Source organism: Pinus tabuliformis, chromosome Q, assembly GCF_031772625.1.
Source record: "Pinus tabuliformis cultivar Carrire ecotype Pingquan chromosome Q, CPIR1, whole genome shotgun sequence".
NCBI classification, from domain to species: domain Eukaryota; kingdom Viridiplantae; phylum Streptophyta; class Pinopsida; order Pinales; family Pinaceae; genus Pinus; species Pinus tabuliformis.
In genome coordinates this window covers 821134309-821206397 of record NC_142296.1, presented here as the reverse complement: position 1 = coordinate 821206397, position 72089 = coordinate 821134309, and positions in this window count along the sequence as shown.

Sequence of the window (72089 nt, the reverse complement as noted above, 5' to 3'; positions counted from 1 at the left end):
AATTAACGCTTAAAGTAAAATCAACATAGTAACTTTTATTTACTAGGGCTCTGAAACACCAATTTAGATCAGGCTAGTGTCTTGGAGTAGGAGAGTAATTAACTCTCCAAAACAACAAAACCAAACAAGTAGCTTATCTTGTGATAGAATAAATCCAATTGTCTCATTTGTACTCTGGGAAAGCTCCTCTTAAAGGAGAAGCACGAGCTCGTGTCCGAACCAGTGAGGGGATCAATCCTCCCTCGTTGGGAACGACGCCAGACACGCACGTATTACAAACGGTAAACCTCGGATTAACCATTATCGAGGATCCAGGGGTCACTTGTCGGTAAACCTTGGATTATTGTCAAGGAACCGGCAAGGGGATTGAGCTTGATACTCTGCCCTTACGTGCTGTCGGAGTGTAGACTGTTCCCCCAGGTGCATTTGTTGCGGTTGGTAACCTTAGTGACCATTATCTTTAGGATTCTACCGAGGTGACGGTGGAGGGAAGATCCCACTGTACCTGGAGCAGACGTCAGCTAGACTCACTTGGATTTTCCGGGGGGTTCACTTCACTCGAGACAGTTAAAGTGGAGGAACTTTTGCCGGTCTATTCATTAAGCAGGTTGCCGGGGTAACTGTTCCACCCGCCACTTCTGTACTGAATCCGGCGATGTTGGGTTTCATCTCCAACTAGCGTTTTCGGTCTGGAAGGCTACTGTTTGTGCTTGGTTTGATGCCCTAGATTCTTTAGGCGTATGATTCAAATTTGTTTGGTTCTTTAGAGACTTTAGGTGGTTTGATTTGAGATTTTACTTTGTTTGCGTGTGCAGTAGTTACAAATCTTTTAACTGTGGCGGAATTACCGAGACAGTCCCGTAGGCTTCGGGGCAAGTCTCCTGAGATTGTTACCGGAACCGATTTGTTGAGGAAACTCCGTAGATCACGAGGTGGACCTCCTGAAAACGTCCCGGGTCATTACGAAGGTTTAAAGGTCCTTGTAACTCGTCCTAGCGGCAGTAGAGTAGGTTCACCAGAAGAAGGAGAGTCTTCGTTGGTAGTCCATCAAGATTACCAAAGTCTAGAGACAGGTTATAATCCTGAAGCAGTTGAAGTTTCTGAGCTTGCTGGTAGTTTTTCATCTACTAGTGATATAGGCGAAGAACCTGAAATATCTGTACCTGTTACTCCAACTTCTAGTGTACCAGATTCACCTAGGGTAGAAAGAGTCATCACCGAAAATCTTCCTACTGGTTTAATAGCTATTGAAGAACTTGCTCTAGAGGAAGAATTAGGCGTATCTACCCTTGAAGATCAACCTACTCTTGATCTAAGAGAGCGTGAATCTATATTTTACAGTCCTCCTAGAAGTACTACTTGGTACCTTTCGTTAACCAATTATTTAGACAACTCAGGGGTAGGTTTTTCTCCACCTCGTACTCCTTTTCCACCTGGAGGTATTTATACTACGGTAAATATGTCTGGTCAGTCGTCCGTATTCACTCAATCTCCTGAATCTTTCTTGCACGGCGGTCCTTCTGTTCCCACCGGGTATCAATCACTTTCTGGTACCTTTGCGGGGGCATCTCCTCAACCCATTGATCATGGATTATTAGCTGGAAACAATGGTAACAAACCGTTGGGTATAGGGGACATTTATATGATGTCAGGTTCAGTTCCCGTTTCTCAACCTCAAGGTGGTCAATTACCGCCTGGGGGGCAGCCTCAATTAACGCCTGGGGGGCAACCTCAAGGTACACAAATTGTGTCTGGGGGGCAACTTCAAGGTCAGTATGTACCTATGGTACAATACATGCCTCAAGGTCAACCCCAGCCTCAATATGTACCCCAGGGTCAACCTCAGTATCAATATTTACCTCAAGGGTATCAACCTCAAGGTCAAGGTCAACCCCAGTATCAGTATTTACCCCAAGGTTATCAACCTCAAGGTCAATACTCGAGTCAAGGTTATCAACCACCTCAAGGTCAGTCATATGCTCAAGGTATGGGAACTATGCCTTTCAGTTATCAATCCTATCCTCAATCCGGTTATGGATCTCAGTATCCTCAACCTGTTACGGGTCAATACCCTGGAATGATAGTGTGGGATCCATCACAGGGTCAACAGGTGTTGCAGCCAAGTATACAGTTGGTACCTCAAACTGGACAACCCGTAGTTTCTGGTCCACCCCAGCAACCGCAACCTGTCCAGTTAAATGTTCAAACTTCTGTAACTTCGGTAGTTACTCAGCCGCCAATTGCACCTAGTACTCCATCTCAAACGGCTGCTGCAACTACCACAACATCTACCGCACTTACTTCTGGAGTATCGACAGCTCCGGTTTCTACTGTCTCTGCAACCACTCCTCAGACATCTTTACCATTGTCCGGATCTATGATTCAAACCACGGTCCAGATGCCTGTAGGGCAGCCTGGTTCAAGTACTGTTGTAACAACTCAACCTCAATTTACCCACCAACAGTACCAGGGATAGTATCAATTCGGTCCTGCTGTCCAACAACTGGTTTACCAGTATCAACCGTATCCTGGGTACACTTATCAACAACCTCAACAACCCCAGTACGGTCCGGTTAATCCTGGTTTTCTAGGAGGATATAATATCCCTAATGCGATTCATGTTCCTAGTTATCCTGGATATCCTCCTCCTAGGACTGGTCTTGTGACCCAGAGTTTTAGAGATCCTAACCAGCAGTTACCGTTTATCGCAACTTTGGATTTACCAGACTTGACGCGCCTAACGAACAATCCAATTCAATATCTTCCGTTCTGGCCGCCAATGCCAAATAAGTTGCCCAGTGATATACCCAAGTTCGAAGGTAAGTCTGGAGAGGATCCGTCCAATCATGTGATGACTTACCACCTCTGGTGTGCTTCAAATTCTATCTCGGATGATTCGATCCGCTTACGTCTTTTCCAGCGTACGCTCATTGGTCTCGCGGCCAAGTGGTACATTGAGTTACCACGGGCCTCTTTTTACAATTTTAGCCAGTTAGCTACCTCGTTCCTAACTCATTTTCAGTTGCCAGTCAGATACGATAATGGCACAGAGCTATTAACTTCATTAAAACAGTCGACCTCCACTTATATTTCTGATCATATTCATGAATGGAGACGTCGAAGACATTTAGTGAAAGTTTTTATCCCGGACCAAATCTTAGCTGAATGGTTTGTAAAATCATTATTACCGAAGATTATTGAAGATGTAGCCAAGGCCGGCGTAGTTACTGAGGAGCAAGTCATTGCTCAAGCCCAGTACCTTGACTTAGTTTATACTCAGTCGGGTACGTTGCATGAGAAGATCCCAGATCTTCCTAAGTCGAATCAAATTGCTGCTGCTCCTTTGGGGTCTCATGCTACTGATGGCATGATTGGTACGGTGAACACTAAAAGTAAGAAGAAATCCTCAAAGAATTCTTCTCCAATAATAACCTTACCGGACTCTCCGACAGGAGAATCTTCTCTTGAAATTACTATCGATATTCATGCTGTAGTGTCATCTACGGCTAAATCAAAAAACGGTGGTAAGAAGAAAGGCAAGAAGAAGGATAAAGCAGACAAGGCTCCAAAGGAGAAAAAAGAGAAGTCAGAATCTAACGACGAAAAGCGCAAACCTCGCTATCCTTGTTTAATTTGTGAAGAAGATCATTTCACAAGAGATTGCCCTCATCGGGCAGAGGTTGTGAAAATCGTTAAGGGTTCCCCAACTCCTGCTGTTTTGAAAGATCCATTTCCAAAGCAGGAGAGTAAGATGATAGGTTCTTCCTCGAGTGCCAGTGAAGAACCCATATTGATGATGTCTCATGTACGGATTGTGACTCGATCGCAAGATTATGGTAGTAAGAATCCTGTTGATGGTAAAGAAGCAGAATCTTCTCATTCTAATCCATCAACCTCAGCTCCCGGTTCTGATCCACTACAGATCGAGAAACCTAACTCGGACTTGATAATTAAACCGCCCGCCAAGGGTATACTTCGAAATTCTGCTTTCAATCCACATGCGAGAGCAGCTCAAAATTATAACATTGTTGAGGATTTAGCTGTTTCACCCTCATCAATGTCGGCTTTGGAAGTGCTGCAATCATGCCCAACACAACGAAAATTACTCTTGTCGGCTATAGGAGTTGTTGATATTCAGGACCCGAACCTGATAATATTTGATCTAGAAAATAGTACACCACGTCTCCCTCATCAAATGGCTTTCCAGATTCTAGTGATAGTAAAAAACAGACCTATTCATCGGACTGTAATTGATGAAGGAGCTTCTATGTGTATTATGTCGATTCAGTGTTGGAGATCGCTTGGTTCTCCTTCACTGAACCAATCCCCGACGATTCTTAAGGCCTTTGATGGCCGTGGGTTCCATCCGTTTGGCATTCTACAGGATTTGCCTATAGGGGTTGAAGGAAAAACCGTTAGTCTGGATGTGGAAGTGGTTGATGCCCCTCTAGACTACAACCTTCTTTTGGGTCGCAGTTGGTCTTACGCTATGACAGCAGTCGTGTCATCGGTCTTCAGAGTTATAAAGTTTCCACATAATGGTAAGATCGTGACGATAGACCAGCTGGCTTACTTTTCATCCGACCCAGCCTCTTCAGAGAGTATCCAGCATGTCGGTAAAACGACTATTCCTTACAGGGATGTTGGTGTAGGATTGGTTAAAGATTCCGGTTTACTGGGAACTTTTCCCTTCCCTTCGGTCAATGCAGATCCTTCATTCACATCCATTCATATGATTAATTCAGACACTATTGTTTACGATGATCCTTGGATTGTCCCATCTGAATCTGAAATAGACTCCTTCGGTAATGCAATGCCTTTGAGTCCATATGAAATTGCTTATGAGGCCGTGCAGTCTTTTTCCGACTCCAGTTCAACCCAACTCGACCAAATGAATGTGGTCTGTGAGGAATCACTTTTCACATCAACCTCAGAACGGATAACGTTTCCTGACGTCGTGTCATCTGACGAACAACTTCGCGAAATCCTAAGTGTAGACGATCTACCATGGGAATATCTTCATCATAGATCTTCGTTTTTACCTGAGGCTGATGACTTTGGAAATGATTTTTCATCAATTTTTATAGCTGAATATGTCAAGGACGCTCAGAATCCCACAAAACATCCTGATTCAGAGTTGAATTTGGGAAACATTTCCCAAATTATTGCCATTAATATTTCAGTCAAAACGGAGTTATTGAAAACATTCATATAGGTGCCTCGTGTACAGATAACGAAATTCAAACATACAAGGTCCTATTTCAAGAATTCCGCGACGTGTTTGCCTGGTCCTATGAGGAAATGCCAGGAATTGATCCCTCCATTGTTGTTCATGAAATCAAGACCTACCCGGACGCTAAACCCGTTCGGCAATGTCTGCGTCAGATACACCCTAGGAAAGCGGCAGCGATTAAAGCAGAAGTCGAAAAGCTGTTGAAAGCAGGTTTCATTTATCCGATACCGTTAACGGATTGGGTATCGAATATTGTTCCGGTTAACAAGAAACAAGGAACAATAAGAATATGTATCGACTATAGGGATATAAATTGTGCTTGTCCAAAAGACAACTATCCTACACCCTATATCGATCAAATAATTGATGATTGTGCCGACAATGAAATATTTTCCTTTATGGACGGTTTTTCTGGTTACAACCAAATCAATATTCTACCTGCCGATCAACCAAAAACGGCTTTCATTTGTCCTTGGGGGACGTTTGCTTATTGCAAATTACCTTTCGGACTTAAGAATGCCGGAGCCACTTTCCAACGGGCAATGTCTTACGCGTTTCACGACATCAAGCACATTGTGCAACCGTATCGAGCTGATCACCTTGTCCACTTACGCGCTATTTTTATGAGGTGTCGGCATTATCGAATTCGGTTGAACCCACACAAATGTGTCTTCTGCATAGAAGTGGGAAGATTGCTAGGATTTGTCGTTTCAAAAGCCGGTATCCGCGTCGATCCCTCGAAGGTCGAAGCTATCATCAAATTGCCTCCTCCTTCGAGTTTGCGCCAACTCCAAAGTTTGCAAGGGAAAGCAAACTTTTTACGTCGATTCATTCCTAACTACGCCAGGGTTACAAAGGGTTTCACCCGGTTGTTGAAACAAAACACTCAATTTTCTTGGGATGAGATAGCTCAGAAATCTTTTGATGCACTTAAGCACGTGTTGACCCATGCACCATTGCTGCATCCTCCCAACTACAACCAGGACTTAAGTATGGGGGATTTACGCAGTGCATTATATTAGATATCATTTTTTGGGATTCAACTGCGTTAAGTAAGTCATTCAAACGTATGACCATTTCCATGAGAGGTAGTCGTAACTGACTAATTTCTCATGATTTTTGAATAGTTCACTTAGCACTCATTGCATCGGGTGATGCACACAGGGGTGAAGAAGTGGGATTGAAACTAGTGAAATGTGGAGAACGAATCACATAGCATCAATCATCACTTCCGGGGCTTGCACCCAGTAACCAGGACTTCCCAGGAGGTCACCCGATGCAATGAGTGCTAAGTGAACTATTCAAAAATCATGAGAAATTAGTCAGTTACGACTACCTCTCATGGAAATGGTCATACGTTTGAATGACTTACTTAACGCAGTTGAATCCCAAAAAATGATATCTAATACAACCAGGACTACTTTTTGTATCTCGTCGCCTCCCACTCCACCATTGGAATGGTCTTAGTTCAGGAAGATGAATTCGGAACGGAACATGTAATATATTATCTTAGTAGGACGTTAAATCCCACTGAGCTAAAATATTCGCATGTGGAGAAATTGGCCCTGGCAGCTGTTCAGGTTGTCCAGCGTTTTCGTCATTACATTCTTCTCCGTAAAACTACAGTGATCTCGGATTGCAACCCTATGATCTATATTTTGACAAAACAATTGCTAGGGGGCAAGTACTCCAAATGGATTGTTATCCTATAGGAGTTCGATTTGGAGTTTGAGAAGTCCAAGTCTAAGAAATCCTTAGTTTTTGCGGAATTGATGTGTGACTTCCCGCGTGCTGACACGGAGACTGTGGCAGAGGAACCCATTGCGGACGAATCTCTGTTTCTTATCAGCACTTTAGATCGTGGTATGGGGATATAATCATCTATCTCCAAACCCAATCCTTTTGGCCCGAAGCTTCAAATTCGGAACGCCGGAAAATTCGATTCCAGTCCCAACAATACAGAATTATCGGAGATACTCTCTATCGTCGTGGGGCGGACTTAGTTTTTCGTCGTTGCTTAACTCATGAAGAGGAAGAAAGGGTTTTGAATGACTGTCATTCTGGAGCATGTGGCGGTCATATGTCTGGGTATGCCACAGCTCAGAAGGTGTTGCGTGCTGGCTATTTCTAGCCGTCCATGTTTAAAGATTGTATCATTGCGGTCCGAAAATGCCACAACTGCCAAGTGTTTGATCACAAGATGCGCGCACCACCTGCTCCTCTCCACCCTATAATTGCCGTTGGTCCTTTTGCTAAATGGGGTATCGATTTTATTACTTGTAACCCTCACTCGGCCGGGGGGCATGCGTATATCATCCTTGCGGTTGATTATTTTACTAAATGGGCTGAGGCGATGCCTACATTCGAGGCAAGCGGCAAAACAACAGCGATTTTCGTATTCAATCATATTATTGCTAGGTTTGGTGTCCCACAAGCGATAATTACTGACCATGGGCGCCATTTTCGAAACATTATGATGACAGAACTTACAAGCCAGCTTGGTTTACGCCATGATAGTTCTACTCCTTATTATCCTCAAGCAAACGGTTTGGTTGAATCCATCAACAAAGTTCTAGTTATCATGATCCGACGAATCATTGGTATTCATCGGTCGAATTGGCACAACATGTTATTCTCAGCGCTTTGGGCGTATCGAACCTCAGTAAAAACATCAACAGGGTTCACTCCTTTCCAGCTAGTTTATGGTTTGGAAGCAGTGTTACCCATTGAATGCGAAATCCCATCACTTCAAATGGCTATCGAATTACTCCCAGCTACTTCTGAAGAGGAGAAGCGTCTGTTATACTTAGCTAAATTAGATGAGACTTGACGTGACGCTGTTTTGGCAATCGAGACTCACGCAAAAAGGATGAAAGCTCAGTATGACCGTAACGTGACCCCTCGTAATTTTTTGGAAGGAGACCTAGTGCTATTATATGATCAAGCTAACGATAAATTAGGTGCTGGAAAATTCGTTCCCATGTGGCATGGACCCTACATTGTCAAGCGAAAGCTGGAAAAAGGGGCCTATGAGCTGGTAGATTTTGATGGGGACTCTTTGGGTAAGCCCAGAAATGGACTTTACCTAAAGAGGTATTATGCTTAAATGGTGGGTATGGAGATTTAGTTAGTCCTAGTTAGGTTAATTTTCTTTTAACTGGTATGTTTGCTTAGTTTAGGCTGTGTGCTTAGTTTTAAAAAGTGTGTTTTTGTCATTATTCTGGCTTATCTTGGTTTTACTCTTGATATTGCAGATGTCGACGCCTCTCCAAACGTACGTTGGATTTGCTGATGGTGCTTGTCGTAGTACACGGAATATCTCTTCCACAACTTGGGTTATCTATTCGCCCTCTGACGAGTTAGTTTCTATGCATGGGGTGAGCCTCGGTCAAACAACAAACAACATTGCAGAATACAGTGCAGTGATTGAATTATTATCTGAATCTATTTCATTTGGGATTCGGAGTTTGATAGTGAGGTTAGATTCTGAACTCGTTGTATTACAGCTTAAGAGAGTCTATGCCATTAGAAATCCAGTGTTATTAAGATTTTTTTTGAGGGTGCGTCTCTTGGAACGTGAATTTGATTACATTGAATATTATCATATTCCAAGGTCTTTAAATACATTAGCAGATGCAATGGCGTCTCGAATGTTAAATAGACATTTGTAACAATCATAAATGTAAATTTATAAACATTTCAACACACATGTTTAACAAAATAAGCCTGTAATAATGATATATATAGATAGGAGTGTGTCAAAAATATACATCGTCTTCGATCATAGGTTGAAAAACACCTTATGATTGGCAAAAATGATAAGTAAAAAAAACAAAAAATGTCATATGTGTCTACAAAAGTGACTAGCCAATCACTGGTGGTGCTCTCTATACGAGACCACTGCCCACGCTACCCTACACAGGAACCTCCTAAAAGGTCCTGGGACTGCGACCACGTAGCGCTGAAGTCGAATAGGAATGTCATCTATAGTGGTCTCTAGTATATTTGCCGTCAGACGCTCTAGATCCTGTTCCAGCTCGGCTAAGGTCTCTGTGGCCGCATCCTGTGGGGCTGGTGCTGGTACAGCTAGTACTCTCCTCTCAAAAGCCCGGAGGTTGGCCGGACGCCGTGGACCTACATCTGCATTTTGAAAATTTTGTGCTGTCAGTTTTGAGGCGATATATAAAAAAAAAAACAAAAAAAAATACGTAATTTAAAAACTTGTGAAAATGAAATACCTCTGTCGTCCCATTGTTCTCCCTGTGGAAGAACCATGTCCAGATCGTTGCGAAAATCCATTCCGGCGTACAGAAAATCTTGAATCGCAAAGACCTGGCCCTCCAGCCAGTGAAAGTAACTGTCAGGAAATCGAACAACTGCTGCTCCCTCATCAGGATGCCGGGCCATTACCGCAACCCATCTCGTCAACTTAGGCTCCCGAGGAGGCCCAACTGGAACTGTAAGATGCTGGGGGATCAGCATTGGAACTCTCTCTAGGGCAAAGCTCATGACTAAAGGCCCATATCCAAAGGTCTTCAGTTGTCCTCTCTTTGCCCTAGTTAGTTGGCCCTTCATATTGGCCAACACAGCATCGCACCAGTTGAAAATGGTGCCTTGGAAGCAATCTATAGCCATCCGCATTTGGGACCCGGTGGCATGGTGCAAAGCGGCCGCGCCGCAAAGTCTGGTAACAGTAAAGGATATCACCATAAGTTCAGGTCGGGATATGTATTTGATTTCTATCCCCTTCTCCTGGTTTTGATTGTTGCACCACTCTAGCCAGAGACTAGTAAGGGATTGGCCACCCGGCCTAGTCCCGAATAGAGAGAGTTGCTCGCCCCTGTTAGGCAAGCCAGTGAGAAAATATATGTCGGAGGGCTCTATCTTGAGCTGGTGCTCTTCGATGTAGAAACACTGATCCTGAATGTTCCACCTTTCAACCAGCCACTCTAAGAATGGCACCTGGGCCCTCATGCCAGGTATGGCCCAGTACTTATAGAGTCTGCATGCCTTTAACGCATCAATAGAAGGTTGATGACCTATTGCAGCCAAATCAACGTCCTCGTGTTCTCTTTCACGCCAATCAAGCATGGTGTGCACCCTGCACATCATAAAACATCTGTTAGAGTCCATAAAATTTTAAAATTTTGGTCCATTTTGGAGAAATGAAGGTTTCAAAATGTGTTTTGTGGGGTACGCACCCCGACTTTTAGGGACAGAGCGTCTGGACGCAGCTTCCCTTAAGGCCGGTTGCGTACTCCCGATATTTTCCCCATTGAGAAAATATCGGGGTACGCAGGTCAGCAGTGCATGACCTGCGTACCCCGAAGGGCGCATCTTGAAACCCCAAGACCTCCAAAAAATCAAATAAAAACCTAAAAATGAATTTTAAACGGATGGAAAGCAAGAGAAGGATGTTGTAGAATACCTGATGAGACGGCGTTCGATTCTGACGGTCGGATTCTCCGCAATGTCCACGGGAAGTTTCTTGCCAAAAGCCCTTTTCTCAACCTCAACAGTGAAACGGTAAAAATGACATGGTAAAAAGTCTTTTTATAGGTTTTTTGGATGAATGAATGCTAAGTTTGTTTATTTTTCACCATGAAAGGATATTTTTCAATGTATTTTTGCCCATCTTAAACAGGTATGAGTAATGTGTTGTTTTTGTGCAGGACAAAAGGACTTTAGGGTAAAATCATAATTTTTCACGAACCAAAACATCAGAGTCATCTTTTAATCTCTTTTCTGACTCCTAAAAAATGAAAATATTGCCAAGCGTTTCTTTTACACTCGTTAAAATGGAATTAAAAGACGGTCCCCTTATAGCTCTTTTCTGACCGTAAAAACAGGAAAAAGATTGTCGGGTTTTTGTCGTTTCAAACTCGATACGGAAATAAAACGACGTGTCCTTGATCGCTTTTTACTTTTCAGGTCAGAGACACTAATCATGAAAGTACTCCTTGATCGCGAGATCAAGCGGTTCTCTCAGGTATTATTTTATACTTTTTCGGGCTTGGGAGACACAAATTTACGAAAAAGTTCACCGTGGAGTCTTCTTTAGTTTTTTCAGACTCTCTAAAAATGAAAAACGCCTAGTTTCTCCTATACTGGACTCGTTAAAATTTCACAGTAAAGGACCTGTTTGATTACAAACAGGAACGGACCACTCCTTCTTAGGGTCCGAATCTAAACTAAGTTGGACTCATCCGAAGGATGAGCTTATAATCAAGCATATGTTATCCTCCTCAAGCTTGTAAAAAATAAAGAGGTACTTGCCAGAAATGGTGGGGGAAAAGAGAGAAGAATGAACCGATTTGTCATCCTTTGTTACAGAAGAACCTTATCACCGCTCTTCAACACGACACTTTCTGTTCACCTGGGTTGGGAAATCCTTTGCCTTAAAAGTTGATCAAACCACTTTGAAAGTCTTCAACCGTTTCCGGGTATTAACTTTGGGTCAATCGTCACCAAACCATCTGTCGTGTCGTTATGTGTTCAAGAGGTCTCTGCAAATAAACCATTCATATGCAAAATACTTGTCATCCATTTGACCATCCCTGAGTCAGTCCTTACAGCAACATTTTTTCAACTTGAACAATGATTTCGTGTTGTGGGCTTGCCTGCAACGAGTCGCTTTCTATCGACATCAGCACATTATCTAGAAAGATGACTTAGAAATCGTCAGTACCTTGAAGTCTGCATGCATCAATGGCAGGTTTCTCGCCTTTGACGACAGTTTACATCATTTACTTTCGATCAGAGGATTCCGTGACGTGTTCGACATCAACTCATTCATTCACATTTCATGGATTGTACTGGGTACTTTGAGAACCATTGACATCACTGGTGGTCTCTCTCACACTTGTTAACGGTTTACATCATTGACTGGTAATCAAGTGGTTTCTACCATGCTCGACATCAACTCATTTATTCGCATGGATAGAATCGTACCAATTCGAGAGGTAGAAATGAAGACCCTGGATCTAGTTTCCACCATCCAGGCTGCGAGGAGTTTTGTATTCATTATACAGTAGACTAATCATAAACAGATGGCTGCGTCCATACTGTGTCTACAAAAGTCTATGATTGTGATGTACTGCAAAACCATTCTTGTATCAGAGCAGTAGTTAGATTGTTAGTTAAAGTTTTCAATCTGAGTATGGGAATGCCTACCTCAGCGATGATATCATCTTATATATGTATTTTGTGTTGAATATTTGCAGGTTCTGACCAGGTCCTCCGCGAGATACTCCTTGAAATGATAAAGTACTTCACCCTTCCTAGATCATAAAAACCCTAATCTACTACAGGCTTCGCACTTTAGGGGGCAATCTGTTACACTAAAAAATGTCACCATGGCTATTTGCAGTTAGTATGACTCCATCCACTGTCATACTATCCTCCTTGGCAAGTCTCATGCCTCTGCCTTCCATGTCAAACTCAAAGAAAGAGAGAAAAGTCATTTAAAGTCAAGTTATCTCTGGTACGCAGTTTCTCTTAGCCTTACCTGCGGGTACGCAACCCAAGTTCACAAAACCTGCGTACTTGTACGCTCTGTATGTAAAGGGATGGGTGCGTACTCCTGTAAAGGTCAAAAGGCGCAAGTTTCACTCCAAAAAAGTTACTTGTGGTCATTTCTAGAGTCTTCTAGAAGTATGTTTGACGTGTATGAAGCGCCTCCAGATGGTTCATGTATCCCTACCTAAGAGGAACTTATCCCATCAATAGGGGAGCTATCCCATCCAAAGAGGGACTTATCCCATTGATGGTGGACCTGAATAACTTCCTCTAGAGCACTATAAATACAGGCATTGGGCCAAAGGGAGGGGAGGTTGAGAGCTGAACATTCCTAAGGGTAGATGCTGCTGGAATTAGGACTTCCTTGTAGAAGCTTGTGAGGAGAGATTACCATCTTTACTTGTTTCCATTGGGAGGTGGGTGAGCTGATCAGAGTAAGGGAGAACTCTTGTGGACCCTGGGAGGAGCTTGCACAACACCAAGGCTCAGGTTGTAATGGTTCCTTTTGTTACCTTTTAATACAAATTAGTCCATTCTTCTCAACAATTTGTTATTAATGAGTTGTTTCATGTACTCCTTGGTCTACATGTTAAATATGTTTTATTTTATGTGATATTCAGGTGCTATTTAATCGTTTGATTGTTGGTGAATGCAGGTTTCGAAGGGAAGGAGGAGCTCATCCGGATCAACGAAGCTGGACTACTACAACAACGTTAGATTACAGGTAGGATCTAAACACTTGATTTCTCATATTGTAAAAGCATATTTAGAGAAGGATTGCTCTTATTTGTCTTGTTTGTCATTAGAGAGTCTTAGGCTTTCTAGGAAGGTCGGTTGTGTCCGCACTAACAACTCTTTCCGCGTGACACTAATGCACCTTTGTGTTTGTCCAAGTGAGTGTGCCAAGCTGATCTGGGAGGTGCACTACATTCAGATTGTAGGACACTTTGGTTTGGAGAAAATCGTGGTAGTACTATATAAGTATTTTTATTGGCCAAAAATTCGACAAGATGTTGGGAAACATATCATATCCTATCTTGCCTGTGTCATCACTAAGCCAACCATTAAAAGGAAAGAACTATACACTCCTTTGCCTACTCCTAGCAAGCCTTGGAAATCCATCTCCATGGACTATATGTATGGCCTCCCTTCTACCAAGCATGGCAACGATTGTGTATTTTTGGTTGTTGATATATTTTCTAAGATGGTTATATTGATGGCTTGTAAGAAGAGAATCACAAAATAAGACACTGCCAAACTCTTCTTTTAACGAGTGTGGGTAAATTTTGGTATCCCATAGATCATGATATCAGATTGGGATAGCAAGTTCCTGAGAACATTCTGGTCGAGCCTCTAGTTGTTTTTGGAGACTAAGATCACCAAGTTGACTGCATTCCATCCTCAAACTGATAGCTAGATAAATGTTATCAATAGGATGATAGTGCACATAAAACGCATGTAAAACACCAAGCATCCACGACCATGGGATAAGAGTCTTCCCTATGTGAAACGTAGCTTTAACAAAGCTCTCCATAGCTCGACTGGCACAACCCCTTTCAAGTGGGCATGGTATTTCAACCATTGTGTCTCATTGATGTTGTAATGCCTCTTGTGATGACACAAACATAATTTGCACATGTTCAATCCAAAGTTAATAAAGCCACCAAGTTTAATGAACACATCCAACACATTCGGAAACAGGTTCATGATATCCTAGATAAGGCAATGCCAAGTACAAACAAAGTCATGATCAACATCAGGTGCCACATAGGTTTCAAGTGGGTGAAAAAATTTGGTTGCATTTGTAGAAGGACTGCCTTACCAAAGCCCATTAGAAGCTTCAACCACTATGATATGTTCCTTACACCATCACTGAGGGTATGGGTGACAATTCTTTTGAGCTCAACATTCCCCCATTCCTTGGCCTGCACCCAATGTTCAATGTGGATTTCCTTCAGTGTTACTTTCCATGATTGCTAGACACATTAGACATTGCTGAGTAGCTGATACCAACAAAGCTTAACCAAGATTACGTTGAACAAGCCATGACTTATCAAATCATGGACACACAAATTAAGAAAACTCGCCAATAAAGGATCCAACTGTATCAGTTTGTCAACGCCAACAAGCTCCTGTACCAAGGAAAGTGGTTCACTAGGGACCAAGTCCAACAGAAGTTTCCCCATCTCATGGAGGCACTCAACACAATGGGGACCATTGCTTCCTAATGGGGAAGGACTAATCTAAGTGTATATTGGTGGCCACCCACCTATTCCACTTGGAACTCCAACACTATTTCCTTTCAGTTTCCTAATTTCTAGCATAATTTACTATTTTTGGCATCTTTTTTGGGCCCTGAAGTTCTGAAGTTGTTTGAGGCCCTAAACGACGTTATTTTGGAAAGTTGGAAAACTCATTTCCTATAGCAAGGGTTTAGAGTCAAAAGTTGTTTTCCTCAGATAAATCTTTCTAACAAGGTATGGTATGCTCCAAACGAAGATCGTATGACAAAGTTACGACCCCAATAAGTTGATATTCCAACTAACCCTAATGGGGCCTACAATCTTTGGGTGTTTCATCTCCTAGGGTTATGTTTTTGGATATTTAGGGTTTCCATTATTTATTAATTATAAAAAATCCTATGAGTCTCACTGTAACACAACTCAGAAGGCATGTAGCTGTCACATCTCTTCCTAGAGATAAGTTACCATCACTTGAGCTAGTTTCTTTCTCCTATATATGTAAACAATTTTCAGCAGTTGTTATTTATTAATTGAAGTTTTGTTTCGTTATATCTCTCTGTTTTGGTTTGAATCTGTATTTTATTTCTTTCCTTCATAAATCTGGATCAGTGGTATCATAGTTGTATGCTCTTTCTCTATTTTTTTGTGCATGTCCCCAACAAGGTCGAGGTATAAGTAGTTGGGACTTGAACTAATCGAACCCTTGCGAGCCCAACCTTATTGACCCTGACAACCTCCCATGGAAAAAATAAAAGAAAGACGAGGGAGAAGGAGATCCTTTCAAAATGTTTCTTGAAGAAGACCTCAAGCAACAAAGGAACAAGATGATGGACAATTTTTCCCAGATCCTTCGACAGGTATCAATAGGCGAGGGATCTTCATCCAACAATCACTTCGGAGGTGCCACCTCCTTTAAGGTACACGCTAAATTTGACATTCCTATATTTCAAGTCCAAATAGACATAAATTCCCTTGATAGATGGTTAAATCTGTTGGAAGGATATTTTTTAGTCCATAATTTTTTTGATAGGGAAAATATTACTTTTGCACTCCTCAAAGCCACCCCCATGTCAAGGACTCATGGAAAACTTACTGAGAAAAGAATCAAGGAGAAACCCTCACAATTTTTAGTTGCACCCTCTTAGAATTCTTTCCAAAATGTCATCAAGGAACAATTTTATCCTGTCGGAAGCTATGAAGATAAGTACATAAAATGGACCACACTATGATAAGGAAGGGAGCAAGATGTGCCAGAGTTCACAAACATTTCCCATACCTTATGCACAAAGTTAGGTATCAAGGATTTTGAGTGGCATTTGATACTCAAGTGTTGTGGTTGTATGCACAAATACATCCATAAAGAGATGGAGTTCCTAGAAATCTCCTCGCTTGGCACAACATCCCGATATACTGTGAGGATCAAGTAAAAATTTAAACTGAAGAAGCGAGACTTTGGATCTGCAAATCTGAAGTAGGGGAAAGGCACCTCCAAAACATAAAACAAAGGCCAGATCCAAGGTGGAGTGACCCAAGACAACCCATAAAAGCCAAAAGAAAGTAATAACACCACGAAGACGAAGAAGGACACAAGAAAGTGGTGTGAGTTCCACAAGAGCGCCACCCACAACACAAATAAGTGTCACACTAAGCAGTCACTAGTGGTTGAGCTAAAATATTGGAGTCAGATACATGTTCTGACTCTGATCCATAAATTTTAAGGGGAATGACAAGGGGAAGAAAATTATTAACGCAGAACCTAGTGCCACCATTTCCACGACCAAGGTCCAAAGAATGATCCCGAAGATCTGAAGGAGGGGGGGAGTCTCTTCCACTCAAAAATGTGGGTGAAGGGTTCTCCAATGCAATTCATTATCAATAGTGGGAGACAAAATAACCTTCTCTCAGCATAGGTCATTAAATGGTTGGGTCTTTCGACCACACCACACCCACAACCATACACCATCAAGTTGCTTCACCAAGGACGAGATATTTGCGTCAGCTAAAAATACTTCCTTCCCTACAACATTAAACCATTCACAGATGAGGTATTTTTTTATGTTACTCCTATTTAATTCTGTGATGTTTTATTAATCCAACCATACTTTTTGAAGCGTCATGTTATGTACGATTCCATACCTCACAATGTTATTATTAGTTTGGGAAGAAAACTATACAAGATATTAGAGGTAGCCCGGCCTAATGCCATTTCTTTGATCTATGCTAATAAATGCAATAATATAATCTCCTAGACTAAGAAATTTGTTTTCTTTCTGATTCAATCTCAAAGTACAAGGATGATCGTAGTCACATCCATGGCCCCCAGAAAGGGTTCCCCCACATAGCAGAAACAAGTTGAAAAAGTTGTGGAGGAGTACAAGGACATCTTCTCCTCCCCCATAAGGGTACCCATGCACTGCTAGTTCAAGATTTCAATTGATTTGAATCATAGGCACTTCTACCTAGTGGGCTAGTTGATGAGCCTTAATATTATAGAAAGAGTGTTGCAACTCTCAAAGTTACCAACTTTAATTATAAACTTAGGGTTTGTACAAACTTAAGAGGTGGCAATATTTTATGCACAATAGGCTAAGCTCTACTCATGTCACCTTCAATAAATGGACCAGACCAAGACATACATAAACCACTTTATCAAATGATTCTAGATTGGAAAGGAAATAAATTGCATGAAAGGAAAGTTATAATCTATTTGCAGAAATGGAAATGCTACTCTATTTGCAAAGAAATGGGAATATTACTTTCACACAAGTAAATGTTAATCCTATTTTCAAAAATGTAAAGGCTACACTACTTGAAAGAATGTAAACTCTACACTACTTGCAGAAATGTAAATATTAATCTACTTGCATAATGTAAATGTTGCATAAAAATGAAACCTAGTCTATGCGATTGGAAATAATAGTGCTTGAAATATAAACTCTAGATTAAGAATCATAAATCAAAGAAAGAAATCCTAATCTAATTTGCATGAGGAAAAGAACATGCAATCAACCTTTAACCACTCCATTCCAAAGGGATTAAACTTAATGATAGAATACATTATATATCTCATGAGACAATCAACAAAATCATCAATGTATTAACAAATTCATAAATTTGTTCACTAAATTTAATTATAGAAATGTGTTGCAGTGGGAAAAAGGTAAGTTCAAGGTGGTATTTTGTCTCCCTCAATCATGGTTTAAGAGCCTAAGGGACCTTATGTTGTTGGGAAAAGTATCCAATACGGAATGACCCTATCCCACTCTAAGGGTGATAGTACCTCAGCAACAATCAAAGCAAAGCTATTTAAGATTTCTTCTTTATGAAAGTAAAATAGGGGAGAAAGGGATCCACTAACCGATGTCTTCCGCTAATGGTTGATCCAATCTTCCCTCCTTGCTGCTTGCTCCCAGCTCCTTGCTCTTTCACTGGCCCAGCTACACCAAGATCCTACAAAATGGCAAGAGAGGGAAACTACAAGAAGCATACATTCATAATTGATTCAAGGATTAGAATAAATCAAATACACAAGTATAGCAATACACCATTGAGACACATGCATATAGAAGAACCTCAAATGCTTTATTAATGGAAGAAGTAAAGTTCAGGAAGTGATACAACCATAAAAGGCCCAATCCAGCATCACCTCCCAGCAGAAAGAAATCTCCTCTTCACCTCCTTCAAAGCAAATCACCCAATAGCTCTATACTCAAACCAACAGCACTTCCTTACATTCACAAGATTCCAACCTCCCTAGACCTCATGAGAGAGCTCTATATATAGGAGTTTTGGAGAAAGGATGAGTCAGCTTGAGCTTGGCATGAAGTTGCCTAGTGTCCTCTCCCACTTCACTTATTCTTCAGTTCTTGAGTCCACTTGGAGGTTCTTGCTTCCACTTGGATATCTAGACCCTCTTACTCATCACCAGTCGAATTCCCTGATCCAAGTGTCATTTTGGAAGCTTCCTGGGCATTGACACCTTGAGGAATGACTGTGCCACTTGGCCAAACTCGCCCAGCGTAGGTAGCCTTCTTTGCAGTTGACATTCAGCGCAGGTACATAGTGGAGCAGTTGACATTCAGCGCAGATGCTCAGTGGAGTAGTTGACATGATCCAGAATTAGCTTGTTTTTGAGTGTTTTCAGGTGGAGAACTGATATTCAGTGCCGTGGTTTGCTAACCTTGTTCCTCTAGGGGTAGGAACAACATGTTTAGGGACTTTGGATCCCTTAGATTATTGACATTTCATGCTTCATGCTGTAAGGCACAAAAATGTCTATAACAGTTGCCCCCTAAAGTATGAGGTCGTTTATCGGGTGAAATGCTTTATCAGGAGGATCCGAAGTTCATTCAATCGCTGAGAGGTGACCTGTAATAAAATACAATACAATACATTATTTTTCATTCTGCTTTCATGATCTAGCTGAGGCGGGCATTCCCATGCTCAGCTTTATAAATTCATTTTGGTACATAGAACAGACGATCGTCTGATGGTAGACAGATAATTCTCTGCTGAAATTATCATCCTTTGAGTAGGATGATCATCTGCTGTAATGATGTACATATCAAATGTCTTTATATTTCCTGAATATATATCGCAGCCCAGATGGATGAAACTAGATCTGGGGTCTTCAAACTCGTTCGATCTTCACTCTAAGTACAAGTCGATCCATATGAGAATTGCGCTGAAGTCAAACATGGAAAGACATCGCTTGATTACCGGTCAATGATGTAAACCGTTAACAAGCGTGAGAGGAATCACCGATAATGATAATGACCCTCAAGGTACTGCAGTACAATTCACGTGGTGTGAATATAGGACTTGGCGTCGAACACCACGCAAAATCTTCTGGTCGAAGGTCATTGATGTATACCTATCGCCGGAAGTGAGAAACTTGCCATTAAGGCATGCAAGCTTCAAAGTACTGAGGGGGGTGTTCCTAGATCAACTTCTTGGATAATGAGCTGAAGTCGACAAGAAGCGATCCGTCAAAGGAGGGCCTTAATGAATCCCACATCAGTGACACGGAACGGAGCTAATGATTTTAATGGAGGTGAAAACAATCTGTGACATATGATTCAGGGTGGCGATCATGGGTGGATGAAGGATAATGTATGGCAGTGGGTGGGACACGGTTGACTCTTTCTCAACAACATCTCTTGAACATATAACGACACTGATGCGATGGATTGGTAGCATTACCCCAAATGTGGATGGTTTGGCGAGGACCATGGTGATGAGACCGGTGAATGAGACAACCCAACCCGATGTGATACGGAGGAAAAGTGTCATGTTCAAGAGCGACTTGCTACCATTAAAGCTTTGAGGTTCTCCCAATTTTTCCCCAGTCATTTCTGACCAGTACCTCTTTATTTTTGTCAAGCTTGAGGAGGATAACATATGCTTGTTCTATAACCTACCCTTCGGGCAAGCCCATCGCTATGTTTTAACGAGCCTAGCGATAGGGAAACTCGTTCTCGTCTAAAGACAAGTTTGTCGCTATTTAATCATTTTAACGAGTCTAACGACAAGGAAAACTCGGTCCTTTTCATTTTTAGAGAGTCTGAAAAGGTACATAAAGTTAACTCCAAAATTCCTTTTTCACCATCTAATCCCTTAAGTCCGAAAAAGTATAAAACAATACATAAGGGATGAGTTTTCGATAATTTTAACGAGCCGAATAAAACAAGCGCTCGACCTTTTTGTGCAATAATCCCTCAGGTCCAAAAAGATTAAAATCTAGAGGAGGGATAGCTCTTCCGGTCCTTTTAACGAGCTGGAAGGCCAAAACTCGGCAAAATTTTCATATTTTACAAGTCAGTTGAAAAGAGCTCAAAGAAGACTCGTCTTTTGAGGAACGAGTGATAAACAGGGATAGCAGCAGATTCCAGGTACAGGTTGGAATTTTCCAATCACGGCAGTGTCACAAGGATGGCTAGGTGAAATCACTCTTCGCAGCTCTTCCTCAAAATAGGTAAACAATCATATGGGGCTGAACGATCGGCCAAATGGAATGGAGGTGGCAGGTGCAAACACGACCAAGGCTTTTTATGGCTAATAAATTTACGATCACAATGGTTATTTACCGGGATAGGTTCATTTTTTATTTAACGAGCTTAAATGCGCCAAAACATTGCTCAATCTTATGTTTATTATTTAACGAGCATGAACTATGTACTAAAACTGCTCGGATCTCGCTTTTCTATTTTTTAACGAGCATAAATTCCGCAGTAAAACTGCTCGATATACCAGTCATAAGATAAGAAATGTCTCCTGTAAGATCCCATTTTTTATAGAGCTCGCACCTTACATAAGCTATGCTCCCTCTCATCCTTTCTTTATGCAAGTTCAGAAACGGCTAATCCCAAAAACAGATAAATAACCGCTCTTAGCTTGCACTCCAAAAGGTTTGCATGCCCCCAGGTATAAAGTACAATTTCAAGGCTGCCCCTACTTATCCGATAAAACATTTGTTTTAAAGGGTGAGGCTTGCCTCTTTCTGGTTACCCAAAGATTGTTTTGTTAACACCATCAAACTAAAACATTCCTCGGCACTGTCTACTAAAGTAGACAATGGTGAATGACCTTTGTCAAACAAGTAACCTTGACAAAAGAATCCTATTCTAGAACAACCCCTCTTCCATCCACAGACGGGGTACGGACTAGTCATAGTCTTTCGCGGAAATTCTACCTTATACCCAAGGTTTCCTCTGCCCGAAGCAGACCAGGATGCATGCCCCCTGGGTTCCAGTCCCATCTTTCCGAATCACTCGCACTCATCGGGAAGGAGGACTGGGGGTGGAGACATTTCTTGATTGAATAGACCATTCAGGGTTGGTATGTGACTATTTGCGATGCGTGATCCCGGAAATGAAAGTTGGTCTACGAGCTTGACCATCCTTCCTTCGTGCGGAAAACACATTACTCTAAAGAGTGAGGAGACTATAGCTCCCATGCAATATATATAGTCTCGTCCAAGGAGTAGGTTATAATCCAAGGGTCCTTGAATGACCATCACGTTCATTTGAACAGTCTTCCCTTTCAATGTAACAGGTACATTGGGGAGGATCCCTAATGGTCGACTGGTTCCTTTATCAAAACCCGAGATATTTCTTATCTCAGGCAAAAGCGTCGGGGAACCCAGTGCTTTCCAAGCAATAGAGGAAAGGATACTCACAGATGCCCCTTCATCAATGATAGTGCCAACCATTATCATTCTATAAATTTGGACTATGATTCTGAATGATACACTGGCTGGCAACCGGGGTCTGCCTAGTTGGTTCCAATCAAAGGACACAACCAGGTTGCTTGGTGGTGGGACCGAATACACGGCCGGATATGACCCTGACGATGTTCCTTCCTGCGATAAAGGAATGGGCACATTGCCCTGACGCTCATCAGATTCTGTTTTGATGAAAAGAATCTGGATGGTGTCATCCTTATTCTCTTCAGTGAGGGTGTCATTTGAAGATGAATCTTCAGTGACGGTGTCATTTGAAGATGAAACCTCTGAAGGCAGAACCGGGTCAACTGCCGTTTCGACCTTTAGACTTTCGTCCGGTCTGGATTCAGTAGGTTCATTCTCAATGACTGACGCTTCAGCTGACCACTTGAGCGGGCCAGCTGTATTTTCAACCAACGAAGGACTTGGCACGAGTTTTTTGTATCCAGGAGGAAGTCTCAACGGTGAAACCGGACGATCTTCCAAAAATCTCTTCACTTCGTCTAAGAAGGGACAATGGTGGATGGCGTGATCGCCTTCACACAGTCTGCAGGGGGATCTTGATCCCCCTCTTTGTCTTGAACCTTCACTTTCGCTGGTTGACGGTAAGCATTCAACATGACTATCAGAGGTTGATGCTCCCGAGCTGTGCAAACGAGGGGACCAGTCCCTTAGTATCCGGGGAATACAGGGACAATCTCTATGGAAGTGGTATCCTTTACATATGACACATGGCGATTTAGGCCCGGTCTGTGCTGTGTGTGGATTTTTGTCAGATGTCTTTTGCTTGCCCGTAGTCGCCTTAGGCTCCTTCTTCTTCTTCTCTCTCTTCTTCTTCTCCTTCTTCTCCATGGGAGCTTGGCTTTTTCCGGCTCTACCTTGCGAAGATGAAGGATCGGAGGAAGAGTTATAGGAAGTAGAAGGCTGGTGGGAAGCTCTAGACTGGTCTAACTGTTGACTCGACTGTTCAGGAAACATGGTGTTCTGAACTACATTGGTTGAGAATAGCCAAATTGGCAGGCCAATTGTCAGTCCTGGAAGCGACAATGTGGCCATGTGGGGCGCACCAACTTCTCCCCAAGAGGAGAAAGGACTAGGATTTCCATCATGTGGAATTCCTTGGTTGGGGCGTTCCATGTTCTCGACCTACAGATCAACGCAGGAATAAGAGGTGATTATGTTTCATTTAAAATAAATTTTATAACGACGCTTTAGACACAACTTGCTTTTTCACTTTTTAAGAGTCGAGAAAAAGCTAAAGATGACTCTAGTCTCCTTCGATGTTTTAACGAGCCCGAAGTGACAAATGCTCGGATGGACTTTTTCAGTTATAGAGTTTGAAAAAGGCCAAAAGAAACTACTCTGGAGTTCTAGGCAGAGGGTGTGCCAAACTTTTCGCAAAACCACAGAATACGTTTTACGGTACGAGTGGTCGATCTTCGTGAATGCTGTGTTCACTGCATTGCGATCAGTAGGGCGGCCGACACGGTTTCCTATGGATAAAGGCTTTTTTCCTATAGGGGTCTCCCAATATATACGCGACGGTACGTGGGAGCACAAGTCCGTATTGATACTTATCGCTTCACCGTGGAGGAATCACCCAACCACTCAACGCTAAGATATCACGTTTAACGACGCCGGAACACGTCTCTAGCTTAGACCTCTATGTGTTTGCGTTATGTTTCAATGCGTTGTTATGTAAATTCAATTTATTTTAAGGTTGATCTTGTTTAGCAGTTTTCCTTTATGGATCACCACGAAATGTATGATAACACTCCTAAATGCAGTCTAAGATGATAAGCAAGCTTTTCAATCTTTCAACTTTGAAAATCTTAACTACTGAGGGAAAAGAAAGACATCATCTTTTCACACAGATCATAGAGCACACACTAATGCACTTTTCCCTAAATCAACATGCAAGCTGTCAAAATGCACATGCACAATGCAGGTATTTCTTTTCTCTTTCTTAATGTTGATGTAATACAAAAAGAAAGTTGTTGTATAACTTTGAATTCAATTTCAAGTGAAAGCAAACAAGCTTGTCCAAAATCAAAAGACACCTTAAGATTTACTTGTTTCGACACTAGAAATGTATAAATTCAAACCATATGACGAAAGCAAAAGCTCAATCAGCTATGAACAGCAAACAAACTAACTCTTAAGATCAAAACGACACTTTATCACAGGTCTAGATCTAAGAGGCCACAGCAAGACTAGTTCACTTTTGTTATGGGAAACTGCAAATGATACAAGAAATACACAAAGAACAAACACAGTTTCTTTATACAACCGAGGCGGAATAGTGGCAAGGAAAGTTGGTTTCAGATAGGTACATTGACTGATAACAGGCTGCAAAAACAAGGATGAAAACAGGGCAATAAACAACAGGGAACCCCAGTAGCACTAGGCAAAACTGGTTCAGCGCAGGTGGTACACTGTCAGTTTGACATTCAGCGCAGGTAGCCCCTTCGGGATCTGTGCTGAAATGCAGACTGCCTTCACAGTGTCTGCAATGAAGAGTCAAACTTTCGTTTTTCTCAGTTTCCGGGTTACAAATTGCTCAAAAATTCAGAGTTTTTGGCCAAATCAGAAGCTATCAATCAAGTACACACTAAGGGATGAAAAGGAGGATAAAAAGCTATCACTAAGAGCTATTTAGAGTCCTTGTGGATCAGCTCTTCAAATCATAAACATGCCCAGAAACTGAGCTAGAGTAGCTGCCCTCTACTTTGCATTTGAAAACTCCAAATGCAGTTCGATTCGGTACTCCCTGTGTTTATGAAATGAATAGCAAAAACACAAACAACCAACAAAATACGATCCCCAGTGGAGTCGCCAGTTTGTTGTTGGGAAAAGTATCCAATACGGAATGACCCTATCCCACTCTAAGGGTGATAGTACCTCAACAACAATCAAAGCAAAGCTATTTAAGATTTCTTCTTTATGAAAGTAAAATAGGGGAGAAAGGGATCCACTAACCGATGTCTTCCGCTAATGGTTGATCCAATCTTCTCTCCTTGCTGCTTGCTCCCAGCTCCTTGCTCTTTCACTGGCCCTGCTACACCAAGATCCTACAAAATGGCAAGAGAGGGAAACTACAAGAAGCATACATTCATAATTGATTCAAGGATTAGAATAAATCAAATACACAAGTATAGCAATACACCATTGAGACACATGCATATAGAAGAACCTCAAATGCTTTATTAATGGAAGAAGTAAAGTTCAGGAAGTGATACAACCATAAAAGGCCAAATCCAGCATCACCTCCCAGCAGAAAGAAATCTCCTCTTCACCTCCTTCAAAGCAAATCACCCAATAGCTCTATACTCAAACCAACATCACTTCCTTACATTCACAAGATTCCAGCCTCCCTAGACCTCATGAGAGAGCTCTATATATAGGAGTTTTTGAGAAAGGATGAGTCAGCTTGAGCTTGGCATGAAGCTGACTAGTGTCCTCTCCCACTTCAGTTATTCTTCAGTTCTTGAGTCCACTTGGAGGTTCTTGCTTCCACTTGGAGATCTAGACCCTCTTACTCATCACCAGTCGAATTCCCTGATCCAAGTGTCATTTTGGAAGCTTCCTGGGCATTGACACCTTGAGGAATGACTGTGCCACTTGGCCAAACTCACCCAGCGTAGGTAGCCTTCTTTGCGGTTGACATTCAGCACAGGTACATAGTGAAGCAGTTGACATTCAGCGCAGATGCTCAGTGGAGCAGTTGACATGATCCAGAATTAGCTTGTTTTTGAGTGTTTTCAGGTGGAGAACTGATATTCAGTGCTGTGGTTTGCTGACCTTGTTCCTCTAGGGGTAGGAACAACATGTTTAGGGACTTTGGATCCCTTAGATTATTGACATTTCATGCTTCATGCTGTAAGGCACAAAAATGTCTATAACAGTTGCCCCCTAAAGTATGAGGTCGTTTATCGGGTGAAATGCTTTATCAGGAGGATCCGAAGTTCATTTAATCGCTGAGAGGTGACCTGTAATAAAATACAATACAATACATTATTTTTCATTCTGCTTTCATGATCTAGCTGAGGCGGGCATTCCCATGCTCAGCTTTATAAATTCATTTTGGTACATAGAACAGACGATCGTCTGATGGTAGACAGATAATTCTCTGCTGAAATTATCATCCTTTGAGTAGGATGATCATCTGCTGTAATGATGTACATATCAAATGTCTTTATATTTCCTGAATATATATCGCAGCCCGGATGGATGAAACTAGATCTGGGGTCTTCAAACTCGTTCGATCTTCACTCTAAGTACAAGTCGATCCATGTGAGAATTGCGCTGAAGTCGAACATGGAAAGACATCGCTTGATTACCGGTCAATGATGTAAACCGTTAACAAGCGCGAGAGGAATCACCGATAATGATAATGACCCTCAAGGTACTGCAGTACAATTCACGTGGTGTGAATATAGGACTTGGCGTCGAACACCACGCAAAATCTTCTGGTCAAAGGTCATTGATGTATACTTGTCGCCGGAAGTGAGAAACTTGCCATTGAGGCATGCAAGCTTCAAAGTACTGAGGGGGGTGTTCCTAGATCAACTTCTTGGATAATGAGCTGAAGTCGACAAGAAGCGATCCGTCAAAGGAGGGCCTTAATGAATCCCACATCAGTGACACGGAACGGAGCTAATGATTTTAATGGAGGTGAAAACAATCTGTGACATATGATTCAGGGTGGCGATCATGGGTGGATGAAGGATAATGTATGGCAGTGGGTGGGACACGGTTGACTCTTTCTCAACAACATCTCTTGAACATATAACGACACTGATGCGATGGATTGGTAGCATTACCCCAAATGTGGATGGTTTGGCGAGGACCATGGTGATGAGACCGGTGAATGAGACAACCCAACCCGATGTGATACGGAGGAAAAGTGTCATGTTCAAGAGCGACTTGCTACCATTAAAGCTTTGAGGTTCTCCCAATTTTTCCCCAGTCATTTCTGACCAGTACCTCTTTATTTTTGTCAAGCTTGAGGAGGATAACATATGCTTGTTCTATAACCTACCCTTCGGGCAATCCCATCGCTATGTTTTAACGAGCCTAGCGATAGGGAAACTCGTTCTCGTCTAAAGACAAGTTTGTCGCTATTTAATCATTTTAACGAGTCTAACGACAAGGAAAACTCGGTCCTTTTCATTTTTAGAGAGTCTGAAAGGTACATAAAGTTAACTCCAAAATTCCTTTTTCGCCATCTAATCCCTTAAGTCCGAAAAAGTATAAAACAATACATAAGGGATGAGTTTTCGATAATTTTAACGAGCCGAATAAAACAAGCGCTCGACCTTTTTGTGCAATAATCCCTCAGGTCCAAAAAGATTAAAATCTAGAGGAGGGATAGCTCTTCCGGTCCTTTTAACGAGCTGGAAGGCCAAAACTCGGCAAACTTTTCATATTTTACGAGTCAATTGAAAAGAGCTCAAAGAAGACTCGTCTTTTGAGGAACGAGTGATAAACAGGGATAGCAGCAGATTCCAGGTACAGGTTGGAATTTTCCAATCACGGCAGTGTCACAAGGATGGCTAGGTGAAATCACTCTTCGCAGCTGTTCCTCAAAATAGGTAAACAATCATATGGGGGTGAACGATCGGCCAAATGGAATGGAGGTGGCAGGTGCAAACACGACCAAGGCTTTTTATGGCTAATAAATTTACGATCACAATGGTTATTTACCGGGATAGGTTCATTTTTTATTTAACGAGCTTAAATGCGCCAAAACATTTCTCAATCTTATGTTTATTTTTTAACGAGCATGAACTATGTACTAAAACTGCTCGGATCTCGCTTTTCTATTTTTTAACGAGCATAAATTCCGTGGTAAAACTACTCGATATACCAGTCATAAGATAAGAAATGTCTCCTGTAAGATCCCATTTTTTATAGAGCTCGCGCCTTACATAAGCTATGCTCCCTCTCATCCTTTCTTTATGCAAGTTCGGAAACGGCTAATCCCAAAAACAGATAAATAACCGCTCTTAGCTTGCACTCCAAAAGGTTTGCATGCCCCCAGGTATAAAGTACAATTTCAAGGCTGCCCCTACTTATCTGATAAAACATTTGTTTTAAAGGGTGAGGCTTGCCTCTTTCTGGTTACCCAAAGATTGTTTTGTTAACACCATCAAACTAAAACATTCCTCGGCACTGTCTACCGAAGTAGACAATGGTGAATGACCTTTGTCAAACAAGTAACCTTGACAAAAGAATCCTATTCTAGAACAACCCCTCTTCCATCCACAGACGGGGTACAGACTAGTCATATTCTTTCGCGGAAATTCTACCTTATACCCAAGGTTTCCTCTGCCCGAAGCAGACTAGGATGCATGCCCCCTGGGTTCCAGTCCCATCTTTCTGAATCACTCGCACTCATCGGGAAGGAGGACTGGGGGTGGAGACATTTCTTGATTGAATAGACCATTCAGGGTTGGTATGTGACTATTTGCGATGCGTGATCCCGGAAATGAAAGTTGGTCTACGAGCTTGACCATCCTTCCTTCGTGCGGAAAAAAACATTACTCTAAAGAGTGAGGAGACTATAGCTCCCATGCAATATATATAGTCTCGTCCAAGGAGTAGGTTATAATCCAAGGGTCCTTGAACGACCATCACGTTCATTTGAACAGTCTTCCCTTTCAATGTAACAGGTACATTGGGGAGGATCCCTAATGGTCGACTGGTTCCTTTATCAAAACCCGAGAGATTTCTTATCTCAGGCAAAAGCGCCGGGGAACCCAGTGCTTTCCAAGCAATAGAGGAAAGGATACTCACAGATGCCCCTTCATCAATGATAGTGCCAACCATTATCATTCTATAAATTTGGACTATGATTCTGAATGGTACACTGGCTGGCAACCGGGGTCTGCCTAGTTGGTTCCAATCAAAGGACACAACCAGGTTGCTTGGTGGTGGGACCGAATACACGGCCGGATATGACCCTGACGATGTTCCTTCCTGCGATAAAGGAATGGGCACATTGCCCTGACGCTCATCAGAGTCTGTGTTGATGAAAAGAATCTGGATGGTGTCATCCTTATTCTCTTCAGTGAGGGTGTCATTTGAAGATGAATCTTCAGTGACGGTGTCATTTGAAGATGAAACCTCTGAAGGCAGAACCGGGTCAACTGCCGTTTCGACCTTTAGACTTTCGTCCGGTCTGGATTCAGTAGGTTCATTCTCAATGACTGACGCTTCAGCTGACCACTTGAGCGGGCCAGCTGTATTTTCAACCAACGAAGGACTTGGCACGAGTTTTTTGTATCCAGGAGGAAGTCTCAACGGTGAAACCGGACGATCTTCCAAAACTCTCTTCGCTTCGTCTAAGAAGGGACAACGGTGGATGGCGTGATTGCCTTCACACAGTCTGCAGGGGGATCTTGATCCCCCTCTTTGTCTTGAACCTTCACTTTCGCTGGTTGACGGTAAGCATTCAACATGACTATCAGAGGTTGATGCTCCCGAGCTGTGCAAACGAGGGGACCAGTCCCTTAGTATCCGGGGAATACAGGGACAATCTCTATGGAAGTGGTATCCTTTACATATGACACATGGCGATTTAGGCTCGGTCTGTGCTGTGTGTGGATTTTTGTCAGATGTCTTTTGCTTGCCCCCAGTCGCCTTAGGCTCCTTCTTCTTCTCCTTCTTCTCCATGGGAGCTTGGCTTTTGCCGGCTCTACCTTGCGAAGATGAAGGATCGGAGGAAGAGTTATAGGAAGTAGAAGGCTGGTGGGAAGCTCTAGACTGGTCTAACTGTTGACTCGACTGTTCAGGAAACATGGTGTTCTGAACTACATTGGTTGAGAATAGCCAAATTGGCAGGCCAATTGTCAGTCCTGGAAGCGACAATGTGGCCATGTGGGGCGCACCAACTTCTCCCCAAGAGGAGAAAGGACTAGGATTTCCATCATGTGGAATTCCTTGGTTGGGGCGTTCCATGTTCTTGACCTACAGATCAACGCAGGAATAAGAGGTGATTATGTTTCGTTTAAAATAAATTTTATAACGACGCTTTAGACACAACTTGCTTTTTCACTTTTTAAGAGACGAGAAAAAGCTAAAGATGACTCTAGTCTCCTTCGATGTTTTAACGAGCCCGAAGTGACAAATGCTCGGATGGACTTTTTCAGTTATAGAGTTTGAAAAAGGCCAAAAGAAACTACTCTGGAGTTCTAGGCAGAGGGTGTGCCAAACTTTTCGCAAAACCACAGAATACATTTTACGGTACGAGTGGTCGATCTTCGTGAATGCTGTGTTCACTGCATTGCGATCAGTAGGGCGGCCGACACGGTTTCCTATGGATAAAGGCTTTTTTCCTATAGGGGTCTCCCAATATATACGCGACGGTACGTGGGAGCACAAGTCCGTATTGATACTTATCGCTTCACCGTGGAGGAATCACCCAACCACTCAACGCTAAGATATCACGTTTAACGACGCCGGAACACGTCTCTAGCTTAGACCATTATGTGTTTGCGTTATGTTTCAATGCGTTGTTATGTAAATTCAATTTATTTTAAGGTTGATATTGTTTAGCAGTTTGCCTTTATGGATCACCACGAAATGTATGATAACACTCCTAAATGCAGTCTAAGATGATAAGCAAGCTTTTCAATCTTTCAACTTTGAAAATCTTAACTACTGAGGGAAAAGAAAGACATCATCTTTTCACACAGATCATAGAGCACACACTAATGCACTTTTCCCTAAATCAACATGCAAGCTGTCAAAATGCACATGCACAATGCAGGTATTTCTTTTCTCTTTCTTAATGTTGATGTAATACAAAAAGAAAGCTGTTGTATAACTTTGAATTCAATTTCAAGTGAAAGCAAACAAGCTTGTCCAAAATCAAAAGACACCTTAAGATTTACTTGTTTCGACACTAGAAATGTATAAATTCAAACCATATGACGAAAGAAAAAGCTCAATCAGCTATGAACAGCAAACAAACTAACTCTTAAGATTAAAACGACACTTTATCACAGGTCTAGATCTAAGAGGCCACAGCAAGACTAGTTCACTTTTGTTATGGGAAACTGCAAATGATACAAGAAATACACAAAGAACAAACACAGTTTCTTTATACAACCGAGGCGGAATAGTGGCAAGGAAAGTTGGTTTCAGATAGGTACATTGACTGATAACAAGCTGCAAAAACAAGGATGAAAACAGGGCAATAAACAGCAGGGAACCCCAGTAGCACTAGGCAAAACTGGTTCAGCGCAGGTGGTACACTGTCAGTTTGACATTCAGCGCAGGTAGCCCCTTCGGGATCTGCGCTGAAATGCAGACTGCCTTCACAGTGTCTGCAATGAAGAGTCAAACTTTCGTTTTTCTCAGTTTCCGGGTTACAGATTGCTCAAAAATTCACAGTTTTTGGCCAAATCAGAAGCTATCAATCAAGTACACACTAAGGGATGAAAAGGAGGATGAAAAGCTATCACTAAGAGCTATTTAGAGTCCTTGTGGATCAACTCTTCAAATCATAAACATGCCCAGAAACTGAGCTAGAGTAGCTGCCCTCTACTTTGCATTTGAAAACTCCAAATGCAGTTCGATTCGGTACTCCCTGTGTTTATGAAATGAATAGCAAAAACACAAACAACCAACAAGATACGATCCCCAGTGGAGTCGCCAGTTTGTTGTTGGGAAAAGTATCCAATACGGAATGACCCTATCCCACTCTAAGGGTGATAGTACCTCAGCAACAATCAAAGCAAAGCTATTTAAGATTTCTTCTTTATGAAAGTAAAATAGGGGAGAAAGGGATCCACTAACCGATGTCTTCCGCTAATGGTTGATCCAATCTTCTCTCCTTGCTGCTTGCTCCCAGCTCCTTGCTCTTTCACTGGCCCAGCTACACCAAGATCCTACAAAATGGCAAGAGAGGGAAACTACAAGAAGCATACATTCATAATTGATTCAAGGATTAGAATAAATCAAATACACAAGTATAGCAATACACCATTGAGACACATGCATATAGAAGAACCTCAAATGCTTTATTAATGGAAGAAGTAAAGTTCAGGAAGTGATACAACCATAAAAGGCCCAATCCAGCATCACCTCCCAGCAGAAAGAAATCTCCTCTTCACCTCCTTCAAAGCAAATCACCCAATAGCTCTATACTCAAACCAACAATACTTCCTTACATTCACAAGATTCCAGCCTCCCTAGACCTCATGAGAGAGCTCTATATATAGGAGTTTTGGAGAAAGGATGAGTCAGCTTGAGCTTGGCATGAAGCTGACTAGTGTCCTCTCCCACTTCAGTTATTCTTCAGTTCTTGAGTCCACTTGGAGGTTCTTGCTTCCACTTGGAGATCTAGACCCTCTTACTCATCACCAGTCGAATTCCCTGATCCAAGTGTCATTTGGAAGCTTCCTGGGCATTGACACCTTGAGGAATGACTGTGCCACTTGGCCAAACTCGCCCAGCGCAGGTAGCCTTCTTTGCAGTTGACATTCAGCGTAGGTACATAGTGGAGCAGTTGACATTCAGCGCAGATGCTGAGTGGAGCAGTTGACATGATCCAGAATTAGCTTGTTTTTGAGTGTTTTCAGGTGGAGAACTGATATTCAGTGCTGTAGTTTGCTGACCTTGTTCCTCTAGGGGTAGGAACAACATGTTTAGGGACTTTGGATCCCTTAGATTATTGACATTTCATGATTCATGCTGTAAGGCACAAAAATGTCTATAACACCTTATTCAAGGCTAGAGAGGGAAATCAAGCTTTAGGAGAAATTCTTGCCAAGTTTACATGATTCTACACGATGCTAGGAGATTGCCCCATTTTACTACTGGATTGGAGCCGTGAGCATTCTGAGGATGGTAAAGGAGATATAAAGGTAGGGAGGGGTAATGGAGGGTAAATTAAGGTTTTATGATACTTTTTTCCAAGCCTAGTACCCCTCAGGGTCCCATCTTTCCCAAGAATATATAAACATGGTGGCCTTCACTAACCCATAAATTTTCTCTTAGGGAACAATATTTTGGGAGAGTTGTGAGGTGAAAAGAAAGGAGTTGATGGTAGGGAGAGGAGTGTGAATGAAAATGCTAAAATTGCAAAACAAAAATAGTACCTGCGTGCCAGGAAAATTATTATTTTGCAGCTTGAAAAGGGTGCTAAACTAGTAACCAATTTGTAGGAAAATGGAGATAACTAAGAAAGGGCGAGTTTAATTTTATTTGAAATCTATATACTACATTAAAAATTAATCTAAATTGTATTATGCACAAGACCTACATCCATAAGATATTATGCTTCCCAGACTTAAAGAAGACTGTTAGATCAATCTCTAAATGTGTAGAGAATAAAGTATGAAAAACGAGGCAAATCAGAGACCTAACTACTGCAAAAGAAAGAAACTATATATATTTTTTGCTTGCCAATACTATATCCCCAACCATGCATCCCACAGGAGAAGTGATTGGAATAATTTCACAAGAAATTTTCACAAATGAGTTTGCTAGACAAAGAAGGAAAATATTGATAGGAAAGGAAATGCATGGAAGAAATATACAAGTAAGAGAGACTAGAGCCTCTGGGTTGGGTCCTAACCCAAGGGGACTCATCCCTCTAAAATAAGCTTAGATGTAGATCAACAAATTTTTTTTCATTAATGCAAAATATTTCTCAAGTACATAAAAAATGGAAATGGAACATCAATTTCTTATCTCCTAATAGTCTTCATTTTATTGCAAATATCGAATCCTATTGAGTCCTTAGGCTTGCTTATTTATATAGAAATGAATAAGGAGTAGCCTTCTTGGAAAGAAGTTTTTTTCCCTCCAAAATCCATAAAAGGGTGGATTTGGCTCCCTGAAATCCTCGCAATCCTTGAGTGCATCAAATGCTAGCATATATTCGAACTGTGGGGGAGTGATTTTAGGGAGCAAGTTGAGTTGTAGATGAGTAAATGTAGAGGAAAATCCTCCTACATCTTCTCCATCTTCCTCCAATGTATCTTTGCATAGTAAATGCATTCAAATGCACCCTTTTCCTGCATATTAATCACATTAGTCCACGAGATATGAAAATCATCCTCTAGTCTTCCCAATAAACACATAATAGTAAAAAATATGCTATTAAATGTGAGGAAATGGGTAAATATAGGCTAAAGGAAGGCTATATGGGCCTTATTATTTACTTATTAATGAGGCTCATCATCATCCCCCTGTTGAAGGTGTTGCTCACCCTCTAAGAAACTTAGCCATTTAGTTCAATGTCATGCATAGCACATCCCAAGGTATCTATGAAGAAGTGCCTTCCTGAGGATGGAACCCTGCATTTCTTTCTATCTCTGCCCATTCTTGTTATTATTCAATCTGATCCCTTTTTTCCTATAGCCCTAGCAAGAAAATAGGGTTGAAGTTGATCCCAATATAGTTGGCCTTCAGCCTTTGGACTACCATCTTGTATAAGGGTGTCTTCTCTAAGGCACTCCTCAACCTTTCTTGAGAGTGATATTCCCTAATTTATAAGCTTTGGGGAAATGAATGCCATCTCCTCTCATAGGTCTACAAGCCTTCAGTCCTTAACAACTTAAACATGTCCTTGAAATGATGAATGGAATGCTCCTGATTTTCTATGTAACATGGTTCCAGGTTGGGATCCTTAGAGAAGAGCTTGTGGTTGTTGATGACAAGGTTAGGAGTGCTCAACTCTACTCTGACCCACAAGGGCTCATTAGTCTCATCGGATATGAATCTTTTTTATTCTTCAACCCTTGCCTCCTCATGGGTCAACCAAGAGGTTAATGCCATCAGCTGCACATCCCCCATCCTAAAATTTGGATCCCATAAATTCATGTCAATAAATATGAGCTTGTGCTTGTAAAACTCTACCATATTAGCTTTTTCCTCCACACTAGCCTCGTCATAAAATTTAATAAAATGCTAGAGTTTTGATTTGAAATTGAAGCCACTACTCTTTGAGCAATATGGCATATGTTTTTAAGGGGTGTCTACATTGGGTGGCCTCCATGGCGAAGCTTACCATGGTGAAAAGTTGTCTTTCTTTTCCCGTAGTTGCTCTCTTAACCTCTGATTTTCCTTTTGCAATTTCTCCTTCATAGTTGACTCTCTTAGCCTCAAATCAACCATTTCTTCACCCATTTTCTTCATTTTCTCTTCCATGAGCCTCACATCCTCAACTCCCCTACACTTAGCAATCTACATCCATCGATGGGTTTAATTTCTTTCTTTGTCTATCTCAAGTAAGATGTGGATTGAAAATTTAGTGGGAATAATTCGTACTTGCTCATAAAATTTATAGTACAACCCAATATTTGGCTATTAGGTGCTTGTAGATCCTGTGGTCCTTCTCCTCCCTCCTGGGGTGTTCTTATACCTTCCTGTAGCATTGTCTCCATATTCTGTAGCAAATCCGCCCTTTCCTATGGTTGTATCATTTCTTCCTATAGCTGGGTAGTTTCTTATTATAGTTTCTTGGCCCTAGCTTCCTTGGTGTCTGGCCTTCTTAGTGAGGCTTAGGGATGCTTCCCTCTAGCTGTGAAATATTTCACCTCCTCAATTTGTCCCTTACTCTTCTCTAGCTCTCCCTCTTGGTGACTGGTTGATCCTTCAATGGTGATTGGAGTAGTAGTTGGAGACTGATGCTTCACCTATTTGATTCTAGTACTCCTTCTTCTTCTGAAGTATAAGGGACCTTGCTTTGGCTTCTCCCTTTTAATTTTGACAAGCATGCTAAGGGTTGTCAGGGTGGCAACTACCTCTTGTTCAGTCGTTCCTTCGGAGAGGCTTACTTGTTGCTCTTGTTTCCTCTTCTTTTGAGGCCTAGAAGGCTCCTCAATGGTCTCTTTTGCTGCCTTTGTTTTTCTTCTTCTTCCCCTTATTTAACTTCTGCTCCCTTTCCTTCCAACTTCTCTTCTTCAACAACATTATGTTTTGTGGTCTCTTCATGTTATAGGAGAGGTTGGGCTTGAGTCTTAATGAAGGCCTCCCTATCCATGTCTTCAAAGTCTATCCATGATATAGGGTTCTCAAAATTACTGAAGGAATCCATGAAAATGAGCCTTATGATCCCTTGATTATCAATGTATTGATGTTTCCCTTCTCTCACCCTCTAGCTCATTTCTATTATGGATTGAAGAAGAAAGTGGGGAATACTGAGCCTAATTGGGATATGCAATTTTGTCTAGAATATCAACTCATAAAGTAGCCTAAACTAGTATACATATACAACACTTAGCCTCCCCTCACATGATATGTATTTTAAGATGTTGTAGGCTACTTCATTCCATGGGTAAGGCAGGATTTCCCTTCTAACTCCATTTTTATCCTCAATTGGATTTTCTTCAGGGAGGAAGAAATTATTTTTAGCTGTGATGGCTTCTGTCCTATCCTCCTTGCCCCACCTAACTCCTAAAGCTAATGTGTTCACCCCACTAATTATTTCTACATTGGAATGGATGACAAGCCCTTTTACAATGGTGGTGGCACTATCTTCCCCATTGAGATTTAAAGGCCATGGAAAATTCATGGGTTATTTCATCATCATATCCTTTAATTCTCTCAAAGAACCCCATCCATTAGTGACTTGTGAAGATGTCTCTGACAGGAGGATGTTTGTGGATTATTTTTTAGTCTGTGGTTTCCCTTCTATTGAAGCCTCATTCCATGTTCTCTAATGTGGTTTCTCCAAGTTTCTTTCAAAGGATTTTTGGTCAATTATCAATTTCTAGGTAGCCTAGGGTTTCAAAATAAATATGAGAGGAATGGTGTTCTTCTTTTGACTAGATGTATGAAAATTATATGCCACACTAAAACAAATTCATTATTATGCTATTATGTTTTCCACACATAAAAAAAATGGGGTTTGAAAGATCTCAATTTTCAAGGGTTTGCTAAAGGATGGATAAATTGACCATGTTTTCCAATTTCCTTGCACATAAAGTGAGGGAAATTCACTACTTACCCCTCCCTTGGAGACCTCTTCATGGCCTTTGGGGTTTTGGAGGAAACCTCACACCAAACTGAGCCCTTTTCACCCATAGGGTAAATCCTATAACAACTGGTTACAATCCTATAACTGTTGTGTGCAATCTTGTAACATCTACTATTTGACCATGTAGTACCTCGGTAGTATCCTAGGGGACCCCTGGTGGTAGCTAGCTCGACTCTTGATGATGTAGTGGACCTATCTTACCAATTTTTGGAATAAACTCTTGGTACAAATTAAGTTCATGCTCGTCCTTTATTCCTTTTGTGGTTTTGTGGTGGGCTCAACACGTTATATGAGGTAGCCCCCACCTACGAAATTCGTAACTTCTCAAAGACTCATTGGCCCACTATTCGAAATTATCACCCTTCCCTTTTTTGTTTTCCCCATATTGCATGAGAGAGGTAGTTTACTTCACTTAACTATTCGAGGGTGGTAAAGACTACTAACCATCTTCAACCTACAAAAACAACGGTCCTCATACATTTTAAACATTTTCGAACTATCATGCTCTTAAAGGAAGAGGTGAGGAGGTTCATACTTATACCTACATGATGGTCTCTAACTGATTTGACCTCTGCATGTTTCTTCAAAAATGGTGGTTAATCTGCTCACTGTTTGAGGTGCCATTTCCCATTCCAGTTGTTCCATGCTTTGGCTCTACTTTGTTTTTTTTTGTATATTATTTTTTAAATATGTGCTTGAATAACTGAGGCCTTTCACTACAGGTTCTACTGATGGTGGATCAAGTTGCATATTTTGGATATGAACAATGACCCTTTAGAAACTTTGGAACTTTTTTGTGGCTGCTCAAGACCGAGGAGATGATTCCTCAAAGCTTCACGATTGTCGATTCTTTGTTTTGGTGCTTCCAAGTGATTTCAACTATGGTCTTGTAAGGTTTGTGCAAATTGCTACAAAATTGGATATATTCCTATAACATTCACATAGATCCCTACATGATCACAATAACCTTCATAAAATGCATCCAAAAACTTTGATAATTCATGTGAAGCTGATGGACAAGGATCAAAAACCTTGGTTGTGGTGAAAAAAATGAAATAAGGGGTAAAAATGGGGTTTTTTAATCGACATAGATGGATATTTAGGTGGAGAAGTGGCTAAATGGCGTGGAGGATGGGTGATGGTGGTGTGGTGGAATTCTCATTTCACTCCCCCATGGAAAACATAATATATGAATCCTTTTCCTGGGTCGATCACAATCCTGTAGAAAATCTAGATAATCCTATAACATTTCAATACAATCCTGTAGCACTTCAGGACTGAGGCATAATTGAGAGAGATAGGTTGCTTGGTGATGGAGGAACTTGGGGCGGTTGATATATGATGAAGGACATGCAGATAGCCAACTTTGTGGGTGGAAAAGAAGAGTGTGGAGGTTGCTTACTTTCACTATTGTCCTTCTTTGGTCATGGATGGAACCTTGCAAAAATATGTTAGCAATACTGATGTAAGGGTTCCATTGATTTACCTTTATTCTTTGTCCTTTTTTAATTTTTCTTAATTTTTCATTTATTTATTTTTTATTGAGACCCGCAGGCTACTTTAAAAGAGGTTTTGACCCTACAAGACTGCCCCAGGTGTTGTAAAGGAGGTTTTCACCTAGGGAGATTTTCATTTATTATTTTTTGACTCTTGAACTACCTCACAGAGGTTTTCATCCCTAGAGTTAGCCTCAAGTTCCGCATGGAGGTTTTCATCTAGACTCTTTTATTTTTGTTCCTTTATTTCTTTTTTTTTCTCTCTTTTTTTTTGTTTTTGTTTTTTTCTTCTCCTCATGTTGATCAGAGTCTGGATGAACTAAGAGTTGTGAGACCCCAAATTACATTCAACTCCTTGCTTATTGAGCTGGTAAACTCCTCTTTTAATAGAGACCTCTTGTACAACTTTAATCAAAACCATTAACTAACAATGGAACTCCTTCTTCATCAGTTTTTATTATTTGGACAAATCCATTCTCATGACACTTTTCTACCAGATAAGGACCCAAAAATTATGTCATAAATTTTCCTTTGAAATCCTTGAACCTAGAATCATATAGAATGGGCCAATCACCTTCTTGGAAGGTACTTTCCCTGATATTTTTATCATGCCAAATCTTCGTCTACAGTTGGACCACCTCAGTGTGCATGAGAGCATGTAATCTTCCATTCTTAAGGTGTTGTACTCAAATTCAATGGAAAACAAATCCCTCTCCATAAACCAGCTCAAAGGGGGTGAATCCAATGGTGGTTTTCCAAGTGGTATTATAGGCCCAAGTGGCCTCTACAAGTTGGGTTGCCCAATCCTTTTTGCTGCTGCTGACAACTTTAGTCAAGATGTTCTCCAAAGCTTTGTTTGTGACCTCCACCTGCCCATTTTCTTGAGGATGATAGGCAATGGATTTTCTGTGTTTTATGTGATGCTGCTCCATGATGCCCTCAATCAAATTTGAAGTAAACTAGGCTCCTTGATCAATGATCATCTCCCTTGGGAATCCAAACTTATAAAAAATATTTTTCCTTAGAATTTTTTCCACCTTCTACTTGGTTGCTACCTTTACCGCTTTTGCTTTAGCCCACTTTGTCAAGTAATCAATGCACACAATGATGTATCTCTTTTATCCGGATGGGGGATAAATTGGCCCAATGAAATCCATGCCCCATTTCTCAAATGGTTCAAGGGTCACTTGCAGTTGTAGGGTAATTTCATCCTTGGGTGTAGGCTTGCCCATCCTTTGACACTCATCACATCTAGCAGTGTATCTTCTAGCATTTTGGAGTAGAGTAGGCTAATAGTATCCAGCTTGGAGAATTTTGAAAGTTGTCCTCTAAGCAGTAAAATGGCCTCCACAGGGTCCATCATTGGATTCTGAGAGGATGTCAAAGAACTCCTCCTCCCTCACACATTTCCTCAAGATATGATCTGGTCCCAATTTGAAAAGATTTCCCCCAATCCAAGTCAAAGGGTCACTTTTTTTTGACAACTCTTCTCTTCTCCTTGGAGGATAGATTAGGAAGGAATCTACCAACAACAAAGAAATTTTCTATGTCGGCAAACCAAGGAGACAATAGTGAAATAACAAAAATATGTTCATCTATAAGTCAATCATCTATCATCTCCTCATTTCCTACATGTAATGTTAGTTTAGAAAAATAAAATTGAAACCACATTTTCCTTTCCAGGTTTGTTAACAATGGTTAGATCAAATTTTTGTAACAATAATAACCATCTAATGATCCTAGCATTGACATCAGGTTTATTCACTAAATATTTAATGGTTGCATGATCAGTATGAACAAAGACTTGGTATCTAGTGATATAATGCCTAAACTTGTTCAAGGAGTGCACAACATCTAAGATTTTTTTTTAGTAACTATGTAATTAAGTTCATCTTTGGAGAGGTTCTTACTGATGAAATATATGGTATAAGGCAATTTGTCTTCCACCTGTCCCAATGTTGCTCCTAGAATTTTTTTTGATGCATTTATGTGGATGTGGAATGGAAATGCCCAATTAGGGCCTCTAAGAATTGGTGCAATGGTCAACTTCTCTTTCAGTTCTTCAAATGCCTCTTGACATTTATTTTTCCAACAAAAATCTGGATCTTTAGGAAACAATCCAAATAGAGGTGAATCCAACCTACTAAAATCCTTAATAAATCTCCTATAATATCCAACTATCCCAAGGAAAATTCTAACATTTCTTTGATTCTGAGGGACAATGCCCCTTTTGATAATGGAAATCTTGTTAGGGTCAACTTGGATCCATTCCTTAGAAAGGAAGGGGCCTAGGAAAATCCCTGCATTCATAAAAAAATAACACTTTTTGGTTCTTAGTGGGAGATTCATTTCAATGCGTTTGTTTAATACTTTACACAAATGAGAAATAGCTTCCTAGAAATAATTTCCATAAGGTGTGAAGTCATCCATGTAGATTTCAACTGTGTCATTAACAAGATGAGAAAAAATACTCAAAACTACCCTCTTGAAGGTAGCATGGGCATTTCACAAACCAAAAGGAAGGACCCTATAGGCGAAGGTCCTCCATGGGCATGTAAATGTGGTCTTGTATTGATCCTTAGGGTTGATCTGGATCTGATTATGATCCACTAAATCCATCTAGGAATGAAAATATTTTCTTCCCTACAAGGCCATCCAAAACCTGATCGATGAAAGGCAAAGAAATATGGTCTTTATTTGTGGCCTTGTTAGGTTACCTATATTCAACATAGATCCTCCACTTCCCATTCTTCTTGGATACTATGACAAGAGGGGACACCTCATCACTATCTGAAATGGGTTAAATGAATCATGAATCTAGTAGTTTTTGCAATTCTTCTTTCACAATATCCTTAAGGGTAGGTTTCATTCTCCTCTGGTGTTGGTGCACAGGTTTACATCCATCCTTAATGTAAATATGATGGGTATAAAACGAGGGATGCACCTGTTTAATTTCCTTATAGTCCCAGGAAAAAGCATAAAAATGTTGTCTCAATACAATTCATAGTGCTCTTCTTGCTCTGCTGAGAGGGAAGGGTTTCTTTTTAGAGTTTTGGATGGACTAGTTTCGACAACCTTAGCATACTCTAGATCAGAATTGGTAGTAAACAATTTAGCCCATGGATTTTTCTCAGGTTTCCCTAAGGATTCTTCCACTAGCTCATCAATTGGCATGGCAGCAGGAGGTTGATTATGTAAGAAGTGATCAACAAGGTCATACTCATCTAGCTGCCTACTTCCTACATCAATGTTAATGTACAAACTGAGTAGAGGGATGACTGATAAAAATCTTCCTCCTCCTCTTCCTCTACCCACAAAGGTAAATCATGCTCAATAGAGTGTTGATCAAGGGCATTAATACAAGATGCTTTGTGAGATTCCTATTCTTAATAGTCATGTTTCCATTCCTACAACTAATGTAAGCATCAATAGTAGCTAGCCAAGGTCTCCCTAAAATGAGAGGGTACCCATTGAACTTGGTTTTGGGTTGGAGGACAAGGAAGTCTATGGGATACTCCCAGGAGTCAATGTACACCATCACATCCTTAATAACTCCCTCAAATGTTGTTGTGTATCTATCTGCAAGTTGAAACACTATAGTGGTCTTTCTCAAGGCTCCTTAGAGGTTGAGATTTAGCATAGTTTCCTTGGTCATGACATTTATTGCAACCCCACGGTTGATCAATGTGTTGGGGGCTATAATAATTTAATGTTCACATCCACTCTGGGCTACCAGGATCCAAGTACGTTGGGGAGATAACCCTCCCAACCATTAGATCAGATAGCTACCTAACAACATTAATAATGGGGTCATCTTTTTTTCTTCTTCCAGGCCTCTTGAAACACTCTTCCTCGATGAGATTGTACTAAAGGGTAACATCTTTGATGGCCTAGAGAAGGGGTATGTTAATACACAAGTTCTTCAATTCTCCTAGAAGTTCGACTTCTTTTGGGGTGTGCTATTTAGGTTGGACCAACCTTTTAGGATAGGGAGGCATATTGGCTTGAGGGAAAATATCTTCTCTTATTCAAGATATTCAGGTGGAGAAGGTGGGTCAGTGTCTAGAAGTACCTTCCCAAACTGAAGGTTGATCTCCTAGATTTCCAAGCTTAAACATGATTAAATCTTTCCCCACTATAGACTTGTTGGGCCTTCTTGTTTTTCAGGTTCAGATTGGGTTGGGTAGGCATGTGAGGTTGCTTAGGTGGGTTACTATGGGGTATTTGTGGTTGAGGTGGAGGAGGAGGCAACAAGGAAGGAGGTTGGGCTACCTGAGGCCTCCATCCTTGTGAAGGGTTTCCCTAAAGAGGAGGTTGAGGTTGGTATGAATGAAAGGGTGGATTGGTAGGCTGAGGAGGATATTGAGGAGTATAGGACCAAGGAGAGGGAATAGACGAATATGAGTAAGCTGGATGATACCAAGGTTGAAAGGGTGCATTCTAGATTGGATTAAAAGAAGGATATTGTGCACTTTGCATGCCTTGCTGGTATGGTTGAGGGCCCTATGGCCTCCTTTGGTTGATGAAGAAGAGCTGCTCCAATCCACACTCTTCCCCTTGATATACAACCTTTAGGCTTGAAATGGAGGGACATTTTCCTGTTGCATGGTTCTCCTCACAAACAAAGCAAACCTCTATGGCATTCAATGGACACTCATTTCTGGGGTGCCTCTTAGTGCATCTAGGACATAAGATAGGTACCCTTTCTACCTCCTCTTGCTTCCTTTTAATCTGCACAGTATCCATTTGTAAGGAAAAAGTGTGCAACATCTCACTCTTAAATTATTCTAGCATACTCCCTATCTCATGCTTGATGGTTGAGGTGGATGAAGAAGAGTTGACCATGCCTTGATTAGGCCTTCCTATCTTCCTTGCAACCCTAAGATGATTTTTGAATATTGTCTTAATGTCTTCATAAGATAGTTGGTAAATATTTCCAGTAGACAACATATTAAGGGTCTCCATTACATCCTCCCTAATACCTCAAAGGAGTGCAAGCTTTAGTGGCTCAGGGTCAAGGGTCCAATTATCCCTTCTATAGTTGAGTTGGAACTTTACTCATAATATTCTAAGGACTCATCTGGCCCTAGGGTCATCCTAAATATCTCCTCTTTTCTCTCCCTGGGCCTACAATAATCCATCTATTTTTGATTAAAGGCTTGTTGCATTTGTGCCTAGGTAGTGATGTTGCCTCTAGACAAGCTCATGAACCAACACAAGGCTGCATCCTTGAGGGTGGAAGGAAACAACTTCAACTCATGTTCATCAAAAGTATAGTAATATGTTATACAAACTACAACAAACTTGAACATGAATGTATCGGGGTGTTCGGAGGCTAGGCCATGGAAGTGTGGGAGAGCATTGGGGCTTATGTTTTTCATTCTAGACTCCCCATTGGTTTCCCGAATAGGAAAGAGCTCGGTCTTCCTTTCATCAACCATGTTTTAGGGAGGTGATATAGGTTCTTCCTCCCCTGTGGGTTCTTCAAATATTTCTAGCTTCTCACATATAGGGTTCTCTAATTCTTCTATGCTCAGAGCAGGAGGTTCAAAGTCACCAAATAAGAGTGATGGTTGATTGGTAGAAGGGGTGGGGGTTTTTGGTAGGAATTTCCCTTGATTATCCCTAATCCTATGAGGCATGAAATAATTTGTGCTTTTTTGAAGGTAGGGAAGGGTAATGGAGGGTAAATAAAGGTTGTATGATACCTTTTCCAAGCCTAATCCCCTCAGGGGCCCATCTTGCACAAGAATCTATGCACACGGTGGCCTGCACTAACCCATAAATGTCCTCTCATTGAAAAATATATTGGGAGAGTTGTGAGGTAAAAATAAAGGAGTTTATGGTATGGAGAGGAGTGCAAATGATAATGCTAACCTTGCAAAGCAATAATAGTACTTGCACACTAGACAAATTATTCTTTTGCAACTTGAAAATTGTGCTAAACTAATAACCAATTTGCAGAAAATGAAAATAACCAAGAAAGGATGAGTTGAATTTTACTTGAAATATATACTACATCAAAAATAAATCTAACTTGTAATATGCACAATAACTACATCCATAAGAGATTATGCTTCCCAGGATTAAAGAATACTGTTAGATCAATCACTAATGTGCAAAGAACAAAGTGTGAAAAAGGAGGCAAATCAAAGGCCTAAATATTGCAAAAGAAAGAAACTATATATATTTTTGGCTTGCCAATACTATATCCCCAACCATGCATCCCACAATATAAGTGATTGGAAGACATGCATAAGCAATTTTCATAAATGAGTCTGCTACACAAAGAAGGAAAATACTTCTAGGAAAGGAAATGCATGGAAGAAATACACAAGTAAGAGAGACTAGAGCCTCTGGGTTGGGCCCTAACCCAAGGGGAATCAACCCTTTGAAACAAACTCATCTGTATATCGACAACGAGCTTTTCATTAATGAAAATAGTGCTCAAGTACATCAGAAATGGAAATGGAAATAACAAGTTCTTGATTCCTAATAGTCTCTATTCTCATGCAAAAAAATCGAATCCTATTGAGCCCTTAGGATTGCTTGTTTATATAGAAATGATTGAGGGGAACCTCCTTGGAAAGAGGGATGCTTCCCTCCAAAATCCATGAAAGGGTGGACCTAGCTCCCTGAGATCCTCATAAAACTTAAGTGCATGAGCTGCTAGCAGATCTTCGAACTGTGGGTGAGAGATTTTAGGGAGAAAGTTGAGTTGTAGGTGAGTAAATGTAGGGGACAAGTGTCCTACATATTCTCTAGCTTCCTCCAACATACCTCTGCATAGTAAATGCACTCTTTTCCTACACATTAATCACATCAGGCCACAAAATATGACAATCATCCTCTTGTCTTCCTAATAAATGTTGAAAATGCAACAAGAATATCCTAATTTAATTTTGTCCTTGAATTAAATTGTAATTCCAATTCTCATAGCAACCTGTAATAGTTAACTAAGTTAATTTGAATTTGTTGGCTTAGTTAATTTGAGTTGAGAGTCTATCTAAATGAAGTTACCGATCAAATGAGAACTATTACCTCAAAACGAGTACTCAATCCCAAAACCCAAAAAAAACATGAAAAAATAGCTTGAAAACGAAAAGTGTTGATGCTGGAATAACCTTTTTGTTTTCTGGGTAAAATTTTAACAATTTTTAAAAATGGAAGTAAAAGCCAATTTTTGTGTGTGCAAAAAACACCATGAAAATGAAAAGTGTTGACGCTAGAGTAATGTTTTGTTTTGTTTGTCTTTTTTGTTTTGTTTGTTCGTTTGTTTTTGTTTTTTTGTTTTGTTTTGTTTTGTTTTTTGTATTTTGTATTTTGTTTTGTTTTTTGTTTTTGTTGTTTTGTTTTTTTTTTTTTTGTTTTTGTTTTTGTTTTTTTGTTTTTGTTTTTGTTTTTGTTTTTGTTTTTTCTCTTTTGTCTTTTGTTTTTTGTTTTTTCTCTTTTGTTTTTTGTTTTTTTGTTTTTCGGGGTAAATTGTCAACATCTTTTAATAATGACTTTAAAGATAAAATATCATAACTCTGAAATTTTTTAAAATTCAAACGATAGATATGACATTAAAGATAAAATATCAAAAGTCTTAAAATTCTAAAAATTCCAAGGATAACATTAAAGATAAAATATCACCTCTATGAAAATCCTTGAAATTCCAGCAATTTTCAGCCATGGTGTTAATATTATTTTAATAAATTATAACATTTAATTTATATTAATTTATTTTTATTTTATTTTATCATATTAATAACAATTTATTAAATATAATGTCTTTTTTATATAATGTATTAAATTTAGTCGATAGGAAACACTTCACTTATGATGATGAACAACTTTACAAAACAAATGAATTTATATGTGATTTTGGAGTTTTTGATACTCTATGCATTAAAGATTTGTTTTTTCGGAAATTTGTGTCAATATTTTATTCTTAAATAATTTTAGGATTTTGAAATTTGCAAATTGTTTTTTAAAAAACTATATTTCATTAAAAAATATATATTTTAATTTTATTTTCATATACTATCATAATAATAATATTAATAATTTAATATTAAAATTAAATTTCTTTTGAATTTAATAAATTGAAACTAATAAAAATATTAAAGATTATGCAAAAAAATTGTCCTTTTGAGTATTCTATCGACGGCTAATGAAGTACACCATCAACAAAAAATTATTCTCCTAGACTTATTACTTCTACATATTTTTTTGATGTATATATCCAATCAAATATACTGAGAATGTGAAAACATTGGAAAAAAAAAACACAAAAAAAAACACAACAAATTAAAAAAATAAAATAAAAAGTAAATAAAAATATATATTTTAACATAAAAAATAAAAAAACATTTCCCAAAAAAATACAACATAAAAAATATATAAAAAACACAAAAACAAAAAAATCAAACATAAAATGTAAAAGAAAACAAGCAAAATTAACTTATAAAATATCAAAATTACAAAAAAAAAAAATAAAAAAAAAACAAACCAAAAAAATTAAAACATACAAAATAAATTAAAGAAAAAACGTTTAAAAAAACATAATTTAAATATTTTTCTTAAAAGAATAGACAAAAAAAATCTAAAATAAATAAATAATATTGATGAGATAAAAAAAACAAACCAAAAAACAGTATTAAAAAAAATATAATAAAAAAAACTTTAAAATAAATAATTAAAAAAACACCTAAAAAATTAAATTAAAAAGAAAACATTAAAAAAATAAATTGAAAGAAAAAAGATAAAAAAAAATTGACAATAAAAAAACATTTTAAAAAACATTAAAAAAAACTAAAAATATTAATTAAAAATATTAAAAATAATGATTAAAACATTGAAAAAACAACGTTAAAAGTTTTTTTTGGTTAAATAACAAAAAAAAATCAAATTAAAAAAGAAAAATCATATTAAAAAAAATTAATAATAATAATAATAATAATAATAATAATAATAATAATAATAATAATAAAAAATTCATTTAAAAAAATTTAACCAAAAAATAAAAATAAAAATAAAATAAAAAGTAAAACAAAATAAACAAAATTAAAAAAAATAAAATAAAGAAAAACTTTAAAAATAAATACCATTGGTTGGCCTCTCTGCTCAGGTGGTTATGGGGACTGGCCCCTAGGTGGGCAGAGGAGCCGCTTGGATCAGCCCGGGTCAGCCTCCCTATCAAGGAGGTTGCGGGGCCTATCCCCTAGGCAGGTGGGGGAGCTGCACATAGCGCCCCTTCCTGCTTAAGGGCTAGGCCCCATGACCACCTGGGCGGAGAGGCCAACCAATTGTATTTTTTTAATTATTTTAAGGGTTTTTTTTGTTTTTTTTTTGTAATTTGTTGAATTTAAGCTTCTGTGATCTATATCAAGTTTTTTGAGAAGATTTTTTGGTGTAAATCACATTCAAATGCATTTGTCGACGCGTTTCGAACCAACGAGTGTGGTTCATCTCCAAGTAACTTGTCTTGGTGATGAACCACACTAGTTGGTTCGAAACGCATCGATAAATGCATTTGAATGTGATTTATGCCGAAAAATCTTCTCAAAATATAATTTATTTATTTTTTTCATTTATTTCTTTATTTCTTTATTTTTTAATTTTTTATTTATTTTGTTTAATTTTAATAATTTTTTTTAATTATTTAAATTGTTTTTTATTTTTTAAATTTAAATTAAATTATTTTAAATTTTAAATTTTAAATTATTTTAATTCTCTTTTTCTTTTTCTTTTAATTTTAATTTTAATTATTTATTTATTTTTTTTTTTTTTTGTATTTTATTTATTTTATAATTATTTTAGAATTTTGGATTTAATTAATTTTATTCTTATTTTTATTTTAAAATTTTAATTATTTAAAACACGCACATATTGTTTTTTATCTTTTATTTTTAAATTAAAAAAAGTTATTTCGATGTTTATTTTATTTTATTTTTATTTTTATTTTTATTTTTATTTTTATTTTTTATTTTTTATTTTTTATTTTTTTTCTAAATTAGTGTTTTTTGAAAATTATTTCCCCATTTTTATTTATTTATTTCTTGATTTTTTGTTTTTGTTGTTTAAATTATTATTATTATTATTTTAAATATTTTTATAGGTTTTTTTCTTTCTTTTTTTAATATTTGATTTTTTTTGGTCATGTTTTTTAATTTATTTTTATGTTTTATTACCAACATGAAAATCACCACATTTAAAGAAATCCACACTTGATAGATTAGAAAATTTAAAGTGTTAAAAGTAAGCCTACTTGATACATAAAAAAATTTAAAGTGTAAAAAATGATCCCTAAAAAAATGTGTTGATGCTGCATCAACACTTTTCAAAATCAACATGAAAATCACTAACATTTTAAAAACAATGTTCATAATTGATACATAAGAAAATTTACAGTGTATTGTGAATCACCACTTTTCAAAATTAGGTGATTTTTTGTTACCTAAAAAAACGGGTACTAGGTAATCTTCTCGTTTGATCGGTAACTATGTTACTAGAGTCATGTAGAGTGGTTCCTAAATTTTAGGGGTCGAGGTTGAGTATATTTTGAGTTGTAATTATTTAAGTCAGTTTAACTGAGTTAAATTTAGTTAAACTAGTTCCAATTGATGGAGGAATTAGTGGGAGATCCAGTAGTGGGGTGTAAACTGTAGTAGTGGGGTGTATCCAACACTGATTAATGAGTAAACTGAAGATTCACTCATAATTAACTCATGCATGTTAGATCAATGAAAGGCTTAGTTGAGATTGGAGTTCAGGGACAATGTACTATCAATTGTATAATCATCCTAATTGTACAGGCGGTGCATGCAATCATAGGAAGACCTATGAGGATTGTGCAATTCATATTTATGGTATTTCCCAATTAAATATTGGCTAATTCCCAAGGAAACTACGCAATGAAATAGGAGCTTGACAGACATCAGATTTGGCTAAGTATTGGCTAGAGCTTGCATGTGAAGTAGTGAGATATATTGAGATAGTACAGAGGTTGCTCAGGCTTGAGCAAATCATTGTAATCTTCTCATATTGTATGATTAATGCAATATACAAATAACAAGGGTTTTAGCTGTGGCTTTCTCCAAAAAATTATTGTGTTATGTGTGATTGGATTCTTTCTCTTTTATGCTTCATGATTTCATCGATTGTTTATTATTTCTGCTGATGAGTAGAGTAGATTCAATTCAATTTTTTTAGCATATTATAATTTTCAGCTTGAATCTACAAGGAATTTCTACATGGTATCAGAGCTAAAATCACTATATAAGAGGAGAAAATGAGTTTGTCTTTTGTAGGAGAAATCAAATTTGTAGTATCATACTTCAGAGCTAGCGAGATGTCATTCTACGGATTGAGACTCGAATATGCACTTGAGGGTAGTTCTAACTATATTGCTTGGAAAGACATGATGGAAGTAACGTTGGAAGACAATGGGCTTAAGGAATTCATAGACAAAGATATTCCTAATCTAGCTGATGCTTAGGATATGGCAGAGTGGAGAAAGTGTGTGGAAAAGGCGAGAAGGATTATCCTAGAAGGAGTTCGATATCATATTGTCTCGAACCTGCACCGTAACGGAACTCCATTTGCAATGTAGAAGGCCTTGACAAACCCATTTCAAAACAATAGTGACCATAGGAAGCTGGCACTGAAGGACAAGCTCATAAAGATCAATATGGAGAAGGGAGACTCGATACCAAATACTTGACCAAGTTCACCCAATGTCAAGATGAGTTTGGAAGTATCTTTGTTATAGCTGATGAAGATAATATGGTGAGCCTATCACTTCTAGGCCTTCCCAAGAGTTGACATAATTACTAGGACTCAATTAATGGGAGGGATAACCTTCCAGTGTGGGAGAAATTATGGTCCACTTGGTAGAAGAAGAGATTCGACGGAACACTAGAGATGGATCCTCATACAAGTATGATCATGAGGATAAATGTGCCTTAGATGGAAAGGCGAAGAAAGGGAAGGGGAAGTCATCCCATTCAAAATCAGATTCTAGTTAGGGTGGAAAGAAGAAGGACATGTCGAAGATTAAATGTTTTCACTATCATGAGCTGGGACACTATTCCACAAAGTGTCCACACAAGAAGGCTAGTAAGAAGACCTTAGAAGGAGTGGTAGGTAAAGTTACTGCTTCAAAATTCCAACTAGATTTCACCCTCATAGCTTGTATGGTGACATTGGTCATGGGTAGTGTGTGGTACCTGGATAGTGGAGCATCATTCGATATGACCGGTAACAAAGAGTTATTCAATGACTTGGAGGAGAATGACCTCTAGATGCACATCGAGATGGGAGATGATGGGAGGTATAACTTGACTAAAATCAATACTGTTACCTTTCATAGGGAGTCTAGTACTCCTCTCACATTAAAAAATGTCATGTATACTTTAGGTTTGAAGAAGAATTTGGTTTCAGTTGCCATGTTGGAGGACCGTGGATACGATATGATATTTAGATAGGGAAAGGCTTTCCTTCGTCACATAGCCTCAGGATAGGTGAAGCGGATCGGGGTTCGGGTGAAGAACCTCTACAAATTTGATGTAGAAGGCTGTGCTGCTTTGAGAACTAAAGCAGAGAAGGTGTAACCTTGATTGAGTTCACTCAGATGTGTGTGGACTATTCTCGACACCATCCATGGCGAAGCATAGGGATTTGTTAGAAAATCATAAAGGCAAAAAGATTTTCTTATACTTGATAATTACTTGTGATGTTCTTAATTTCTTATTAGTTTTCTTTATATCTTATTTATTTTAGTTCATCAAGAAATTATCAAAGTAGTAGCACATAAATCAATGGACACCAGATATATGCACACAACTAGGGAAAAACCCATCTCTCGGGGAAATCCCAATCAATAATTCTTCCTTCAATAGTTTTCCTGAGATATTCTGAGACTCTAAACCTTGACACAAACTTTCCTCCACACCAAGTCAACCTTCTTCTATGATTATAGATGATCCTACTTGACCTGGCAGCAACAACAACACTTTATTGGACCCAACTACTTCGACCTTGCTTTGGAGACTTCGATATTCACTGAAATACTTCAATCTTGTCTTAGAAACTTCGATCTTGGCCCAATATAATTTCTAGAGGCAACAACACCCAACAACAACAACTTTGACCTATAGAAACAACAACATGCATCAACTGACTAGGACATTAAACAAGATAGCGTTGATCTTCCAAACCAGGGAACGATAGAGAGAGATAGAAGCACCAAAACTTCGATTTTCCTTCCTTCCTTCTCCTAGACCAAACTCGCACTTCTTTTGTCTTCTTTCCTTGACTTTTCATTTTTTCCCAGCTTCAAAGAGATATCAATTTTTCTTGTTGTGATCTCCTTCAAACAGAATTCAAACTGCTTCATATGTAGCCTTTAGGTGAGGTCGAATAACTTTCCTTGAGGCCGGCTTAGTGTGGAGGTAACATAATTCATATTTGACCCAATACTTAATCTTTTTATATGATTCAAAAGCCCAAGAAGGGTCTCTTTAAAATTAAAATGACTCTATTAACTCAAAATAAATCCTAGAAGTCCTCAATGGGGACTTTGACCTAAAACATGATGACTCAAGCATGAAACCCATGCTTTAATAAGTCATAATTATAATAAAAATTCTTTTATTTATTCTTTTGACAAGTACATTACATGATGACTCAAATATATTTGATGAAGACCGACCCTAGTTACATTTTCCAACAATCCCTCTTAACTAGGGAGGTATTCATCACAAACAAGTACATGGAAGATCTCAACTACATGAATCATGAAAAATTTTAGGCATCGTAATGCCATGGACTAGATTCATGACCAAGCCAATCTATCCATTGGTCTCTCACCAATTTAGGAACTGCAATGCCATGAACTAGATTCTCGACCAGGGAAATCTATCTAAGTGGGACTAAGATGGACTCAAGCTTTAAACCTCTATAGGTACCATCATGCTTACTTTCTAACCATCAACGCAGGGATCTAGGCATGTACCCAAAATTAGAGCTCTATAACCAACACCACCTTCCCAACTTTGGGACCTAGACATCAACACAAAGTGCAACCCACATGTCCTCCCAGGCAATGCTTCACTCAGAAAGCCTCAACACTCCTTTATCTAGTAGATCAAGGAAAACAAATCTCTCCCAATCAAATTGATTGATAACCAACATGCTATCAAAACCTTCGAGAGATTTACTTGTACAAACACAACCACAGTTAATAATATACTTTCACATATTCATAAATAAACACAAACCTTCGGGGTTTTCCCTATGTTGGTTCTCAACACGGTAGGAATATTAACCGAACCTTTCCTTTTCAACTTCACATACAACAACATATCCTTCAAAATTCATTCTCCAATCAATATTATGCACTCCTTCTCAACCAGGGAGATTTTTTCTATCCAGGCTCCCTCTTAAACTCAGGGATATCTCTTCTAGTTGGGCTCCCTCTTAACCTAGGGAAATCAACTTCTTCTTTTTCGAAATCAGATAATATTTCGTGGCTTCCATTCATCTTATCAGAGTTATCATTATTATCACAATTCATATCAACTTTTCTTGCAAACATCTTCACCATATTGAAGATTATGTACCTGCACAGCTTAGATAGCAAGTACAACAAAAAATATAGAAGCATGAACTTAGCCATATCAGAATCATGGAAGCATTTCAACTTTATATATCAGATACCCAAACAAGAGAGACACACTCTTCAACATTTTTTCTAGGGACTTTGTTATAAACCCTAGAATATTTCATTAAGGCCCATATAACAACTTTCATTACATTTAGGGTTTCAATGTTTTATACCCTACTACAACATATAGAAAACCCTATAAATAATTCAAACAAAAATAGATCTACAAGGTATCTAACAACTTTTAGCATTCATAAGTTAGACTTCTCACTAAGATTTCATGTAAAAAATAGATTTTATGCATGATCTCTTAATCAAAATCAATCACAACTCAACAACATGAATAACTTCTACTAAGGTTTGATGTATGACCTAGATTTTTCATTTTCACAATCTCAACAATAATTATATAAATAGATCCCAGATTTTCTTATCACACATACTAGAGAATTTAACTACTACCAGGGTTTAACTGAAAAACCCTAGATTTCCAAACATCATCATCCTATAATATTAGACTCAGACAAGGGCTTATATTAATCCCTAAGACTTTGGACCATCAATAATTAGGTCAACGCAAATATCTAGGAATTCATCATCATGCATAAACACATCATATGTTAGAAAACATCAATACATTATACTTATACAAACATAAACCAAGCTAAGGTATCAACGATTGGACACATATATAACTAGGGTTTCATTCCTAGGACTTTAAATACATAACAAGGGATTTTCTTATAGGCCCAACAAAACCCTAAATATCTAGGGTTTCATAACATAGCAAAGCAAACCATACTATATCAAAAATTAAAAGGTTCGGGATTTCAGAAAACACCATTTTAACCCTAACAAGTTAAGTTTTTCATGATCATATCAAAATCCTAAACATGACATCATCAACAAAAATTTCAAATAGCATTTCCTAATAACCCTAAGTAGTTTTAGGGTTTCATACATTAACATTAGAATACCATTAGGTTAGGGTTTTCCAGAGAACCTGTCTAGGGTTCTATAAGATCAATTAAGAATATCAGGAGGGTAGATTTATCAAGTGATGAATCGCCCAAAATAAGAATCATTATGATTCAATGTTACTAGACATAATGATGTTAGTAATATATTATCAAATGAATGAACATTTATTATAAAGAAATCAATTTTTGTAGTTTAAGGTGATGAGCCCCATAAATGGGTAATTATATGGGATAATTTTTCCTCCTAACATAGTTTAATCAACCATTCTCTTAGCTTATTGCATGTTTTTTGATTATATTTATGCTTATGGAGTGACTTGGGTTGGTCATTATGCCATGGAGTCTAATATGTGTTTAATGCAAATTTTTGTTCAATTTTGGAGATAAAGTCAAAGATTTAATGGACAATTGGCAGCAATAATTTGAAGTAGACAAGAGAGAGGATTTATAGGAGGGTATCCCCTCATTTATGACTCCCCACTTCGAATTCTCCTCCATGCAGCTCGGAGCACAATCAACCACATCAATGCACTAGGAGGCAGCCGAGCCAGTGGAGGATAACTTCTGTTTATCTCAAGTTTTGGGAGCCAGCCTCCCTGATTTAAAGGAAGCTATTGGGAGCTTCAGTGGTATAAGTAGAGAGACCTAGGGCCTCATTAGGGAGTTAGTCAAATTTTCAAATTTTTGTTGCAGCTTTTCTCTGCTTAACTTCCAGCTTACTTTTGTTGACAGTTTCATGTAATCCTATTATTATTTTAATAATAAAGATGAGATCCTTTTTAAGCTAGCACTGAGTTACCTTAGAGGGCTGAAACTCTTGGGTTAGGGCCCAATCCAAGCATCCAAGCTCCTCTTGTTTGTATTTATATGCTTTGTTTCAGTTTATGAATTAGTTGCTGTTAGATAAATCTCTTTCTTGGTTAAGAATAGGTTGCTTTTGGTGATTTAGAAGGTTGTTTCCATTTGAGTTTCTTATAGCAGGTTGAACAGTGATAGAAAGAAGATACAAAAAGGCCATCAACAGAGCCTTGGCCTCCTTTCCTCCCTTCTGGACCATGAACTGAGGCCAAGACCCTCTTGTTGCCACAAAAAAACACAGATTTGCCTTCTCCATAGGATTTATAGTGTTGCAGTTTGTTAGAAGGTTAATGCTTTGCTTTAGATATATTTCATCATGCTCATTTTTGTCTTGCAATAAGTTTCCTTCCATGCTTTCTCTCATTATAGCATTTTTCAGCATTTCTTTCCATAGCTCATAATCTAGATTAGCTTGATGCAAAATTCTGTTTTTTTGATGTATCTAGTTTCCTTTCTTACTTAATCTCATTGTTTGATTTTTAGTTCTCTTGCATCAAATATCTTCTCACAACAAGTTAGCCAATCATCCATCACAATCTCTCTTTTATCTATGCCCCACAGGTCGCCCAGAGTTCATCTCAAATCTGCCTTAGTTTCCTGCACTTTTCCATAGACTTTCCTCTCTTTCCTTGAACAAATTCGACCATATTTCTCCATCCTAATCGTTCTTGATAGACCCTAGACACCTTAACACATCATCCTAGCCTTCAGCTACCCTTTCCACCTGCTTTCCTACCTTCAAAACCTCCAAAACTGCTCTTGGAATCCTCCTGTAGACCTCTTGTAGATCCCCTGTAGCCTCCTGTAGATTTTCTTGTAGGCTTCTTTTTGAAGTCTGATTGTGGGAAAAGCCTCCAGAAGGCCACCTGAGACCTCCTAGGACCCATCCACACCATCCTACACCTTTGCAAATCCAAAATTCACCCTCCATCGCCACCTAATCACTGCCACATTCACAATCAAATAAATTACATGCATGACAATTTCACATAAAAATACATAAAAATCCAAAAAGATGTTTTTTGCTCATTTACTTCTAGAAATAGCTTGAGTAGATGTTGTTTACTTCCTGAGTAGGTAATGGCATTCATTTCATGGTTTTTCATCTCTCTTTCTGCAAAAGTAGGATTAGTTGGTTAAGTAGGGTTTGCTAGGTTTACTTTACATTTCAGTCTTCTTTTCCTTTTTGCAAGTAGAGTAGCCTCTGTAGAGTAAGCTTTCCTTTCTTTCATCACATATAGAGCTTCTTCTAGAATCCATAGAAGTTGGCTTGAGCTCCTAGTAATTTTGCACCAGCTGACCAAGTGACAACCTGTAGTAAGAACTAGTACTTGTGCATACAACACCATCACTTCCAAGTTTTTTACGAACTACGGGGTTGATAAAAGTAAAGTAGGAAGCCCAGGAGTTGTAGCATTATTGTTGCAATACTGGTGCTCACCACTTTTTGGCACCGTTGCCGGGGAAGCGTCAGAGTATTTTGTGATTATTAAGAATATTTTTCGGCGTAAATCATTGTGATTACCGCTTTCTTCTATTTCTCTATCGCAATGTTATGCTAAGTAGTTTATTTCAGCAAAAGTAGAGTAGTTGTTTCTTTCAGTTTCCACATTTCCTTGCTTTCATTTTCAATTCTGCAATTTCTATTTCAGAAAAAGTAGATTAGTCATTTCCTTGCTTTCCGTTTTGCATTTCATTTGCTTTCAATTTCAATTCTGCAAATTTCATTTCAACAACTTCATTTCAGCAAAAGTAGATTAGTCATTTCCTTGCTTTCAGTTTTGCATTTCATTTGCTTCCCTTTTAGTTCTGCAATTTCATTTCAGAAAATTCATTTCAGTTAGTTGCAATTTGTTTGTTCAATCAATTTCAGTTTTGCAGGTACAAGCAATAACAAAACAAAATCCAACCAAAAATATTTCCTTTCATGCCTCGTAGGAATAGAGATAATTTAGGAAAATTCTTGCCCAACACCCCCACTACATCACATAGCCACCCTTCTCTCTTCTTCGGTGGTAGTGATCAAGAAGAACCTTTAGGTGAACAACCAGAGATATTTGAAGAACATATAGGGGAAGAAGAAGAAGAAGACATCCCTCTTGAGACAATGGTTGAAAACAGAAATGCTAGGGGGAATGGAGAAAGAGTAGAGAGTACCTTTCCCATCCAGGAGACCAATGGAGACACCAAAATGAAGAACATAAGCCCTTCAGCCCTACCTCACTTTCATGGTTTGACTATAGAAGATCCTGACACCTTTTTGTTGGAGTTTGCTGTCTTCTGTCAAACCTATGACTATGCAGAAGATGAGCAAAAGTTGAAACTATTTCCTTCTACTCTCAAGGATGCAACATTGCATTGGTTCATGGGGTTACCTGGCAATAGCATCACAACTTGGGCTCAGATGCAACACGCCTTTAATAACAAATACCGAGACTACTATAGGTCAAAAGATACCAAGGAAGAAATCTTCTGAATGACCATGGGAATTGATGAATCCTTGGAAGGTTATGAAGAGAGGTTCCAGCTCAGTTACAAAAGGGCCAGGTGTACACTTGACCCTGAATCTCTGAAGTTGGTCCTGCTCAGGGGAATTCTGAAAGACTTTCTAGACACCCTCCATTTACTGGCTGGGGGAGACATCTACTAAATACCTTATGAGGACATAAAGACTGTCATTAGAAATCATTCTAGAGCAGTAAGAAAGAGAGGTAGGGGGATTCAACACATACCAGCACCTCCTCATCCAATTCATCCATCAAAGGTGAACCTGGAAACATGCTAGAAGACTTTAAGAGTGAGATGTTGTAGACTCTTGCCATGCAAATGAATACCTTTCATATCAAAAGGAAACAAGAGGAAGCAGAGAGGGCTTTGGCCATTTTTTGCCCTAGATACACCAGGAGGAATCCTAAGAATGAATTCCCATTGAACTCTATAGAGGTTTGTTCAGTCTGTAAAGAAGATCATTCTACAGATAAGTGCCCCTCCTTGCCTAGACTTAAAGCTTTATACCAGGGGGCTGAGGGAGCCACTGAACCACTCTATTTCATGAACCAGAGGAGACCGCATGGACCTAGACCATACTAACAAGGGATGCAAGGGACATCCCAAGCATACTACAACCCCAAGAAAGTCACTCCCATACCTTCTTGGGGCCCTCCTGGTCATCCTTCTTGGTCCACGCCTCCTCCTTGGTCCTATCCATCTCAGTATCATGCCCAACCAACCGCTCATTCATTTCAATCCTATGCTCAGCCACAACCTCAGTGGAATGCAACTCATCAAGGGTGGAGGCTCCAGTACAACTCTCCTCCCGCTCTTTTGCCTCCACCACCTGCTCAACCACAACCATTGCCTCTTGCTCCACCAAGGCAACCCCAAATGATTGCCCAGCCAAACCCGAACAACAGATAGGCTCAGCAAGTATATAGTGGGGAACCATCATGCCCAACTTATGCTATGGAGATTCAGGATATTAACATGTGATCTAGGAAGGTTCTCCTAGATAGCCAACCTCCCCCTAAGGAGGTTGAGGAAGATAAAGAGGAAAGTGAACCTAAAGAAATTCCACCCTTTCTTGAGAGACTATCCGGGACAAAACAACCCATCCCAGAAGAAACTGAACTTCTGGGAGAATTGAAACAGTTATGTGTAAAGATACCACTTCTCCAAGCCATAAAAGATGTGCCTATATACAATAGGATGATCAAGGAGAAGTGCTTTAGGCATCTAGGTAGGCGCAAGAGAGATGCCCCAACCATCAATGTCATAGGACAAATGTTCGACCTAATGTTAGGGCAGGTAATCTGTCCGAAATATCTGGACCCTGGAAGCCTAGTAGTTGATGTCTGCATCAATGGCACCATGATCCCACACACCTTGATTGATCTGGGAGCTGCCATTAATGTGATGAAAAAGGACACCATGCTCAAACTTAACCTCCAGGGCTCCTTGAGGAAGACCACGACAGTACTGCAGCTAGCAGACTGCTCCACCATGACCCCTGAAGGGATTGTGGAAGATGTGATGGTCTCCATTGATTCTTTGGAGTACCCTATTGATTTCCTAGTTCTCCAGCCGAAGGCAAAGCTCACTGGGTATCCTCTCATCCTGGGGAGACCCTGGTTGGCTACTGCCGATGCCTACATCAGTTGTCGAGCTGGGAACATGACCATCAAGAATGGGCATATGTCCAATAGTTAATCCTATACCCTCCTGCCCAACCCTTGCTAGAACATGATCTACCTCTCTGGTTGGAGGAGGAGGATGAGGATGAAGTCTATTCTGCACCACTTTGTGCATTAGAAACTGTCATGGGGGGGAAACGCAAAATGAGGATGATATCATTGAAAATTTAATTCAGAATCCACCCCCTAATACCTTGCCATTAGAAGATGTAGCGAAAGAAACCCAAAACAATCCCTTAACTAATATTTGTGTGGCTAACCTGACCTCTCTCCATGTTAAGAATATAGATTTCGGCCCAGAAAGAACCTTGAAAACCAATTCATCCCTATCCACTTCATAGGAGAAGGAGCTATGTAGCTTATTGAGAAAACATTTAGATGCCTCCGCCTAGAGTTATAAGGAGATGAAGGGAGTTCACCCTTCAGTATGTACTCATCATATATACATTAAGGAAGATTGCAAACCAGTCAGGCAGCCTCAAAGGAGGATGAATCCAACCCTTAAAGACATTGTTAAGGAAGAATTGCAAAAATTACTTGATGCAGGATTCATCTACCCCATCTCTGACAGTGAATGGGTCTCTCCTTTGGTGCTAGTGCCAAAGAAAAATGGTAAGTGGAGAATCTGTGTCGATTATTAGGAACTGAACAAAGCCACTAAAAGGGACCATTTTCCTTTGCTTTTCATAGATCAAGTGTTAGATGGTCTAGCAGGGAAAAAGTTTTTCTCCTTCCTAGATGGGTTTAGCGGGTACAATCAGATTCAAATCAGCTCGGAGGACCAAGATAAGACCACTTTCACTTGTCCTTGGGGTACCTTTGCATATCGAGTCCTTCCTTTTGGTTTGTGCAACGCTCCAGCCACTTTCCAGAGAGTAGTATTGAGTATATTTTCTGACTTGGTTCATGATGTAGTGGAAATATATATGGATGATTTTACTCCTTATGGTTCTAACTTTTAGGAAGCTTTATCTAACCTAGGAAAAGTCTTGGACAAGTGTATTGAAATGAACCTATCCCTCAGTCTGGAAAAATGTGAATTTTTGATGACTAAAGGGACCGTGCTAGGTCATGGAATATCTCAACAAGTATTGCAGGTGGACCCCAACAAAATTGCCATCATCCAAAGGGTCCCACCTCCTCAAAAGGTGAGAGATGTCCGAAGTTTCCTAGGCTTAGCTAGATATTACAGAATATTCATTAAAAATTTCAGTAAGTTAGCCTCTTTGTTCTTTTTTCTTTTAGGAAAAGATGTCAAGTTCATATGGACTGAAAACTGTCAAGAAGCCTTAGATACCTTGAAAAGAAAACATGTGACTACCCCAATTTTGAGAGGCCCAAACTGGGCCCTACCTTTCCACATTCACACAGATGTCTCAAATAGAGAAATAGGAGCAACCTTAGGACAAATTGATGAAAAGTTACCTTATGCCATATACTTTATAAGTAAAAATTTGTCAAAGGCAGAGTTAAAATACACAGTAACCGAGAAGGAACTCCTAGCTGTAGTGCATTCCTTAAACAAATTCAGACATTATATCACAGGCTATCAAACCTTTGTACACACTGATCATGATACAATTAGATATTTAATGAACAAACCAGATGTAAATGCTTGCATTATTAGATGGTTTCTTTTACTGCAGCAGTTTGATTTGACCATTGTTGATAAGCCTGGTAAAGAAAATGTTGTTGTTGACTTTTTGTCTAGAGTAAATTTTCCCACAGGTGAAGAAGGAATGGTGGATGATCAAATGCCAGATGAACACCTGTTTGCTATCTCAGTACTCTCTCCATGGTTTTCTGATATAGAAAACTACTTGGTTTCAGCATAGTTCCCACCACACCTGTCCTCAAAGGAAAAGAGCAAGATCATGAGGAAAAGTTCCCCTTTCACCTGGATTGGGGGCAATCTCTTCAAACTTGGCCCAGATTAGATCTTGAGAAGATGTGTTAGGGAGGAGGAAGTTTTTGACATTCTCTTGACCTGTCATGACGGGCCTTGTGGAGGCCATTTTGCAGCAAAGAGGACTGCCTTCAAAATATTGCAAGCAGGCTACTATTGGCCCACTCTTCATTAATATGTGAGGAGGTATACCAGCCAATGTGATTGGTGTCAAAGGATGGGGAAACCTACTCCAAAGGATGAGATTCCCATGCAACCTCAAGTGACCTTTGAGCCATTTGAGAAGTGGGGCATGGACTTTATGGGTCCTATCAACCCTCCTTCAAAACAGAAGAAATAAATCATTGTGTGCACCGACTATTTGAAAAAGTGGGCAGAAACAAAAGCAATAAAAGCAGCAACAGAGGAAAAATTAGTTGCGTTTTTGAGAGAAAACATATTCTCTAAGTTCGGGTATCCAAGAGAAATGGTCACAGACCAAGGCAGTCAGTTCACTTCCAAGTTGATTGAAGACCTGTTCACACATCATAAAATCAAGCACAAGACTTCCACCCCTTACCATCCACAAGCCAATGGGTAGGTGGAAGTCACTAACAAATCTTTGGAAGGAATTCTGAGCAAGGTAGTGAGAAGCAGTAGAAACGATTGGGCGGATAGACTAGTTGAGGCCACCTGGGCCTACAACACAACATGGAAGACCACCACAGGGTTCACACCCTATGAACTGGTCTATGGGAAGAAGGATTTGATGTTAATAGAATTTGAATACAATACACTAAGAATGGCAGCTCAGCTGGACCTAGACCTCAGCCATGCACAAAGGGAAAGACTACTCCAACTCAATGGATTGGATGAACAAAGATTGCAGGCCCTTCTCCACACAGAGGTAGTTCAACTTCAGAGTAAGATATGGCATGACAAAAATATCAAGAAGAAGCAATTCCAAGAGGGAGATTGGGCACTACTCTATGACTCAAGGTATAAAGACTTCAAAGGAAAGTTGAGGACAAGATGGCTGGGACCCTACACTGTGGAAAAATGCAATGACAATGGTTCAGTTCTGATCAGAACCATTGATGAGGAAGCCATCCCCATGCTTGTCAATGGACATAGGTTGAAGATTTACAAGAAGCCCCTCTCCAAGAAAGAGTTCATTGAAGATCTAAATAATATAGTGATGGTAGTGGAGCAGGTCTTAGCCTCCACTTCACCCACTCACTGAAGAAGCAGAAAAAAGAAAAAATAATAAGGACTCAAGTGAAAACCTCCATGAGGCACTTGAGTCCCATCATTGGGTTGAAAACCTCTTTTGAGGTGGCCTAGTGATGACAAAAACAAAAAAGAGAGAGAATAAGATCCCTGGGTGAAAACCTCCCTTGGAGGCACCCAGGGCAAACAATTAGGGTGAAAACCTCATTGAGGTGCCCTAGTTGTCTTTAAAAAAAAAAACCAAAAAGGAAAAAATAGAGAAAAGAAGGAAAAGGAAATTGAATTTTAATGTGCATTGCAGGTTACAGGTGGACCACAGGGAGCAAGAGAAGATGCCACAGAGCAGATTTCATCTCCCCCACACTCTTCTCCATCATTTCTAACGTTTCTTCCACCCCACTATGCTTTTTTCTGGAAACTGTGTGTTCTACAGGAGGCCCCGTGTGTTCTACAGGAGGTTCTTGTAGAAATCAATGAGAGCCAGAAATGGTTCCAAAAAGCAGGTTGAGGGGCTGGGAGGTTTCATGATATCATTTAGACCCTCCTATAACTATCCACCCTCCTTGCCATCCATCCCACACCTGCACCACCTCATCATCATCATTTTTTTCCTTCCTGTCAAAAAACACAGAAACCAGTTTTTTAGAAAAAAACAAAAAATAAAGGGAGCAACACCTCAAATCTCACCTATAGCTTACCAAGTACCTCTCCATCTTCATCAACATCTCTGGCATCATCCTCATAGCTCCCAGCACAAAAATCAACTAAAATTTTTAAAGGGAGAAGTAGTTATAGGAGCTCCTGTAGGAATTCCTGTAGCAGCTGATCCCATTAAAATCAAGCCACAACAGTAAAAGAAGTGAAACCATGGGATTGAAGGGGACATCTGAAGCTAGATCCAGCCAAAGGATACCTGCATAAAGCAAACAAGCCACACATCAAGAAGCAGAGAGCATGCAGCAGAGGAGATACAGGCATGCAACAACTGAAATACAAACATGCAGCGACAAAAGGAACCAAAATGCCTCACAACACGTACATTCGACTTGCAGGTAAGCGAATAACCATCTCCTTTGTTGCATCTATGTAATTGGAAAATATGCATAAGTGAATGAAATGGTTAGGGTTGAATGAGAAAAGGTGGCCAGTTAACTGGCCACCCTCATCCAGTTGACTGCGCTCATCCCGAGATGCCACCACACATGTGTCTAGTCAACTTAGAGAAAAATCTAAAGGACAGGTAGTGGAGGGTATGAAAACTCCGATGCAATGATGGGGAGTGATTTCAAGAAAGATCCATGATGACAAGGTAGTGGGGACCAATGGTCCAAATATGGCAACATACATTTTTTCCAGCTCACCCCATCACCAGAAATATCTCAGAGAAGAAATAAGTACTCCTCCTCGAAACTCGTTCACCACCTTTTCTTCCATTTCATCCTCATCCACTTAGCTGTAGTAAGCTCTTTGTCACCCCCATAGCCTCAAAACCATCGTTCTCCTTCACTTTCATCCATCCTCCTGCTATCGACATTCTACAGGAGCACTTACAGGTTCTATAGGATCACCTACAGGCAGTTCTACAGGAGGGGTAGTACGTTGTTTTTAAGGAGAAAACACGGGGTTTTTGCTCGATTTCTAGCTTGAGGAGGTAGGTTATATGCATACTCACCTTGATTATCAATATGTGCAAGGAATGATATAATTTTAAGGAGGAATTGAGTCCATAGAAGAAGAGGAATTACATAAACAGTTTCTGCCTGTTTTTTAAAAAAAACATAGTTTTCTTTGTTTTCCTGTTTCTTCAAAATTCTTGTCTCCATCTCTACCTTGGGTGTTCAAAAGGGGTATAAGCACAATGACAGGGGGATTCATGAGGAAGGAGCCCACAAATTCAGCCAGGCTCCATGAACATCCCGAAGTAGTAGCCATTTTCACCAGAGAAAATTGGATGCCATTTTTTGAGAAATTCCAAGGGTTTGATGAAGAAGTGGCTCAGGAGTTTGCCCTTTCTTTAGTCCCTCACTCGAGGATCCATGCCATTGTTAATTTTATAGGTCTCTCCATGGAAATCACCCCAGAATTTATCAGTAGGGTTACCACCCTTCCTCTTGGATTACCTTGGAGCAAAGATGAAAAGCCAATTGGACAGTCTGCCAAGAAAAACTTCTTCCAAAACAATGAACATCCTGTAGAAGACAAAAATGGCATTAGAAGGACAAGCATACCTTACCCTTGGGATGAGGTCAGTTACCAGATTATCAAATATATTTCCTGTGAAGGGAGGTATAGCATAGTTTATGGCTACCATTTCAGACTTCTCCATGAGCTGAGATATGGCATGGACACTCCAACACCCTAGAAACTCAGCATCCCCTATTTTCTCCTGCAGTCCCTCATAGACTCCAGCATTAAGTTGAAGGCAGGAGGTCCAGATCAGTTGGCTCACCATGGATTAATTAAACTGTTAGTGGAAGAAGCCCTCCATACCTTCACAATCCCCATAGCATGGGAAATCTTCCAAAACATGACAGAAGAAGATGATATAAAGGCCCTCACATATGATCTCAATCCTTCTGATAGTGAGGAGGAAGAGCAGCAAGGGGGAGAAGGGGAGGAAACTGAGGAACAAGCAGGGAAGAAGGAAGACACCAAAACAGAGAAGGAGGAAACCAAAATAGAGGAGGAAGAAACCGAAACGGATCAAAAGGAAATAAAACCAGTAGAGATATAGAAAAAGACAGAAGGAGAGGAAAAAGGGGCAGAAAATACAGAAGCGTCTCCTAAGACCCTAGAAAGGGAGGCAACAACTGCTCTCGTTTCCCTCAGCACCCCAATTAAACCCAAACAAAAGAGGAAGAGGTAGACCTCAATGTATTTCAGGGCTTGGAAGAGCACAAGGATCAAACAAGGGAAGCCCCAATTCTTCTAAAGTGCCCATTGTTATTTAAGATTGACCCTCTGCTCAAGGGAAGGAATCCCCTTCCAAGGCACCTATCACTTATGAAAGGGGGATTCCTAGATCTCCCACATGGAAGGAAAAAGTGGAACTACATGACTAAAAAACAATCCTACAGGAGGCACAGATTGTTCTACAGGAGACCCTGTCAAGACTATAGGAGACTGAAAAACTTGAAAAAAGACTAGAAGGATAGTCACAGGGAAGGAGGAAGCAACAGAGACTCAATAACCTGATCCCCAGCCTAGTTTGGGCTCTTACTACAACCTTCTTGAGGGGGGAAGAATCATTCCACAGAAATTTGCTATCCTACTTTTCTTTGAGTTGGAGAAAGAAAGAATAAGAAATCATAAGTGGATGCAAATCACCAAATCCAAAGGAGTTGAGGATATTGGCCATATGGAGAATCAACTCAGAGAAATGGGCAGAGAACTAAGTGCTGTTAGACATAGAGAGGCAATCATAAGAACTCACCTTGAAACAGAAAATGAGTTGCTAAGGAGACAGCTAAAAGAAAAAGAGACACAATTGGCATGCATGGCAAGCTGGTCTATGGAGGCACTACAGTGCAGAACACCAACAAAATCATATGGATTATACCTCAAGGACCAATGGTTGTAGTTTCAGATAAAGACTTTGGCACAGAGAGGCACAATGCCTTTCCAAGATTATAGACAGTTTATGGACCTATGTGACCAAAGTTCATCAGAAGACAAGGAAAAAATAACAGAGTTCTATTTGCATAACATGGCCCTCACCGATATGAACGTGTGGGACCCCAATGCTAGGCTAGGGGACCTACAACTAATGGCCATGGCATCATGGATGAATCATGAGGAATTAAGGGCAACAGAGATAAGGAAGTTGATGATAAAGGAGCAGAATGATCCCTTAATGATTAGAGCTAAGCCATCAGACCCCATGGCTCCCATCAGCACACACCAGCTACTTGCAAATAATCCCCAAATTTCCCCTAAGTATATCAATGATCAGGCTTCGGCCATTGCACATTTTGAGGAAATGGAAAGATTACTGGGGGATGACTATATTCATGCTTGTACGAGGAGGTAGAACACCCTACCACACAGTCTGCAGATCAGGGAGTATCACTCCCCAACAAGGATGAAAGAAGCATTAAGGAGAGTGCCACTGTACAAGCGCTCTATGCAGAATTTGAAGGTCAATTGGATTGGCCTCAAATTGAGTCCCCCACTGCTGTTAGGCATGTTAGAAGGTAGAAAATAGGAAGAAGAAAAACAACAGTGGGAAGAGGTGGAAAGAAAGGCAGGATTCCATGACAAAGAAAAGGACCTCACATAAGAAGCATGGGATGTCAGGGAGGCCATTGGGACCATCAAAGATGAGGAGATGGATTAAGTTGCTCAGAGGATGAGCAACACCTTCAGTAGGGGGGTGATGATAAGCCCCATAAATGGGTAATTATATGGGCTCATTTTGCCTCCTAACATAGTTTAATCAACCATTCTCCTAGCTTATTGCATGTTTTTTTATTATATTTATGCTTATGGAATGATTTGGGTCGGTCATTATGCCATGGAGTCTAATATGTGTTTAATGCATATTTTTGTTCAATTTTGGAGATAAAATCAAAGATTTAATGGAAAATTGGCAGAAATAATTTGAAGTAGAAAAGGGAGAGGATTTATAGGAGGGTATCTTCCTCATTTATGACTCCCCACTTCGAATTATCCTCCATGCAGCTCGGAGCACAAACAGCCACATCAATGCACTAGGAGGCAGTCGAGCAAGTGGAGGATAACTTCTATTTATCTCAAGTTTTGGGAGCCAAGCCTCCCTGATTTTAAGGAAGCTGTTGGGAGCTTCAGTGGTATAAGTAGAGATGCCTAGGGCCTCATTAGGGAGTTAGTCAAATTTTCGATTTTTTGTTGCAGCTTTGCTCAGCTCAACTTTGAGCTTACTTTTGTTGACAATTTCATGTAATCCTATTATTATTTTGATAATAAATATGAGATCATTTTTGAGCTAGCACTGAGTTACCTCAGAGGGCTGAAGCTCTTGGGTTAGGGCCCAATCCAAGCAGCCAAGCTCCTCTTGCTTGTATTTATATGCTTTGTTTCAGTTTATGAATTAGTTGCTGTTAAATAAATCTCTTTCTTGGTTAAGAATAGGTTGCTTTTGGTGATTTATAAGGTTGTTTCCATTTGAGTTTATTATAGTAGGTTGAACAGTGATAGAAAGAAGATACAAAAAGGCCATCAATAGAGCCTTGGCCTCCTTTCCTCCCTTCGGGACCATGAACTGAGGCCAAGACCCTCTTGCTGCCACAAAAAAACACAGATTTGCCTTCTCCATAGGATTTCTAGTGTTGCAGTTTGTTAGAAGGTTAATGCTTTGCTTTAGATCTCTTTCACCATGCTCATTTCTATCTTGCAATAAGTTTCCTTCCATGCTTTCTCTCATTATAGCATTTTTCAACATTTCTTTCCATAGCTCATAATCTAGATTAGCTTGATGCAAAATTCTGTTTTTTTGATGTATCTAGTTTCCTTGCTTGCTTAATCTCATTGTTTGATTTTTAGTTCTCTTGCAGCAAATCTCTTCTCACAACAAGTTATCCAATCAGCCATCACAATCTCTCTTTGATCTATGCCCCACAGGTTGCCCAGAGTTCATCTCAAATCTGCCTTAGTTTCCTACACTTTTCCATAAACTTTCCTCTCTTTCCTTGAACAAATTTGAACATCTTTCTCCCTCCTAATCATTCTTGATGGACCCTAGACACCTTAACACGTCATCCCAGCCTTCAGCTACCCTTTCCACTCGCTTTCCTACCTTCAAAACCTCCAAAACTGCTCTCAGCATCCTTCTATAGACCTCCTGTAGATCCCCTGCAAATTCCTGTAGATTTTCCTGTAGGCTTATTTTTGAAGCCTGATTGTGGGAAAAGCCTCCAGAAGGCCACCTGAGACCTCCTAGGACCCATCCACAACATCCTACCCCTCTGAAAATCCCAAAGTCACCCTCCATTGCCACCTAATCGCTACCACATTCACAATCAAATAAATTACATGCATGACAATTTCACATAAAAATACATAAAAATCCAAAAAGATGTTTTTTGCTCATTTACTTCTAGAAATAGATTGAGTAGATGTTTTTTACTTCTTGAGTAGGTGATGGCATTCATTTCATGGTTTTTCATCTCTCTTTCTGCAAAAGTAGGATTAGTTGGTTAAGTAGGGTTTGCTAGGTTCACTTTACATTTCAGTCTTCTTTTCCTTTCTTCAAGTAGAGTAGCTTCTGTAGAGTAAGATTTCCTTTCTTTCTTCACATATAGAGCTTCTTCTAGAATCCATAAAGGTTTGCTTGAGCTCCTAGTGATCTTGCGCTAGTTGACCAAGTGACAACCTACAGTAAGAACTAGTACTTGTGCATACAACACCGTCGCTTCCAAGTTTGTTATGAACTACCGGGTTGATAAAAGTAAAGTAGGATGCCCAGGATTTGCAGCATTATTGCTGCAATACTGATGCTCACCATAAGGCATACCTTTTTTCCTTGACAAACCTTGCCTTTGGAGGTCCTCTTCCATACTCCTTGAGGATATAACAAATGTTTTCTTGATCAAGACAATAGAGGGAGAATGGTGATTGGTATTTAATATAATCAATAAGTACATGAAACCAAAAATTGAAAGGAAATGAGATACTTATATTTGGGAGATGTTGGGGGCTCCTCCAAAGCTTGAGGGATACCCATAAACTTCTCAAAACAAAACAAAATTTTCTTGTTTCTTGGATTGTTGGGACAATCACTCCTGTAGTGACCCTTCTTATGACATTGATAACATTCTACTTTGGACATGTCAACCTTCCTCTTTGGTCCTTTCAATTTCCTCAAGTTTCCTCTGTGTTGAGAAGTATAGGCATTTGACACTCCTTCAAGATTGGTAACTAATGAGATCCTTAATTCTTCTTGATTGCAAGAGGTCCATATTTCTTCAAAAGTGGGAGCTTCTTTCCAATTGTCGAATCCTACAACAAATTCACCCCAAGTCGGTGGCAATCCTAATATAGCAGTGATCACAAGTTCTTTGTATGGAATGATTTCATCAATGGCCAAAATATCATCTCTAATTCTTGCTATCTTCACAAATAAGGAGGTCACTGTATCTTCTTTAGTCATATTTTTGGTCCTTAGTTCATTCTTCAGGCTTTCTAATTGAACAATGTTTTTAATAGTTAACCAACCTAGTCAAGCCATGGTTAAGCCAACTAAACATGTGTTGAGATACCTCAAAGACACCACTAGGTTTGGTCTTTGGTACAAACAGACAAAGGGAGTGAAGCTTCAAGGCTTCACAGATGCAAATTGGGCAGGGAGTCCATCTAACAAAGAGAGCACATCAGCGGGAATCTTCAATATTGGGCCAGAAGTAGTTTCTTGGTAGAACAAGAAGCAAAGATTAGTTGCACTCAATTTAGCAGAAGAAGAGTACATGGCTACTAGTCAAGCAACTCGTAAGGCTATCTGGATTAGGAAGATCCTTGTTGGGTTATTGGGTCAGCAGATGGATCCTACAGTGATTTAATGTGACAATTAGAGTTGTATCAAACTCTCTGAGAATCCAGGTTTTCATGATCAGTCCAAGCATGTCAACATCCAGTATCACCATCTACGAGATTGTGTGCAGAGGCGAATCATGTTGTTGGAGTACATTCCTACAGAGGAACATGATGCAAATATTTTGAAAAAGGCATTCAAAATTCAAATTTGATCAAGGTAGGCTCAAGGTAGCAGATAATCCCTTTCTTATTGAGAGGGATTGCTGAAAATGAAACAAGAAAATCCTAATTTAATTTTGTCCTTGAATTAAATTAGGAATTAAATTGTAATTCCAATTCTCATAGCAATTTGTAATAGTTAACTTAGTTAATTTGACTTAGTTGGCTCAGTTAATTCGAGTTGAGAGTCTATCTAGAGTCATGTAGAGTGGTTCCTAAATTTTAGAGGCCCATGTTGAGTTTATTTTGAGTTATAATTATTTAATTCAGTTTACCTGAGTTAAATTCAATTAAATTAGTTCCAATTGATCGAGGAATTAGTGGGAGATATAGTAGTGGGGTGTAACCAACATGGATCAACAAGTAAAATGAAGATTCAATCATAATTAACACATTCATGTCAAATTAGAGAAAGACCCAATTGAGATTGGAGTTCAGGGACAATGTACTATAAGTTGTATAATCATCTGAATTGTGCAGGTTGTGCATACAATCAGACAAAGGCCTATGAGGATTGTGCAACTCATATTTATAGTATTTCCCAATTAAATATGGACTAATTCCCAAGGAAATCACACAAGGAAATAGGATTTTGGTAGGCAATATATTTGGCTAAGTATTGGTTGGAGCTTGCTTGTGAAGTAGTGAGATAGTGCAGAGGTTGCTCGGGCTTGAGAAAAGCATTATAATCTTCTCATATTTGTTGATTACTGAAATACATAGATAGCAGGGGTTTTTAGTTGTGGCTTTCCCTAGAAAATTATTGTGTTATGTGTGATTGAATTCTTTCTCTTTTATGCTTCGTGATTTCAATAATCGTTTATTGTTTTCGCTAATGAGTATAGTAGATTCAAGTCAATTGATTCAGCATATTACAATTTGCAGTTTGAATCTACAAGGAATTTCTACAATAAACACATAATAATAAAAAAGATGCCATTAAATGCGAGGAAAAATAGGTAAATATAGGCTAAAGGAAGGTCAAATGGGCCTTATTATTAACCTATTAATGAGACCCATCACCACTATACCACCATTCCCTTCTAGAAAAGGAGGAAATTAAGTGGTAGATTCGGGAGTTGCTACAAAAAGGGCACATGAGACCAAGTTCCTCACCTTGTGGGAGCATAATTATACTCATAGAGAAGAAGGATGGGACCTGGAGACTGTACATTGATTATTGGGCACTGAATAGATCACTGTTAGGAACATATACCCGATACCATAGATTTATGACCTTATAGACGAGCTCAAGGGGGCCAAGTACTTCAACAAGAGTGATCTGAATTCTAGCTATCACTAAGTTCATATGGAATCAACAGATGTATGTAAGACCACCTTCAAATCAAAGGAGGGCCTCTTTGAGTAGTTGGTCATGCCCTTTAGGTGGACAAATTCCCCTACAACTTTTATGAGGCTGATGTATAACATCTTGCAGCCTTTCACCAACTCATTCATGCTTGTATATCTAGAAAACATCCTCATATTCAACAATATTTTGGCAGAGCACTTGCAACATATTCAATAGGTCCTTCAAACCATGCAACAATGCAAACTATGTGCCAATTTGGAGAAATTATCCTTTAGCATGAACCAAGTCCAATATCTAGGCTACATAATTGATGAGAAAGGCTTGCATGTGGATTCGGCTAAGATCCAAGTCATTCGAGATTGGCCAGCAAAGACGACTCTCACAGAGCTTTGCAACTTTTTGGGCCTTGCCTATTCCTGTCACAGTTTCATGTTAGGAATCTCTCATATCACTTGGCCTTTGAGTCAAGTTACCAAGGGCGGAGCAAAATCAAAGTGTTTTTGTTCCAAGGCATAACATAAAGTATTTTGGGGCTGAAACATCACCTTTACT